The sequence below is a fragment of the Saccopteryx leptura genome, chromosome 13 (assembly GCF_036850995.1).
Source record: "Saccopteryx leptura isolate mSacLep1 chromosome 13, mSacLep1_pri_phased_curated, whole genome shotgun sequence".
NCBI lineage: Eukaryota > Metazoa > Chordata > Mammalia > Chiroptera > Emballonuridae > Saccopteryx > Saccopteryx leptura.
Window position 1 is genome coordinate 9,532,344 of NC_089515.1, and position 72,089 is coordinate 9,604,432.

Consider the following 72,089-nt stretch of genomic DNA (forward strand, 5'->3'; position numbering starts at 1 on the left):
GCGTGACAGCTACAACACCCTCCTGAAGGGAGGTTTTAGGGCACCTAAGTTGGAGAAAGGTGCACAGGCCCTCGTGCTGATCTGGACCAGTATCAGTTGAAGGTCTGGAATTGTGTCCCAGGGAAGCGTCTGGCCCTGGGGTAGGGGCCGGTGAACGCTTCTGGGAAGGTCGGACAGGAATGGTTTCAGGGGTCCCCAAACTTTTTACACAGGGGGCCAGTTCACTGTCCCTCAGACCGTTGGGGGGCCGCCACATACAGTGCTCCTCTCACTGACCACCAGTGAAAGAGGTGCCCCTTTCCGGAAGTGCGGCGGGAGCTGTATAAATGGTTTCAGGGGGCCACATGCGGCCCGCGGGCCGTAGTTTGGGGATGCCTGGTAGGTGTTCCAGCCCCGACGTCTGCCGCAATGCTTAGCTCTGCTGTGCACAGTGTGCACAGGCAGCCGCCGACAGAGTAGCGGGCACAGCTGTGTTCTAGGGGAACTTCATTTACACAACAGCAGGGAGCGGGCTCAGAGCTGCAGGCTGTGATGACAGACCCTCGACCCAGAGGAAGGGCTGCAACTCTGAGCCCCTGCCTGTCTCTGGTCTTGCTGAAGCGGGCTCTGCACCAGCCTTCTTCCGTAATTGCACCCAGCTTTGCATACTTATAAGATGGGAAAGCTAAAAATCAACTCAAATCGCCCATGGAGCCAGAGGGAGGTTTAACGGCAGGCACACCGGGTGCACCTCCTGGGCCCCGACTTCCGATGGGCCCCACAAAACCCCAACTTGACACTTTTTCCTAATGTAAGGGGCCCAATATTTTCTTCTGTGCCTGGGGCCTCAACTGACCTTAAGCTGCCTCTGCATGAGCCCTGTCCCTTTCCTTCCCTTGTCCCTAGGGCAGTCACTCTGCCCTCGCCTCGGCCACGTATCCATGGTGGTGTTCACTTGGTCCTTTTGGACACGGGAGCCAAACACCAGAGAAGAAAGCCTGAACTTGTCCGATGGACTCATAGGAGCGCTGCGAGTCCCTGGAAGTCTGCTAAGTGGAAGGTGAGTGGGTTCTGGGCGGGTCCCCAGGGCTGGCCAAGCAAACCGCAGGGATAAGCCTTTAAGGACAGGCCACGCAGGGCGACCCTCTCCCGGTCCCTTTGAGCCGGCCCTCTAATTCGAGTCCTCGGTTCTCAGGAGAACCCATCCCTAAAGCCTAGCCTTTCCTTCTGTTAAAACACCAGCACAAGTGTAATCAATTGAACACGCATTTGTATTTTAATTGAAAAAAAGTCCTTTCATCACAAATTGTTTTGAGGCAGCCCAATGAATTGCAGGCAGGCTCCCAAAGCCACAGAGCCCCGTGGGCTCGCCTCTGCCCGGCTGGGGTCTTTGCAGCTCAGAGACAAGTCTGTGCCCTCTAGGCTTGTCTCCATCACACCCTCCGCTGACAGTGAACGTCACGGCGACCACAGGGTTCAGGGCTCGCTGACACACAGCACTGTCCTCCTGCAAGAGGACATGTCCAGGCAGCAGAGCTGAGAGGGTGGGCTGTCCCAGCAGGGCCGTTCTGCTGGGAAGGGCTGTGAGGTGAGGCTTGCCCACGTGCCCCCTGATCTCTATTTTAAAAGAACTAAACGTCCTGTTGCCACCTTCACGGCAATGGAAAGACCTAGACAGTGATACTTCCTGGAGCAGACCTGGCCTCGCCTTGTTGGAAGAGCAGTGACCGCCTTCCCACCCTGGGGGCCTAGGACGGAGCCCGCTCAGCGGCTGCCCGCTCCTCTGCCCCATCAGGCAACGCCTCGGCCCTGGCCTCAAAGCCAAAGCACATTTCATTTCCAAAATACTCTCTTTTTCCTCTCTGCGCCCTCGGACCTGCACCCTTTTCCTTGAACTAGTTAGTGGTGGTTGAATAAGTAAAATATGTCCAGACGATCACTTAAATAAGTAGCATAAGGAGAGTGGTTTTGCCCGTGGTCTTGAGGAATCCTGCTGTAACCTGCACAGGCAGCCAGGCAAGTCGACCCTGCCACTTACAGGACCCCAATTTCTCCAGGACATTGAGCCACCGCTGGCCTGGGAACAGCACCCCTGAGACCGCCCTTGCTGTCCATGGATCTCAGTGCTCATCACCTGTGGAAGCCACAGGCCGCACCCCACTCCTGGGAGCTCAGGCCTGCGCGGTGCTGGGTCAGCTGTGCCACGCCCCGCTCCCGGGAGCTCAGGCCTGCGCGGTGCTGGGTCAGCTGTGCCACGCCCCGCTCCCGGGCCACGCCCCGCTCCCGGAGCGCAGAGGCCGGCCCACTCGCTTGGGCGCGGCGCTTGGTCAGCTCTGTGCTGCACCTCAGAAGTCCTGGAGCCTCTTTTCTCCAGATTCCGCAAGGGGCCGGGGCTACGGAGGGTGGGCAGCTGGACTGGCCGAGCAGCAGCACAGCGCCGGGCCTCATGCACAGCAATGCAGAGAACACAAAGGCCTAAATGGAATTTCCTCTTTTTTTTTATTTACCATTTCTGTGAGTTATAGACATTGAAGTTATCAGCAATAATATATAACAGGCACATCAAGAACACAAAGACAAAATTAAAGCACAAAGATTTTAAAAGGTTACCATAACGCATCAGAGAAAGGGTTACAATTCAAATATCAAAGACCCCACAAACTGGAACAAACACAGAGCTTAAAATTTCCCCATGAGCCTGAAATTATAAAATTCAGCCACTGCTTAAACTGGGGGATAAGCAACTGTGTTTTCAAGGTCAGAAAACAAGGAATGCTTTGATAAATCATCATTACTGGTGAAGTATTTCTGCTGTTTTTGTATCTTAAATGATTGTATAAACATAGGCACATATGAGAACAGGTCTCACAAACTGCCTTTACTCTAGATTTTCCAAACATCTTTAATCAATGAGAAAAGCAATTCAGTCACTTGAATTTTTACCCTTAAAAAATTGGTGCTTCCAGGGGCTCTTAGAGCTCTCTCTCCAAAAGTAGAAAATGACGCACTTTCAACATCTGAAGGTTTCATGATTTTCTGAGTTGACACAGGACACGGCACCAGCTCCTACCAAGGTCAACGTTCATACGCCGGGAGCCGGGAGTGTGGGAGAGCGCAGGACCCTGGAGGGTCAGCTTCCCATCAGGCTGGCTGTGACCCTGACCACAGCCAAACTGACACCCTCACCTGGCTTGCAAGGTCAGCTTTCCTGACACACATTCACCTGTCACTCTTCAGCCAGGTCCTGTTTGGGGGACTCCAGCTCAGTCAGTAAATCTCTGCCAGCTGCCCCAGCTTTGGAAGCAAAAAGAACCGCTCCCTGTTTAAAACCCAGGTTCTTCAAGCTCCGCGCGTAATCCGCGTAGACGGCTGAGACGAGCTTCTGTGAGCCGCGGTTAAGGGCCAGCAGGGCAGCAAGGGCTCGACCACACTCCACCCAGGCTCCCCTGGCAGGACGGACAGCAGGAGGGACTGATGGGCCACTGCTGGCTTGGGGGAGGCAATGCCTCCATCTGCAACGTCACTACACTGAGTACCAGCTGGGCCCAACGCTTCTCCTCCTAGAAGACCCAACCACCATCGTCCCAGAGCCTCCCACGACCTGAACACAACTAAAAGCTGGGACAAGAAAGAGGACAGAGAGAACGTGCACACCCCTGTGCCATTCTGAAGTCCAAGGTTGGCAGTTTGGGGTCGAGACAGCTTGAATGAGCCCGACCCACGGCGGGAGCTCCATGCGTCGGGGCTGAGGGTTCTGGATGGCCCTGCTCCCGGGTTCTGATATTCAGAAGGGCTCCTCTGAACTAGAGTCAGTTTTACCAGCACCTAGATACGTGCTCTTGAGTAAGCTAATGAAAGTGTACAGAAAAGCAAGCACCTGCCATGCAGAAACAAGGCCGCAGGGTAGGAGGTCAGGAAGTACCGTGAGCACAGGCGGGGCTGTGGGAGCTGTATTCTCAAGCCCACTCTTTTCAAAGGAAAAACTGGGCTCCCCTGCCACCCAGAAGACACAATGGGTCCCTGGCTGTGGAGGCTCAGTGACTTGCTCACACGACATCTCTTTGAAGTGCGTGTCTTGTCCCCCATGGGACCATCACTGGATAACAGTGAGTCTTTTTTATATTTATTCCTATAAATTTTTCCAGGTAAATGTGTATCTTTCATTCCATGGAGTGCACCGCTTTGAAACAGTACTAACGTTAAAGTAGCAGGCGCCTCTACCTTTCCCAAGTTACTTCTTTTACTTTCTTTTCAAGTTAAACAAGGGATTCCGGAATTTGAGACCCCTCCCTTTCAGTCCCTCCCTGTCCCTGGTCCGTCTCAGGGCTGAAGCCAGTGACGCGACCACCTCCCCTCCTGGCTTGGGGGAATCGGAACAGGACCTTTTCTGATAGAAGGTTCCTGCCCAGCAGCACACCCCAGGGGGAGCTAAAGCCCACTCGACCCCCGTGTTTCTGCCTCAGCGTGAACGGCCTGGCAAAGGATATCCGTGTCCTCGCTGACTTCAATGGCGCCGTACCTGAGACAGGCTTCCACAAACAAGGCCGCTCGGTCGAAGTATCTCATGCTGCTCAACAGAACAAGAGTCAGGCCTGGTGGTTTGCGGATTCACAAAGCACCGTCCCAGGGCACATTTCTCTGTAAAGATTCCTGCACATTTCCCCCAAACCCCGAGTGCTATGTCACTTACAGCAGCACCTGAGTCCCCGCTTACAGAGGAAGGGGGGCGCGCACACGCAGGTCCCTAACCCCAAGCACTCTTTTATTAACACTTAAGTGTGGAAGGGCTGAAACACACAGAAGCCTTCAGAGCTAGGACAAGCATGTGCATTCCCATCTCCAGTTAGTAAGGGATCTTTGGCCATATTTACCCCAAACTATCTCCCTTAACTTGTTTTTTTTTCTTTCTTTTTCTTTTTTTTTCTGAAGTTGGAAACAGGGAGGCAGTCAGACAGACTCCCGCATGCGCCCGACCGGGATCCACCCGGCATGCCCACCAGGGGGCAATGCTCTGCCCATCCGGGGCGTCACTCTGTCGCAACCAGAGCCATTCTAGTGCCTGAGGCAGAGGCCAAGGAGCCATCCTCAGCGCCCGGGCCATCTTTGCTCCAATGGAGCCTTGGCTGCGGGAGGGGAAGAGAGAGACAGAGAAGAAGGAGAGGGGGAGGGGTGGAGAAGCAGATGGGCACTTCTCCTGTGTGCCCTGGCCTGGAATCGAACCCGGGACTCCTGCAGGCCAGGCTGATGCTCTACCACTGAGCCAACCGGCCAGGGCCTTCCTTAACTTTTAAATAAGTAAAATGTCCCATAAGAACTTATGGGCTTTACTATTCAAGATTTTCAGGGAAGATATTGCCACTCAACACACTTTGTCACCCTTCCCACTGCTTGCTCTCTGGTTGCTCTATGCAAAGCTGAACTGTCCCCAGTTCTCTAAGGTTTCTCTGATACTCATTTAGAGGTAACTGTTAACCTAGAGCCCCAGTTCCCCTTCCTGCAGGCACTGAGCCCCCCTCCCCATGCAGCAGAGCTGCGAGGACCTCGCCCACCCCGCCTACCTGTGCAGCGTCTCGGCCACGCTGGAGAAGCAGCCCAGGGACAGGAGGACCAGGAGGGCCTTGGACTTCTGGTTGACTTGTGGAGAGCAAAGGTGGTCAACCCACCGCTTTAAAACATCGGCGCACTCTTCAGAATTTAAACGGACCTGAGAAAGACGCCCACGGTTAAAGGTATCTGCACTAGATGTATAAAACAGTAGTCAAGAGGGGACCTGTCCCCATGAAGCAATGCTGGGCTTTGCTTGACTGGCACAGTGCCAACCTGCTGCTGGCCAGGGCTAGTGGTGACAAGGACCCAGCCGGGGACAAGGGGGCCTCACGGCACCTCTGGGCTCACACCCCAGCAGGGGATGGGGCGACTGCTTTCACTCCACTGTTACCAATGTGAACTGCACCTTTCGATAGGAAGCAATGCAACTTAGTTCCTGAAGAACAGGAGGATGAGAGTTATAAGAAAAAATGTGTAGAGCAGCTCTGCAGCCCCCCCCCCCCCCAAAACAAAACTTCTCAATGAGGAGTGAAAAGGTCACGACTGCGTTTCCATCCCAGACACGCAGGGCACCGCCGGACCACCCACCTTGGCCAGCCAGGCCGCCCGGCTCCACTCGCCGTAGGTCTGCAGGTAGCGGCAGGCGTCCGCGGCTTTGTCAATCAGGCACAGCAGCTGCACGCCCTCTGCAAGACAAACGGCAGCCCGCACCCACGCGGCGTCCGACCAGTCACCGCCGCCCCGCCTGGCCTCATGGGCTGGCGCGCTGGTACCTGCCGGACACACTCCGAAGCAGTTCCCCAGCCTTGCCCCCACATGCCCAGGCAGGAGGCACGACAGTCCCACGTAAAAACGGTGACGCACGTCTCCACTGGTTTTCACACTTTTTGTTCTGCCCAGGTGTGTCCAGTTTACGCCTGTCGTCTTACTTACTAATAGTGCCCCCTTCCACTTTTAAGTGTTCTGGTCTGGATTAATTATACAACTGTCTTCTAAAGAGCTAGCAATAATCTTTCTTTTTCCAGCATATGTAAACAGGAACTGTCCCTAATAATCTCATCCTTGGCTGGGAATGGGCCCAATTTTCAAGTGCTGACAAACACACCCGCACGGCCCCCTTACCTGCCAACTTGCCATTGGCAATCATATTAGTTGCCACCAGCTTTATGGTGCTCTGGGAGGGGCCTGACGAGGTGACAGTTGTGACCAAACAGGCTTTCAGTGAATCACAGTAATAGTGCTGGTTATCCGCACTTGTTTCCAACAGCAACTGCACAGCTCTGTCTGTCTAATAAGGAAGTTCTTTTCATTATTTTCCTCCAACATAATCTTTTAAATTCATAACAAAGAACTAAAACTTAGCTGAAAGAAGACTTTCACTTTCAAAAAACTGCTCAGGAATGCTGTTTACAGGTACAAAAACACAAGCCCTGCACTGCCCCTTGGGGACGGCCACAACCCCCCTCTGGGGACAGTGCCACAGCGACTGCTCATTCCAGCTCCGCACCAGCCTCTGCAGGAACACGGAACAAAGCAGGCCTCACTCAGCACTGCGGAGGCCCAAATTACAGGCTGGTCAACCAGATCATTTCACTTTCTTAAAAGATTTGCTGGTCTTGTTTTTAGAGAAAGCCTAAATTTATACTCGTACCTTAGGAGAAACACTATGATGATGCGTGCACGCGTGTGTGTGTGTGTGTGTGTGTGTGAGGGAGAGAGAGAGAGAGAGAGAGAGAGGAAGAGGCAGGGAGAGACGGAGACACAGAGAGAGACAGCGAGAGGGAGAGAGTGGTAAAGCTCTGAAACACGGACGCCCGGCCACCCCATGAATCATGACGAGCTCGGACGCCGGCGTACCTGACCCAGGAGAAGGAGCTGGTCCGTACATTTCCGTGTATGATCGTATGTTGACCGTTTCACTTCCTGCAGGTTAACCCTTTCCAGCTGAAATTTCTAGGGTAGAAAAAAGGAAAATTGACCTTGGATTGTAAGACTTTTGAATTATTTAAACTCACTATTATTATTATTATTTTTTTTTTTTGTATTTTTCTGAAGCTGGAAACGGGGAGAGACAGTCAGACAGACTCCCGCATGCGCCCGACCGGGATCCACCGGGCACGCCCACCAGGGGCGACGCTCTGCCCACCAGGGGGTGATGCTCTGCCCCTTTGCGGAGTCGCTCTGCTGCGACCAGAGCCACTCTAGCGCCTGGGGCAGAGGCCAAGGAGCCATCCCCAGCGCCCGGGCCATCTTTGCTCCAATGGAGCCTCCGCTGCAGGAGGGGAAGAGAGAGACAGAGAGGAAGGAGGGGGGGGGTAGAGAAGCAAACGGGCGCTTCTCCTGTGTGCCCTGGCCGGGAATCGAACCCGGGTCCCCTGCACGCCAGGCCGACACTCTACCGCTGAGCCAACCGGCCAGGGCCAACTCACTATCATTAATAGTGTCACTTGAATAAACATTACTCTGACTTCTAAGGTGATGACCCAACTTTCCGGAGGCCCAGGGCAGGAGGGGCGTGGGGCGGGGCCAGGGAAGCGCACTCTGGTCTGTGCGCAGGTCTGCCTCCTGCAGGCGGCACTTGCGCAGAGCAGGGGACATCTATACTTAAAAAGTCACAAAGCTACCTTTTTATATAAAAAATAGAAAATTCAAACCAAGTGAAATAAATACTGTATGTCATTTACAGAAAATAATAAAAGAGAATTATAATCAACCTAAATGGAAAGTATTTTAGGCAAAGAAAAATAAATGTTAATAAAATTTCAGTGTGTATAAAAAACTTAGTAAACACTATAAACTTTTCAAGGGTCAGCCCTTTTTAAGCAAATGTGCGAAGGGCCTCATTTCTATCATGTGGGCCTGAACTTACTTCCAGAGTCCTCGAGACGACCAGACAGACGTGGAAGCAAGGAGAAGCCCAGTACCTGAAAGTAGGCGTTCTCACAGAGGACGTCATAGCAGATGTCCAGTGGGTTGCTCACGCCATCCCGGGGCGCGGTCTCCCTCGCGGCCAGCTTCTCGGGGGACAGGCTGTGCAGGTAGTGCGCGGCCACCGTCCAGAAGTGCAGCTCTGACTCGTCGCCGTACAGCCTGCGGGGGGAACCACAGTGCGCTGACTCACGTGGCAGGCGGGCCCCGACCCCAGGGGCCGTGCGTCACGGGGAGCACCATGGCTGCAGCCCTGTCCCTGGACCGCAGGGCCTGACTGCACAGGGTCCCGGCAGCCCCCGCCCTCTCCGTTCTGCGAGGAGTGACACCGCGGCTGCTGGCCCCTCCTGTCTGCCGCCGGCACACCTCACTCTGCAGAGTCTCACTAAGGAAGAGTCCTCTGGGATAACTGGCCACATGAGCCTGGCGATAGCCTGCAACGCATTCTCTGGGGAGCGGAGGGAAGTGTCTTTTTTATAAGTGACAACACTGTAGAGTGTAAGTGTGTTACTGATTCTAAATATAACTTATCAGTGTATTTAGGGACATGTCCTTATAGCTAATATTATAAACCACACATTTTTAAAAAGCTGTCTCCATGTAAGAGGGAGTCTTTTCGATAGGAAAGGCCTAGATTTCACATTTAGATGTATTTTTATTTGTGTCACTACTTTCAAAATTGCCATATTAAAGCACGAACTAAAATTTCTAAAATCTGAGTTTGGTCTTAACAGTGGTAATAAGAGAAACGAGTTAACCTGAAATTCTCTATCCCTTACACAGAATACTTCAAAAAGTGTTACCTGGACACAAGCAGGCATCTTTGCAAGAGGCTGAATTCCGGGTCGAGCAAGAGTCTCTTTATGTCACTGCAGACGGGAATCCAGACCAAGGCAAGAAGAGCATTTTAATGAAACAGTAAAGCAAGGAGTTCAATCAATGTTTAGAACTTACAGAAGTTACTCTGCCATGTCCTTGGTACTACGGAAGCTTCTGGAGCACAGGGTGTACCACGGGAGAAGTGGCACCTGGCAGCCACCACAGGGTCGGTGAGGCCCCGACTGTGGCTGACTCCTTGTGATACTACAGTGCGATCAGCTGCCTGACTACAGGCACGAGAACGTCACTGTTGATAAAGTGACTTTACTAGTTACCAGGAACAGTTTATACCTTAGAGAAGCTGCATTCAGAACTTACATCTGAAACTATCCCAGAAATTAAATATTTAAGGAAGAAAGGCTAGCGTTTTTATGAACTGATATTTCTAAAACAAGCAAAAATAGAATATTCATAAATTGGGGGGGAAGAGGAAAGATATTCTTTATTCTTTTTCCACTTAATCACAAATGTTAACCTCTGAAGAGAGAAACAAAGTCATAATTTTGATTTGCCATCAATACAGCATTCTATTACAGCCAACTTAGTAAATATTTAATTACACGTGATACTCTAGACTGCAAAAATGTGGTAGGTTGTACCAAGAACTCCTTGTGGACCCATATTTTTCTTCTTCCTCTGCAATACTATTCCCAGTACATACTTCTAAATGCTCTTGGCTCGGGGAGCAAACTGATCTTCCCAGAGCTGTGCCTGGCCCCACGCGGAGAGCCGCTTTGGAAGCGGGAAGCTGGCCCACAGAACTGCCCGTGTCCGTCCTCACAGGCGGCTTTGCAGGGCATCTGTGGTGGAGGCCACCAGACCACAGGACACTCTCCTCCAGCTCTGTTCCTGCCCAGACCGGAGACCAGAGCAGCCTGACACTTAGGAACTTGCCGAAGATAAATGCTGTCAGTGTAGCTATGACACAACCACTTCCACACGCACAGCTGCCACAGGGACAAACCTCGGTGACAGAAAATGGCCTCTCCTTGGGCCACTAATGTTTCCTAAAACACAACCTATTTTAATTTTAAATAGCCTAAACGACTGTATTTTCCTTCCTCACATTCGTATCTAATAAAAAATAATTGGAGTGCTTACTTAGACAATGAATTCAACTGCTCTTGAAGGAGATTCTTTATTTCTTCATTTTCTGGATAATCCCTGCACAGAAAAGATTTTGAATGGGTGTTCATCACAGAAATAACCTCTTTGCAGTTCTTGGTTAAAACCTGATTGTTAAACAAAACAACAGTCTACTTAGGAACCCACCAATCATCTTTAATGTCTGCTTCAAGTACCTTTAGTCAAACCACAAAGTGAGTCAAGAAAGTCTGACTTTCAAGAACTCAGAAAATGCAGCAGTGGGCTTCAACAACTAGCAGGTTTAGAGTCATGTTAGTTAGTAAGGAGCTTAGCGACGACCAAAGAAGTCTGCTCATTCTGCTCAGTCAACAGGACTTGCGCTCCCTGGGCAGGTCCGCCCTGGAGAGCAGGCACATCAGCGCGCTACTTTTCTCTTCTCCTAACCTTAAACCTAACCTGTGCTCTCCACGCGGCGCAAGGTCAGTAACATTGTGGGCTTACTCAATAACTGCAAATAGAAGTTCTGGACGTATTTTTTTTTTGCAATGAGGCAGACATTGAGATTTATAAAACAAAATACCTTTAAAGTAGGCCAATTAAAAAAGACTGAAGCCTGGCCCTCAATTCCTCTTGGCCTCAGCTGGCCCCGTCCACACTCCTGCCACGTTCAGACGGTGAGACGACCGTGTGGCCAGCCGAGAGCGGAAGGTGCACTGAGCGCACAGCCGGGGGCTGGCCACAAGAGGCAGGGCGGCAGTGCCCCGAGTGCTGCAGTCCCTGCCTCAGCCTGGGTTTCAGTCCTGGAGCACTGCTGATTTCCACTGGTGTCCTTCATCCCCAAGGAAATTTAAAAGGACAACAGAAATGGAAAAACTTACACATGAGAAATATCCAAAGAATACTGTCCATTCCACGGCTGGTGGAGTAGGAAGGCTTTCAAGGCGAGGGAGGCCCTTGGGACAAGGAGATACGGGCACCACACAGGCTCTAGACAAAAAAGAAAAACTTAATAAAATTGTTATACCACTATAAAGCTTCAGCTACAGACAATTTAGAGATAAGTCGGCAAAGAATTATGTATAAATCTGGTGACATATGACAGTATGACCAATGTATCACTACTTAAGACACATTATGAGTGGAGAGATGTTCTTCATTCAAACTGACCAATATGTTTTTCTCCCTCTTTTAAAGATTTAGGTATCCTGTATGGTTTATAATCCTACTTGAATAAAGTCAACGCAACAATTCGACAGCAGTATAGCTCATTATTTAAAAATACTAACAGTAACACCCACCAGTATCACCTTACACCGTTCCATGTCTTTGCACTGTTAAGCTGACACGGTCCAGCAACCTTGAGCTTATTGCTACAGGGTCTAGGCCCACTCTGGTCACATATATTCTCAGCCTCCCTTACAAAGGCAGCCCTTGAACAAAAGCACTACCTTCCTAGAATCTAGGCCCTAAAACCCCCCGAATGCAGCAGTTGGCTGACTAGGGACACAGCAAGCAAGATTTGCCTGTTCTTCAACAACTTCCAGTTCAAAGAAACAGAAGACCCAAAGGCCTCAATACCCAGACAGTGGGCTCTGACGCTGAATGGCTGCACTCTGTCAGACTCTTGACCTGAGACACAATCTCTGGGGTACACTGGCTTTTATGAACTCAGCCTCACGCTGCTGCAGTGTCCTGCAGAGCCCCCCAAGAATCCTTTGGATAGAGTCAGTTACATGAAATGAAGCAAATTTACAAATGGCTTTAACACTGTGCTGTCACATGCGACAGCCTCTAGTCCTACATGACTACTGATCACTGGGAATACGAACTGCCAGTGATGAAAATGAATTCTTATTTTAATTAATTTAAAAATACACTGCTCACAAAATTAGAGGATCAGGGCACATGCAGGTACTCCAGGACTTTCAGCCTTTTGTACAGTGCATTCTCACCAATGACATAAAAGTTGGTTTTGCATGTCATTTGCATAATCAACTTTCTTTGACTTGTTTTTCTGATGTTTACTAAAAAAAACACAAGTGCTTCTTTTTTTATCGCTTCATATTCATTGCAAAATATCCCCTAATTTTTGTAAGCAGTATATTTGATTAAGTCACTGGATAACTTTTAAGAATATTTGGAAGAACAAGGATATAGGACTAATCTTAGTCATAAATTTTATAAAATCTGAACACGACTGAAGTCTTTCTAGCTGAGAATGTGTCCTCTGAACTGAGACGTGCTCCCTATGGACCACACACTGGACCCCAAAGACCAAGCACTAAAAAGTGTCCACTATCTCATTAGCAATTCTTAATAATGATTTCATGTTAAAATGATAACATTTTGGATATACTGGCTTAAATAAAATTTTTATTAAGATCAATTTCATCTGTTTCTTTTTACCTTTTTAATGTAGTACCAGAAAATTTAAACTCACAAATGTGGCTCACAGTCTGTTTCTATTGGACAGCTCTGCTGTAGAACACTTCATTCTATGTAGTTATGTATATATTCAATCATAGAGAAAATATTTTATGTGGACTTTCCAATTTCAAAGTGGGAAAGCGGCCAAGGCTATTCTAATATTACTTTTTTCACAACCAAGTTTTAATACTGATTCAATAAAATTATCTCAAATGCAGTCTATATTCAGAAGTCCCATTTTCCTCAAATATTCCAATAGCTGCATTCTTTTCAAAAACCTGAGGCCTAGCCAAGGCTCTGCCTGCTGCCTGGGTATGTCTCTTCAGTCTCCTCTGCCCCAGGACAGACCTCCCACTTTGCTTTTGATCTCACTGGATGTTTTCATTCTTACAGTCGGTTGTCCTAATGACCTCCACTCTGGCCCAAGTGTTTTCTGAGCATAGACTCGGGGAAACATCCCTGACACGAATGCCGCGCCCCATCAGAAGGAAGCAGCACGTCAGTCTCCTTGGGGTCCAGGTAAGGGGGAACTCCGCGGGGCTCTTTAGTTGAGCATAGACTGGGAAACATCCCTGACATGAATGCCGCGCCCCATCAGAAGGAAGCAGCACGTCAGTCTCCCCGGGGCTCTCCAGTCAGGGCACTGTTTCCTCTTCCGAATTCGTAAGGTCGGGGAGATACTGGGAGACTGAACTTCCTCCTCCGAGAACCCTCTGCCTGCCACTCAGTGGTCCTTGCTGGACTCACTGATGATAATGGGAGCTGCACAGTGGAGGTTTGCTAACTACCATTCGGTCTGTATCAACCGGTGCTCCTCTATAAACAGGGCTTCCCGTTCTGGCTTAGCCTGCCTCATGGGACGGCACAGAAGACGGCGTGAGTCCTCACCGACTGTGTTTTTAAACTTGGATTTTTGTTATCCTGACAGCTGAGAAAGGGTTTCTTGGTATCGTTTTCATTTATTTTTCTTATGATTAAAGTTGGGCACCCTTTCACATGGTTGAGGGCTGTTTGTAAATCTTTGTCCTTCCCTGGGGACAATCTGTTAATGACACACAAACACTTCCCCCAGGTTATCATTCCTATATTGCTTTGCTTATGGTTTCTTTTGCTATGAGTTTTTTTTTTTTTCCCATTTAGTCAAATGTATTTTTTCTCTCACAGCCAGTTATCAAGGCTGAGCCTGGTAAGAACGAGGCTCACCTGCCCACCACCGAACCACTAAAGTCAGCACTGGGCGGGAGGAAGGGGGTTAGTTACTCAACGCTCTCATCTGGTCAGCCCGGTAGGTGGCATCTTATGATTCACAAGTCCTCCAGGCAGCCCCTGTCACCCTCAGACAGTGGTCGCTGCTGGCACCAAGTCACAGAATGTGTGTAAACAGTAAATATCAGGGAACAAAATATTGATGATACAAATTAACACCCCAGTTGTGACACATTCCCAAATACCCCAAATGAAACGACTAGCAACGACCTGGCAAGCAGAGGCAGACGAGAGGGAGGTCCCTGTCGGCCCTGATGCTGGAAGCCCCTTCTGCAGGCGCTCACCTGGGAACAGTGTGCGCAGAGGGGCCGCACAGCTGGGGCGGACGTCCGACTGAAATCTCTGAGCTCGTGGCGACACTACATATTGAAAGTGTGTGGAACCTGCATCAGACTAGAATGGTACTAACAAGTCTCATCTCGGATTCCTTTGAGATGCTGCTAATAAGAACATTAAGATATTTATGCCATTTTATGACCCTGATAAACAAGGCAGCAGGCAAGAAGGAATCTTCAACTCAGAACCAGGGATTCCAGCCTCCCACACCGACCGGCTGACCAGTCCTGCCTGGGGGAGCGTCAGACAATGTAAACAAAGAGGGCGCGGCAGAACAGGGCTCTCTAAGCTCTTCTCAGGGAGATTTGACCCAGCATTTTATTATATTCTCCACTTGTTATCAAGGGGAACTGAAGAAAATATATTAAACGTGATAGATATATCAATGCGTAGGGCCTAAAATGATTTCATTTTTATCCCGGACATCAGTAAGTCCAAATTATACTTCTAATTCCCCAAAATAGAAATATATGATCTCAGACATATTTTCTAAAACCAAATCACCGTGTACCTGGAGGCGCAAACACAGACATCTTTTTTCCTAACTCCACGTTCACACCACCACCAGCTTTATTCTCTAACTTTATTAGGCAGTGTTCTCAGTTTTTAAAGTGCGATATGTATAATGTATGCACAATTTTATTGATATTCCTCATTACTACTTAACATTTTTTCCCTTTCTGGCTACCAAGAGAGGTTAAATAAAAATAATTATTTTTGTTACTTTAAAAGAACAATGCCATCTAAAATCTGGCCACAGGTTGGATATTTAAGTCTGGTATTAAATATGGGCTAATTCTGCAGTCAGTGCATTTCAGAACAAGCTACCTTGGCTCTGGAGAATGTCAGATGCAAATTCTAAATTAAAGTCCAAAGAAAAGCTTCTCAAACATTTAGATGACATTTTCACACGTCTTTACCTAGAACTAGCAACTAAATTAAAAGACAAATCACCCTTGAAGTGACCTCAATTTCCTTAATATCCTTCGATTTCCACGACCAGCCAGCTCCCCCACCAGGAGGTCCTGCTATGCCTGCAGAGCTGGCCGGTGTCTTAAGGACATGATGGGAAGGTGATGTACAACTTCTGGCATCACCAGGTGGTATCACAGCCACACAGGAGGAAGTGGTGTCCGAACACTGCAGCAGGGGTAGACGGTGAGGCAAACAAAAGCAGACCTGACGGAAGTGAGCCCAGCCCAGCCGACACCCAGCAGCAGCTTGGTAGTGTCTCAAGCATGAGCAGAACACCACAGAGGAGGTTTGCAAAACGCCCGTCTCTGAAGGGGCTAAAGGCGGACCCTACAAAGGTGCCAACAATCCCCAGAGCCGCAGTTCTGCGCTGAAGCACAGGGCATGACTAAACACGCCTCTTATAAACGTTTTACAGATCAGACAGCCTGGCGCGGACACCAAAGGCATGCTTAGAGAAAACTTCACGTGGGAAGTTTCCTACATTCCCCCAATTAGGGTCGGACTAGGACTCTATCCACAAGCATCTTGCAAGGATGGGCACTGAATTTCATCAGACAAAAACTGCATTACAACCGAGTGATGGCTATAGTCAATCTTATTCTTAAAGTTACATATGAGGTTATTTTTACTAAAACATTTTTCATTCTGGTAAAAGAAATCTTATACATCTAATTTTGTTCTGGCTGTTTAACAAGTCATAAGATAGGCATCAAAATTCATAATACAACACTTTCCAAAATGACCTTTCAATGACAAATGGGTGCAAAAGATAGAAGGCTCCTCACTAATAAGCCAGCAGCACCTCACCCCTAGGTTCATGTCCTCTGCCGAGTTCTCCTAAATTCTGAGAGAACCATTTGACTGACATCTGTAATTGCAAGAGTCCAGCATCTCAGCAGCAAAAACACCCAAGATTTAATTTCTTAAATTCAGATCTCAGAAAGCAAGGATTGAGTGAACAGAAGCCACTGTGTCCTCAGAGAGAATCTTACACAAAATAAAGACAGATTTTAAAACATCCAATCATTAGAATGCCATACCGGTTAACTCCTGTTCGTCCATCCTAAAGCACGCAGACTTCATAGACATCTCGAGGACTCGGATACACCCATCGTCTGATGCCAAGATCACTTTATCTGACGTACACCAGTCCACGTCCAATATCCGAAAGGTCACATTTCTTCCACTTCTTAAACTGCTCACCATCTGAACCTTCAAGAGTGAATTTGATTGTCACTTTCAGAAAGTAAAGATGTTTTATCATTCTAGATGACAGTCAAAAAAAGACGGTGCCCATGGCAAAGGCCCAGAGCAAGCTCAAAACTGAACAGTCTGGCAATCCATCTTCCACGGGCAGACCGCATTTTAAAGTTCCCAAAGACAGTAATAACAACAAAAACCATCTGCTGAGCTGTCCCCTCTGGAAGAGACACTGCAAGGAAAACTGTTCAGCAGGAGCACTGTTCTGAGGGTGGCAAAGCCGTCACGCAGCCCCCCCCCTCCCCCCCGCGGAAGGGAGCGGCTTCCCGTGCTATCTAAGCGCGCACAGGAGGCTCTGCCTACCTCCTTCGCGTCCCACACTTCAGCCCCGTCGTTGTACATTGCTATTAATTTCTGGTTTCCTTTCCCAGGGGCAAAACGAATCTTCCGCACCCAGCTTCGGTGTGTAGGGATCCCTCTGCGGACACACACACAAACCAAACACCAGGGTGAAGCGGGGAAGACCCCGTCATCAGAAACTATGTCCCACATCCCCTTCTAGTTCCGTTTCTGACAAGGTCTGGTGATGGGAGCTACTTCACTTTCTGGGCCAGGGGCCACGTGACAGAAAGGGGGTGTGTGCCCTTTAACAACAGCTGGAGCAGTGTCCCGCCCTTCTGTCTGCCCCACTTGCAGACAGGAACAATCCAGAGCTGGCTCGAGGCCCAGGCCCTTACTCCCAAGTTCAATGACAAGAGACCCATGGCAAGAGGTTACTTAAAAAAACAACAACAAATCCCAAGAACGCATCCTTAACTCATACCTGGATACTCTGCCCTTCAAATCCCAAAAGTTTAAATTTCCATCCACATCTCCAAGAACTAACATATCACCTTTCCAAGCGATGCATGTAATACTTCCCATATTTCCCTAGAAAAGAACAGCAACAAATAACAAACTGTCATAAAAGAGCAATATTTTTATTTAATGACTGTGATAAAGTAAGAGATATTTTAATAAAACTTTTTTTTTTTTTTTTTTTTTTAATTTTTATTAAGCTGGAAACGGGGAGAGACAGTCAGACAGACTCCCGCATGCGCCCGACCGGGATCCACCCGGCACGCCCACCAGGGGCGACGCTCTGCCCACCAGGGGGCGATGCTCTGCCCATCCTGGGCGTCGCCATGTTGCGACCAGAGCCACTCTAGCGCCTGAGGCAGAGGCCACAGAGCCATCCCCAGCACCCGGGCCATCTTTGCTCCAATGGAGCCCTGGCTGCGGGAGGGGAAGAGAGAGACAGAGAGGAAAGCGCGGCGGAGGGGTGGAGAAGCAAATGGGCGCTTCTCCTGTGTGCCCTGGCCGGGAATCGAACCCCGGTCCTCCGCACGCTAGGCCGACGCTCTACCGCTGAGCCAACCGGCCAGGGAATAAAACTTAATTATAAATGGTGTTGCTTTATTATGAATGCAATTAAACACTAACAAACTTTGGACACTACAAAAAGAGCTACTTTCAGCACATCAACTTTGCAAAAAGAGATTTCAATCTCATAGACATTAAGTTATCTGACCTAGACTTACAGAGAAGGGATGTCTTTTGAGAAATAAATACCTTAAAGAAAACTGAAAGATTAAAAAAAAAACAAAAACGAAAGGAAACCCTTACCAGAGAGCTGTCTCCAGCTTCTCTGATTGCAAAAGGGTAACTAAATCTCTTCCAGAGGAGGCTCAGAGCTGTTTCATGGGGGGGGGGGGGGGGGGGGGGGGGGGCGCAGCTGCGACACACCAGGGGCTGTGTCACGGGAGCTCGTGAGCCCGGGCTGGTGAGTTTGTGCAAATCGGGTAAGGTCATGATGAAACCTGGAGAGTTCCCCCTCGTGTTAATAAAAGTATACAGGTAAAGAAAGGCCTTAGAACAATGCCTACCACACTGTAAAGCATCAGTCCTCGTTAACTATTAAGTAGTAGTATCACTCAATTACTTCTCTACTTACTTTGTAAAGTCTTGGTTTTGCATTTGTAGAACAATATAACAGCTCACATACTCAGTCCTCAGGGGGCCCACAGTAAGCAGTAAGAAAGCTCTGGGCGGCCACACTGATGTTAATACACGACACACACACACACACATCATTCACACAAGTCCCAGCAGCAGTCATGACACAAAAGAAAAACTAGATTAAAAATCAGTGTCTTAATGAATTCATTAATAAAGTTGGAAAGTCATGTTCAATAAGAATTCTGTGTAACATGAAGCAACACTCCAAGAGTTCCTTCTGTTCTCCTGCCGTATTAACACAATGTTTAATTAAGAATTTGCCTTTAAATTTACTTAGTTGTCTTGAAAATTTTCACATTTTATAATCTTACTTTCAAAACTTCTAAAAACTAGAATATTAAGGTTTAAGTTAACCCAGAAATCAGTGCTATCAGCTCAGAATGACAAGTGAGGCATTAAAAGAACCGTACAACAAAACGTCCCAGACTTTTCTGCCGAAGAGCTTGCTGCTCAGATCCACGCCGTACGAGGCACTAGGCACTTTCAGAGGCTGAGCCACAACCTTGCCGTGTGGCTCCAAACAATCCCGACAGAGTCAGTGTGAGAGTAAAGCCCAGCAGAACACTGACACTGCCTACATGTAAGCTAGGATGTTCAAACAGGAGAAATGGGGCTGGCTGCGGAGCAGGGCCCCTCACTCCTGCCCACTGTTTTCAGCTGTCTGAATAAGGGCACTCAACTACGGACTCTCCATGCCAACAATTTAAAATATGCCAAGCTTCCTCTTCTTTTTACCGTATTTATATACTTCACAAGGCCAAAATCCGGAGGGAAAGTGTCACCTCAAAACAAATGTTGAACTTTACATTTGAGAAAAAGATAACATAAATAACAAACAAAACCTCTACCTAAAATCTACATTATAATCTTGAGAAAATATTTTAATTACAGAAAATAAGAATAATGATCCTAAAACCACTGCTTGCCATATTATAGAGTAGATGCTCACTTCCCTTTCCCTAAGAACAGTCTGCTTTAAAATCTGTACTAATGTCACCGGAGGCTAGACCCTTACTGTTTGGCTGGTCGCCCTCCCTTCTGAGGAAGCGGCGTCCCGCTGGGGAGAAAAAGGACCGGCCGGCAGGAGAGAGACTCGCTGGCCCTGACCTCAGACAGCCACAGAGGGGGCTGGAGAGCTGTACGGTGCAGCTCTCGTCCTGCGAGAAGCACTTACATAGGGAGGGAAACGAGTCAACGTCCAGAAGTGCTCACTTGTTTTGCAGGGAGGGTGGGGGAACTGGCATCTCAGTCACTGGGGGTTTCTAGGTTCTGATCTCAAGTGTAAAGAGATGAAAAAAGGCGCCGCTGGTCTGCAGGTGGCGCTGAAGAGCTCGGCTGGCCCATGTGGGTTCTCACGGAGAAGTATCAACATTTTAAGGAAGCAACTGGTTTTCCAAGGACAGCTACAAGCACTGCACCTTCATGTCTGCACTTGAGCATCAGCTTTTCTTCCTACGCCTTCGAGTTAGGTTACTTTTCCTATTGTAGCTAGTATCAATCTTTCATATTCGCATTATTATTTTCAACCTTTCAAACCAGTGAAGAATTCTGGCACCACGGAGATAAGTCACACTAGGCCGTGTCCGGCTCTGACGTGCTCTGTGTACATAAGAGTGAAATGACAGCTTGAGAGCCCTTCCGCGTGTGGGTGTCCCCCCTCCACAGCGAGGGCTGTCTGACACTCCCCGTCCTTCCATACGCTTGTTCTTAAGGATGGTGTGCTGGCCAGCCTCCGAGAGGTGCCACCGATTCTGCCTGTTGATACCAGGTCCCTGGTAGTCACCTCCCAGTGGCTAGATGACCTGTGAACCAATGGCGTACTGCAGAAATGGCGGAGTGTGGCTTCCGAAACTAGGTCCTAGAAGTCAGTGCAGCCTGCTTCACACCGTCCTGAATCACTCACTCACTCACTCTGGAGGAAGCCAGCTGCCATGTCATGAGGACACTCTCGAAGTCCTACGGAGAGGGCCACGTGAGGAAGGACTGAGGCCAGCATTCGTGTGCCATGACCGGGTAAGTCAGCCGTCTCAGGAGCGGGCCCGCACCCCAGCCAGCATCCTGCCTCAACCTGAGATCCAAGCCACCCGCAAGACATGGGGCTAGCATTTGACTAAAACATTCCATTTAAGATGGCAATTCATATACATACACAATAAATCATCTCCTGCCTCTACTTAACCATTACAGTAGTATTAGTTAACAAAAACATCTTCTTAATCCAACCATTAAAAACAACCACACAAATATACAAAACCTTAGAGGATTCCACAGGGCCATAAGGTAGAGAAATATAACTTAGTAAATATCAATGATATTATTACACTTACAACCTGATAATTTCCCAAAAATGATACTGGACTGTAACTCAAATCCTTCAGGTAATGCCTGAGCTGGAGAGAGGACAGGTGCTGGAGTCAGTCACACCTGAGATGAACCTGCCACGTCACCAAGCTGGGTGACCTCACACTCAGTTGTGTCAAAGGATAATAATTCCTCATGGGTTATTATGGGGATAAAAGTGAGTAGCACAAGGTAAGTATTTAATCAAAGTAGTTATAATCTTATAGCAGTATGGAACAAGTTTAATCAATGATAATATCTCTTTAAATATTAAAGTTTATTTGCATTAAATTTTTCTGAAATTGCTTTCCAATTGAAGTATGGCTTCACTGGATATGGAATCAACAAAATCTCTAATAAGAACGCTTAATAAAGAGGTCATCCAGGCTTGAACTCACATCTGGTGGGATCCGAGCACTGTCTCTCACGGAGTTCCCTTCCACCGTGAAGTGGTAAACTTGGCCGTCAACATCGGTGAACACAAAATGCTCGCGGGCGGAGATGTTCTGACTCAGCTCTGATTTACTTTCTGCTTCCTGCAACAAGCTTTGGAACAGAAATAAGATAAAAACAGTTCATTTCCCTAGAGTGACACCTATAATATACCCAAAACACAGAAGCATTAATAGGAGGTCCAGAAGCTTTAAAAAGAAAAAGGCTGGAGCTTTTAACAGAAAAACAGAAACCACTCCCAAACAATCACACCCATGAGAGAACCGCTGCCCCTTTGCCCGTACGGGGACCACGGCGCCCCAATGCCACACAAGGAAGAGACCCCTCGCTGTTTCTGCTGAACTCTCCTCAGCAGAGAGGCCCTACCTTGACCATCCTTCTCTCCGGTGCTTTTATTTGTAAAACTGGTGGCGATGGGGATGGGAATGATACATCAATTTAGACTTCTCAAAATGACAGTGTGATCTCTCTGTACGTTCAATGTTACATTCATTTGAATTTCAGAAGCCTGCAGCACGGCACACCGGCTGAAATTCGCCGGTGTGAGTTACTGACTGCTAAGCAATGCAATAGTTAAATAACTCTTCAGTAATCTGGGCATATACTAAAACACCAAAGTACGTTCACGAGCAGAGTGCAGCTTGCTCCTAGAGATGCCTCTGGATGACACTGGTCAAGGTCCCAACCACGACACGGCTGTTACAAACGACAGTGCCAGGGAAGAGCAGGCTGCACCTGATCACGGATGACTCAGCGATGCTCAGCTCTGTGTCTGAGACCACAGTCTGGCGGGCCATGGCCTCTCGGGTGGCCAGCTGTTTCTTTCTCAGGCTCTTCAAGTTGTGAGACGGTGACCACTCCTGTGAAGTCAAAACAGACACACCAAGAACTGCTCGGTTTCCTTCCGTCAGAGTCCTTCCAGAACAGCGGGCACGCTCACCATTGCCCAGCGCCACTTATTACTACACATGAATCTACAGTTTGTTCTTAGGATCTGCCTGTTTATAGAAAGGCTGAGTGAGTGCATTTTAATTAGAGCTTAAGGCAAAGGTTTAATAATCCACCTGTACCTCCTGCTACCTCTAATCTCTAATTACAGCTTGAGGTAGAAGAGTTTAATGGCAAATTTCCAAGAATAACCTTTTGATACTTTCTTTTTTACAAAATGAAAATAATAAAGTTAATTACAGTCTCTGCTATTCCCTCCTTCCTCCCCTCGCCCTTAGGTGGACAGCGTAAGACCATCATGCTCTCTGATCACTGCCCATTATCACCCACAGGCAACCTCAAACCTCTCGTTTTATCTACTGATTCTTTTATATGCCCACCTACTTTAGTGCATTTAATCTAATACTCTCATATGTGTAAATTCTGGATGCATAGTTGTTTGAGAAGCATGCATCTGTAACATACACAAATAGTACAGTGTTATCTACGCCATTCTGTCTCTGTTTCCAATGCCATGTAACATGCCACGCGGGCATCCACCAATTTTTAGCCTGCCTGTTCTCTTAGCACAGGACACCCGGATGACCTCTGGCCTCTCACTATGATGGATAACACTGCGGTCCAGATCCTGACAGAAGGACGTGTGTTTGCCTAAGTGCTGTCAGGACCGCTTCGCTGGTCTACATCCCTGCCAGGGTACATAAGGGTTCCCACCACCCACATTACACCCATATCTGATGCTCTCCGGCTGGCTTGCCAGTTCTTGCTCATCTAAACGGTGCATATTACTGATCATTATTTTACATTACAGATCTCTAACAACTGATGAGTTTGAATAGACCTTCATCGCCTTTTAGGTTTTTGGGGCATTCATTAATTGATCATATACTTGGTCCGTCTTTCCATTGGGTTCCTGTCTTTTCATTATTCAAATGCAAGAGTTCCCACAATACTAACCTCCTAGAGGGATTAGTTAGTCCCCTGTTGGTCTTAGTCATTGGAAAATCTCATTTTCCAATTTGTCTTCCATTTTTAACTTTGACATTGGTATCCCTCATTAAATAGAAAGCACTAATCTTGATGTGATTGAATGCATTTTTTTTTGCCTTTTGAGTTGACCTTCTTTTGTCCTCTCCTGCCCCGGAAGACAAATATTCTTCTATGTTTGATTATATAATTTTATCGCTTTACTTTTTTACATTTAGGTCTTTAATTTCATGGAGCCTACCTCTGAATGTATTAGGTAGAGACCCAGTTTTCTTCTCCATAAGGTGAGTTTTCCTAATACTGTCTTACAAAACCATCTGTGTGCTCCCTCTTGGATTTGTGTGATCCTTTTCTGAATGGTAAGCCCCCAATGTTCATGTTCATGGGTCTGGTAATGAGCTCTTTATGACACTGGTCCATTTCCTTCTTGGGCTAACACAACACTGCTTTTATTTCCCTGGTTTTGTAAACTGTACTGGATCCCACATTACTCTTCTTTATCCAAAGGTTGACTTTTGCTATTACGACCTTTAGTCTTAAACATTTCAGAACATGTTTATCATGCTCCCCAAAACATCTAAATAAAATAGGAATTGGAACTGCACTAACATTAACACCTTCAAGAATAAGAGTGATCTCCATTACTTAGATCATCTTATCTGAACACACCTTTTAAACAAGAAAATACATTGCAGTAATGATTTTAATTCAAGCCAAAGAAAAATATTCACCACGTATATATAATACATACCTAAATAAACTGTTTAGTTCTTAAATTGCAACTTACCAAAGCAGTTATTGTAGGGAAGTTTTTAGACATTTCTCTAAGAATGGTACAAGTCCTAACATCCCATAATTCCAGGGGTTTATCTTTGAATACAACGGCCAAATACTGCCTAAAATAAACAAAATGACTAAATAAGACCCTTTTTCTAAAATTTTCACCATACATAGTATATAAAAAGTTCAGTAAATCAAAACATTGCGAGATGACACATTCTAAACACAGGCAGTTTAAACGGTCATTGAGCCCTCCATGATTAGTAGTCGTAAGAAGGAAAGCTCTGAGATGACCCAGCTCAGAAGAAAGAATCAGAAAAGCATGAGTGAGTTCACATCCTGGGGCCACAACTCACAGTAACCCTCCGCCCTCTGTTTTCCCGTACATGACACAAGCTACCACTACCTACACCTCAATGGACTGTTAAAAATGCAGTTATGGTAAAACTCAAGTGAGAAACTACAGGAAGTTTCTGTCCTGCTGACACTCAGGAAACATGACAGCGCCGGAAGAGGCCTGTCCCTGTGTACCAAACAAAGGACTCAGGTTCTCCGCTCAGCACCAAGTCTGCCACGTGATACCTGTGCGGTCTCAGACCACGTAACCTTTTCAAATTTTATTCTAGTCATCTTTAAAATGGTGTTAACCCTTGTCTTCCCTACCTCACTGAATGATATAAGGGTAAAAATAGAGCACACATGGAAGAATTTTATAAACCATTACCTATTATATAGAGCAGTGGTCCTCAACCTTTTTTGGGCCACAGACCGGTTTAATGTCAGAAAATATTTTCACAGACCAGCCTTTAGGGTGGGATGGATAAATGCACAAAATAAAATTATGCAACTGGGCCCTGGCAGGTTGGCTCAGTGGTAGAGCGTCAGCCTGGTGTGCGGGAGTCCCAGGTTCAATTCCTGGTCAGGGCACACAGGAGAAGTGCCCATCTGCTTCTCCACCCCTCCACCTCTCCTTCCTCTCTGTCTCTCTCTTCCCCTCCCACAGCCAAGGCTCCACTGGAGCAAAGATGGCCCGGGCGCTGGGGACGGCTCCATGGCCTCTGCCTCAGGCACTAGAGTGGCTCTGGTCGCAATAGAGCGGTGCCCCGGATGGGCAGAGCATCGCCCCCTGGTGGGCGTGCCGGGTGGATCCCGGTCAGGTGCATTCAGGAGTCTGTCTGACTGCCTCCCCGTTTCTAGCTTCAGAAAAAAAAAATGTAGGCCCTGGCCGGTTGGCTCAGCGGTAGAGCGTCGGCCTGGCGTGCGGGGGACCCGGGTTCGATTCCCGGCCAGGGCACATAGGAGAAGCGCCCATTTGCTTCTCCACCCCCGCCCCCCCCCTCCTTCCTCTCTGTCTCTCTCTTCCCCTCCCGCAGCCAAGGCTCCATTGGAGCAAAGATGGCCCGGGCGCTGGGGATGGCTCCTTGGCCTCTGCCCCAGGCACTAGAGTGGCTCTGGTTGCGGCAGAGCGACCCCATGGAGGGGCAGAGCATCGCCCCCTGGTGGGCAGAGCGTCGCCCCTGGTGGGCGTGCCGGGTGGATCCCGGTCGGGCGCATGCGGGAGTCTGTCTGACTGTCTCTCCCCGTTTCCAGCTTCAGAAAAATACAAAAAAAAAAAAAAAAATGTAACCGGCATAAAAACTGTGGTATTTTTAAATATAATTGTCAAACTTACAAGACAAGCATCAAGAGTGAGTCTTAGACGGATGTAACAGAGGGAATCTGGTCATTTTTTAAAAATAAAACATCATTCAGACTTAAATATAAATAAAACAGAAATAATGTAAGTTATTTATTCTTTCTCTGTGGACCCACGGACTGGTACAGGTCCGCGGCCCGGGGTTGGGGACCACTGATATAGATGCAATGTTACATTTTTATTATTACCTAATATTAAAGCATCTAAAGGCTTGTATGTAAATAATATAAAATAGAATCTGGTAAATGCTATAAAGGTTTATTATGAAGAAGAAGATTTATTTTGACAATAGGGAAGTGGTATTCTAAGCAGAGTTACAAGTGACAAAAGACAGGTAAGGACACGGTGTTTGGGGGAAACCCACTACCTGAAATGCAGAGTATGTGAGAGCAATCAGCCTGAGAAAGAACACTCAAGTCTGAATCTGAATCGCATTATAAAAGACCTAAAGTACCTAAAGTGCCATGCTATGGTATGCAGAAATTTATTCTGCAGAGAACAGTGGATTTCTGAAGATTTTAAAGTAGGAGGTAATGTGATCAGTTGGTTTAGGGTTGTTAATTTAGCAGGCATGTGCAGAGTCAAGACTGACTGGAATGGAAGAGACCAGAGTCCAAACAGTTCATCTGAGCAAGTTTCAAACATTTTAGTCTGGGGACTCCTTTACACTTTTAAAAATTATTAAGGACCTCTCTCAAAGAATTTTATGTGCATTTTAACAATTCATATTTTGTATATTAGAAATTAAGCCTATTAATAACCGCATTAATTCATTTTAAATAAAAAAAAGAAACTAGCAAGATGGTTAATTAAATATAAGCCACACTGATAACATTTAATAAAAGTAACTTAAATACTACAATTAGAAACAGTCTGTCAGAACAAACAGAAAAACAAACCCCAATTATATGCTATCTACAAAAAGTCAATTTTAACCATACAAGTGAGTTACAAGTAAAAGGTAGGAAAAGATGTACCATGTAAACACTAATCAAAAGAAAGCCAGAGTGGCTACACTTAACAGACAAATCAGAACTACTGAGCAAAGAACATCACCAAAACCAAAAAGGACGCTTCACAATGATAAGCCAATTATGCGAAAGGATATAACAAGTTTAAATATATATGTACCTAATAACAGAGCCTTAAGAGAGAAATAAATCCACAAAGTTCAAAATGTCAGCACTTATCTATCTCTTAGTAATAGAAAAGCAGACACGATGATGTCCCTAAATGCAGAAAAGAATCTGGCAAAATTCAGTGCCTATTCAATGATACAGAGTTTCAATAAACTAGGAATAGAAAACTTTCTCAATTTAAAAAGGGTATATATGAAAAATCTATAGCTAATATGTCATTTAGTGTTGAAAGACTAAATGCTTTCTCCCTATTAGCCCTGGCCAGTTGGCTCAGTGGTGGAATGTTGGCCCAGCATGTGGATGTCCCGGGTTTGATTCCCAGCCAGGGCACATAGGAGAAGCGCCCATCTGCTTCTCCACCCTTCCCCCTCTCCTTCTTCTCTGTGCCCCCCCCCCCCCCCGGCAGCCAAGGCTCCACTGGAGCAAAGCTGGGCCCAGGGGGGGTGGGGGGAGGCCTGAGAATGGCTCCATGGCCTCTGCCTCAGGTGCTAGGATGGCTCCACTAGAATGGCTCTGGTTGCAAAGGAGCAACGCTCCAGATGCACAGAGCATCGCCCCCTAGTGGGCATGCCGGGTGGATCCCGATCAGGCACATGCAGGAGTCTGTCTCTTTGCCTCCCTGCTTCTCACTTCAGAAAAATACAATAAATAAATAAGTCCTTTTTCCCTAATATCCAGCAACAGAGCAAAGATGGCAATTCTCATCACTTGTGTTCAGCACTGTACTGGAGGTCCTAGTCAGTACAGCAAAGAACAAAAGGCCTATAGACCAAAAAAGAAAGACACAAAAGTGTCTTTATTGCAAGCTACACGATCTGATTTATAAGATCTATACACTTGAAAACTATAAAGATTTCTGAAACTAAAGAAGATCTGAGTAAGTAGAGTGATGCACCATGTTTATAAATCAAGAGACTTAAGATGCCCATTCTTCCACACTGACCTACAGATTCAATGCAATCCCCATCAAAATCAAAGGCAGCTCTTTTGTTAAACTGATAAACCAATTCTAAATTTTATATGGAAATGTAAAGATGCTAGAAAAGATAAAATTTTGAAAACTATTTTAGAAAGCTTACTACTGCTTTCTTTTGTCTTTTGATTAGTTTTCATTGAGTCTTCATTTTTAATAATCCTGCCTTTCATGTCTATTCCCTTGGAACAAAAAACTCAAAAACTCACTGGAATTAAAATGGGTATAAACTGTAAATAAAGAAAATGCTTTCTTTCACTTAATAAATAAACCCATGCTGAGGTGTAATTACATGAGAATTTCATCATTTAATGAACATCATTTTTTTAGTGGGTGACAGGATTTATATCAATACAGCCATATATACCTATCTAAAGAATATGATTCACACGAAAGTTACCTCATCTTTTTAGAGTGGAGAATTAATGAAGACAGCAACACAGTTTTGTGATCAAATTATTTTCCTTATATGGTGGTATGTCACAATTTGCTAACATTAAGATTTCTATATGGATTTTAGCAAATTCTCACTTTCTTAAAGATAAAGAAAGAATCCTTGAGATTCTACTGTGGTAATATCAAAAATTTTTTAGGTTGACACTTACTTCAAATGAGACACTTTAATCATTTCAATGGGTGGTTCATCACTGCCTCGTTCACCTCGAAAAGCAGTGCTCCGACCTTGAATTGTAAACAGTACAGAAAATGCACATAAGACATGTAAGAAACAAGAAGCCACACCAATGTAATCTGATCTGTGCAACTCCCTATTTTCCCATTCACTCTTCTGCTTGCTTCTGTTCCTAATAATCAAAATGCAGAAGTATTCTCAAAAATAAGTTAAAGACTTGTAAAGAAATATATTACTGATATTCAAATATCTATTTTATAAAAAGATATTTTTGGCCCTGGCTGGTTGGCTCAATGATAGAGCATGGGCCTGGCGTGTGGATGTCCTGGGTTCGATTCCCAGTCAGGGCACACAGGAGAAGCGCCCATCTGCTTCTCCACCCCTCCCCATCTCACTTCTCTCTGTCTCTCTCTCTCTTCACCTCCTGCAGCCATGGCTCAACTGGAGTGAGTTGTTCCCTGGCCTGAGGATGGTTCTATGGTCTCCAGCTCAGGCGCTAAGAAGAGCTCAGTTGCTGAGCAACGGAGCCATGCCCCAGATGGGCAGAGCATCGTCCCTCAGTGGGCTTGCTAGGTGGATCCTGGTTAGGGCACATGTGGGAGTCTGTCTCTGCCTCTCACTAAATAAAGGGGAAAAAAGATATTTTCACTTGTTATAGAGTTTCTTGAATTTCCTCTGTGATTTCTTTCAAATAATTTAAGAAACTAAGGAATATCAATTTCTAGAGTTTGAGTGTATTCATGGGAGAGCAATTGTCACTGTAAAAACTACTGGTCTATTTAAAGTAATATAAACAGTCCCATGATTACAAATACTAACCAGTAGGGAAAACATTACAGATATTTAAGATTTCTTGTCACATATGCAAAATACTCAACTGAAATATTTTGATATATTCCTATCAAAATTTCTCTACAAACTAAAACTGGGGAATGATAAGATTTAGTTAACTGCCAAAGAAGCGAAATGATTTTTTAGTTAAAAAGTGCAAATTCCAACTTATATCAAAACAAATAAATTTTAATATATTTTCTGAGATTTATATTAAACAAAAGAGAGAACATACTCAATTTAAAGACAGCTGCACACCCACCAGCCTCCCCACTCTTCAGTGCCATCAGGGGAATCTCACGATCGCCATTCACTGCGTGTTCCATGTCTGTCCGACTCTCTGCTGGTCGGCTGCCCTCCTGGGAGGACAAGGCTGTAAGAGCCTGTAAACTAGGAACTCCTGTCTCCCTTTAAAAAGTCTATTACTTAGAAATTTGTTCCTCAAAAATAGATTGTGAAAGAGATTTTAAGTTATCTAAAAGCCCTGAACTTTGAGCTGACTAAAACAAATGAACAGGGCTTTTCTTTTCTTTTTTTTTTTTTAGTAAACGATACTAGAAAACACCATTTTGTCCCTGGGCTGCCATGCAACAAGGGAGACCATGCAACAGTGCGGTCTGCTGTCTAACGGTGGAGCCAGCTGCCTGAGGTCTAGTGGCATACTCTGATACCCATGGTAGTTGTTCTCAACTATATCCTAGAAATACATATTGAGACTATAAGGGAGCAACAATATACCTGCTTTATTACACACACATCTCATTGGTTAAAACCATCTACGTATAGTCATACTGCTATGCCATTCTGAAGAAACCACGTTTTTATTTAAAAAAATTATTTGAAATCCATGTGCTATAAAATAATTTGAAATCCTCATTCTATTTTCAAGTTTTTCATTTTAAAACTTTTTGGGTTGTAGGTTTTTAACAATTCTGAACAAGTTACTTTACCAGAAGTTTCCTATTATAAAGTCTTTGAACTCCCAAATTAAATTTCCCCATTCAGTCAGTCTATTAAAAGTTTTAAATTTGAGCATTTTAAAAACAATCCTTACCTGTAAATTTTTAAGGGTTTTCTGTAAAATCCAAAATTTTGAAATAGAATCTAATAAAGCTAAACTACAAAGATTTATTTTAAAACTGTACTTTTGGTTATCTATAACAACGCACATAAAAGAACTGAAATATTTATTTATTACTGTCTGCTCGGGCCAATGGCACTCCATGTTACCACACACTTGTGTTATCACAATTTGCATACAAACAGTGGCGAGTCTTTCCTAGACAACTATTACAGAACAACAAGCTATAAATACGTGAGCACAGAATATAAGAAAAAACTCGAAGGTGAAACGAATTACCCTAGAACATGTTAATAAATGACAGTATCTTTGATCGGTATGACTACCACTTTGAATCTTTCAACAGTCTAAATTCACAGACCTGTTGGGAGATCAACCAGCTGAAGTTCATTTCTCACTAATCCCATGTTGTTTGGTGTTGAGGTAGCAAAAGAAAGAAAACCAGTCAAACTTGTCCATTCAATACCTCTATAATGAGAAATTAAGCAAAGATCAGTCCAATCCCTTTTTGTTTGACCTAAATTTTATTATACAAGTTAACTAAGAAGTACTATCAGTATGACCTTCTATTTGAAACCATATAACCATGTATTTCCAATATACCTGAAATTATTACTAGTTAAAACTTTATCTCCAAATAACAAGATAGTTGTCAATATTTGCAACAGACACTAACAATTCCAGTCCTTCCATTCTTTATTCCTTATTTTTAAAAATAATAAGAACAGCAGCTCATTTTCTGAGTCAGCCTAGGTTTGTTTCGTAGGATTCTTAACTACAGAACAATTGTAAGCCTAGCTGTGGGTACCTGGGGTTTCTGACTCCTGTAAGTTCCCAAGCTGGGCCTGCTGACCTCTACTGGGGATGCTAGAGTCTGCCTCTCCACCCTGGGGGGGGGGGGGGGCACACACTTCCTGAAAGGCCTTGAAGTTCTAGGTTTATATAAAACTAACTTCTGCAAATTCATGGACAGACAAAACAGAGATCGTTTTACTTTCCACAAATCACTCAATTTACTCCAAGCAAAGCAACACAGAGTCAATTGATGTCCTGATACCCATATAAACTATTGTTCTATAATTCCCGATATTGAAAATAGCTCTGGGCCATTATTATTATAAATCTAGTCTAGTAGACAAAGACACAAACTACCATCTAAAAACACCTACACGTATCCGTCCATTTCAGCTACGTCTAGGTATCTCCCCACAGACTACAAGACTCAAAGATGCCTGTCTGCAGGCACACAGAGCCGCTCACTATAAAGCATACCTGAGTAAACAGCATCATTTTAAAAAACTAGACAGCTCCAACTATTTGCAGTTAGCAATCACTGGCCATGTAAATACATAAGATTCAAGTACTTAAGATTAAGTCGTTTTAAACAACACACTGAGTATAAGGTAGAAAAACAACTTTCTAAAAGTTGGCCTTTAATTTGCATGTGACTATCTAGAACAGGGGTTGGGAACGTATGGCTCGCGAGCCAGATGTGGCTCTTTTGATGGCTGCATCTGGCTCACAGACAAATCTTTAATAAAAAAAATAATGTTAAAAATATAAAACATTCTCATGTATTACAATCCATTCACTTCCTACTGCTCATGTTCATGGCTGTGGGTGGCTGGAGCCAATCACAGCTGTCCTCCGGGACACCACCAAATTTTTATTGGATAATGCATACCGTACATGGGTTGTTGTATGGCTCTCATGGAATTACATTTTAAAATATGTGGCGTTCATGGCTCTCTCAGCCAAAAAGTTTCCTGACCACTGATCTAGAAGGTAGTGTGTTTACTGCTAATAGGTTCAGCAGTTTTTATAACATATCCGTGAAATTTTCATAATGGCTTTTCATTCTTTTAATTATTATACTATAATTGTATTAATTGAAATACAAAGACAACCAGGATTTTAGCATCTTCTTGGGTACCATCTCTGAATATAAAAGGTGAATTATCTTCACAGTGGCAATTAAGGGGGTAAATTCATATTAAAAAAGAAGAAGATTCATGCAATCATTCACACCAGCCTGTCTGCGGAGTGTAGCCCTTAGAGTTATTTGATACGCCAAGTAACAATTTATAAGTACTTTCATTGTTATTCAATAATAAGTATTATCATAGCATGTGTTAAGTCATGTAATTAGTGACATCTATGACCTATCTGACCCAGGATAACGAATCTCACTTTAAAAAATGAATAGCTTACCGATAAACTAGCTACTAGGTCTTTATTAAAAATTTCAGAAAAATAATAATTAAAATGAGCTTTATTTTCTGAAAGCATGTATCAAATTCCTAACATGAATCCTGGCTCAGTAAAATTTTCAGCTTATTGTCAAAATATTTCCTGCTACTCTATACACATATGCCGTAAGTATAGGAGCTCAATCCTGAAGCCGAGAAACCTTAGCTGAATTCCATCTAACTTCTCACCGATTCCTCAACAGTACTGGTTCCTCCACTGTCAACTTGGGATAATAACAGTGCCCACTGCATTGAACTGTAGTGGAGAGTCAATGAAATGATGCATGCAAAGTGTTAATACTTCACCCAATCCTTAGAACAAGTGCTGATTAAAAGGAGAGCTTTGATTGGTTGGTGTTAGCCACAAGAGGAAACGCCACACTAAAGGCAAGAGAAGGAAATTCAGGAGAAGAAACTTAGCAGGAAAGAAAGAGAAGTCAGCAGCAGGGTGGCAGGGACTCCTAGAAGGAGAAAATGAACAGCCTGTGTTGCTGTACCTCAAAAGCACAATGCTTTAGTGAGACACGGAAAGGGCCCCACACAAGGGGGAGATAGTCACCCAGGCTGCACAGGATACAGTGCACTGAAGGATACCTTGTACCCTTCCAGACACGCCCAGCCCAGTTCGCAGCTGCCATGCCTAAAGGGTTAACCCAGGGGTCCCCAAACTATGGCCTGCTGAGGCCATTTATCCGGTCCCCGTCGCACTTCCGGAAGGGGCACCTCTTTCATTGGTGGTCAGTGAGAGGAGCAAAGTTCCCATTGAAATACTGGTCAGTTTGTTGATTTAAATTTACTTGTTCTTTATTTTAAATATTGTATTTGTTCCCGTTTTGTTTTTTACTTTAAAATAAGATATGTGCAGTGTGTATAGGGATTTGTTCATAGTTTTTTTTATAGTCCGGCCCTCCAACGGTCTGAGGGACAGTGAACTGGCCCCCTGTGTAAAAAGTTTGGGGACCCCTGAGTTAACCCCTGCACATTCAGAAAACTGTCTCAGGAGAATGCATTGTTTAGCAGTGGTCTGCAAACTCATTAGTCAACAGAGCCAAAGATCAACAGTACAACGATTGATATTTCTTTTGAGAGCCAAATTTTTAAAACTTAAACTATATAGGTAGATACATTGTTATTAACTTAATTAGGGTACTCCTAAGCTGGCCTTTCCGCCCACATGTGGTATTTTGTGAAAGAGCCATACTCAAGGGATCAAAGAGCCACATGTGGCTTGCAAGCCGTGGTTTACTGACCACTGGTTTAAGGGGATCACTAAGAATTTTAACCTATATATGGGACCTATGTTTATATAATGTACATAAGACAGAAAATGGCCTTTCTAATATTTTGTTAAAGATCATCAGAAAATACTGGTAATTTAATAACTTTACATCATACATGTATAACTTCACATTCCATCCTTACTCAGGCATAAAAAGGAAAACAGTCATTAAATCAGCCAAACAAGCCACCGAGACCCTTTTAGCCCTCCCTCACAATGTCTGCACACTCATAAGAAAGCTCACACATCTCGAAACGAAAGAATAAATGTTACGCAGTTTAGGTCCTTTTCTGATGGTGCTTAAACAAAAAAATAAATGAGATTATTAAAATGACTTTATGCAAATTTTCATAAGCAGATTATAGAAATGAAAAACAAACTAAATAAACCTGAGCAAGGAAATGGTGAGTTCCACTAAGAAAACAACCTGAACCTTAAGAGAAACAATTAAGACACAGCAAAAAGAGAGAAAAATCTCCACTGCATAATGCCCTTTACAAAAAGCAGACAATTAGTACTCATCCTTGATTAGCATAGCCATTAGCTGGACATGAATATTTATTACCCCAAGTGTGCACAGTCAAATAATCACCATGGCAGAGTCTCGGTGGAGAGGAGCGATGAGAACCCCCTGCTGGAGTCCCATGTGTCTGTGAGGTCAATGACACCATGACACTCACCTGACTTCACACGAGTGGACGCTCAGCTCCTTGTGCAGAAGCCCACTAGTGAGATGGTACACCAGGACAGAGCCATTACCTGTACCTACAAAAATGGCGTGGTCACAGAAGTCTTTATTGAGGGGGAGTTCCAGAACTTTCCAACACAAGTCTTTTCTCAAGATTTTACATTTATCTTTTATAAAAGGGACCAAAGGTATGTGATAAAAAAAAGACAGCAATTTTTTGTCCTCCTTCTTATCAAAAATGGGCCTAATCTCACGTGCTCTGAACTCTTACCTAAGTCAAAGGATCGATTTTCACAGATTTCAAAACCTACTGCCACACATAAAATTTGAAGAAGCACTTTAAGCTTTCTTACACATGGAGATTACACTTTTTGAAATTTGGAATGTTTATTATAGCTAGTCTTCAAAAAGGGCTCCTAGTAGAACTCATTGACCAGTTCTATTTTTTGTTTGGAAGAATTTTGTTTTTGTTTTGTCATTTATATTAAATACATCACAAAGAGATGGTAAAAATAGTTAACTGGATTCTGCAGTCAAAAGAGCCTGAGGTCAAGCCCTGACTCGGCCCTGAACGCTGACCACCTACTTGCCCACACTACATGTGTTTCCATCCCTTTAACAGGGGGAACAGATAACCTATTTTCTGGACATTAAATGAGAACACATATATAAAACACTTAGAACAGTGCCTGACACAAAGTAAGCATATGATTGTTGCTATTTCTATTACTGTAATTATGGTTCATAGTTGTTTTGTCTGAAGCTTATGATCTTGGGTAGAATGTCTAAAATTTAATTAAAAGGGACACAGCCATACTTGAGAAAGTAATATTTCAATCCTCAAACTGCTTTTATAAGTTAAGCAAGAGAGTGAACAGTATCATTGGTCAAACAATCACTTTCTCACTGCACATGACTTAAAGGGATTAATGAATTCATACAAAGCAATAAATGCAGAAACAACAATAGAATATAATAATAAAATGGAGGTAAAAATGGCAGGCTACTTTCAATTTTAGCTTACTGGGCTGAATAAAGCTTCAGAAATATTTTGTAAAACTGTTCTAGAAAAATATAGTATTATACTTGTTTCCATTTATCACCTACGCCACACTTTCTAGTACTCATCTTCTCTAGTGATCTGCAAAGACTGAGGCACTTAGTTTATATTTTTGCTTTTACTTCATTATACTGAGTTCAGTAAACAACTTGATACTCATTATAAACCAGTACAATAGAGCTTATTCTACAAGAGAGGCCTCAGGCCCTGACTTAGCTCTTATCATCAAGCTGTCCCAAGAAATAATTTCAAGTAACGCAAAAAATCCTGACAAATTAAGCATACTGACCTACTACATACATTGTACACTGACAAATCCTATTAAATTTCTATGGGATTTTAATATCAGTAGCTTCTAAAGCAAAAATTAAGCATTTACTGCATTTATATAAAGCTGGTCATATGTACACATGGACTACTGAACCTTAAAATTCAAGTTGCTTGCAGAAGATAGTAATGAAAAAATGGAATAAAAACAATACTGCCAAATAATAATACTCCAATGAGCCTTCAATCCTCACAAGCCAGCCACTGAGCTGACATACCAGCATAACTCAGACATACCAGCAACAAAATAAATGTGGTCAGGGTTTCATTTCAGGGGGAAAAAAATCACAAACCAGTTTATAGACCTGGGAGAAAGCCAGAAGCCAACAAATAGCATCTTTACAAAAATTTTAAACAATATATTACTTTTTGATATTTGAGAAATGCATTTGAACCTTGTATTTTAATGGCAAATTAAAATGTTTATTTTTTCTCTAAAGGAAATTATTCACATTACTCTGAAATTAATGTGACAGCAAGTGGAAACCCAGACCATTTTTTCTGTCTACAACACAAAAATATGCAATTTCAATCCAACAGGCAAATCTTTGTTTACAGAGCCCATAGACACCTTAAACAACTTCTAATATACAATTGTAGCAAAGGAACACTGCTGTTAAAATTTAACTATTAACTGTGACTACATTAATCAGTCAGCAAAAACCCAATACACAATGACAGTCACAGAGAGACGCTGGGGTGGTCCAAGGGAAGACAAGGAGTCCGGACTCAGCACCACACAAGGACTATCCTCCCGACCTTTCAGAAAGGGACCCTAGTGCCAGGGTCCCCACCGTTCTGTGTCTGGTGGATAGATTACCACTGTGATTAAAAATAAATAACACCATGGGTGACTTCCAAGGACAGAAAGAAAGAAATATATTTTAAGGTGAGTATTTTACATGATTTCACTTAGCTTCTTCCTCTTTAGTCTCAAAGATAAAAAAGGATTTTCTAGTAACTAGCAAAGTCACCTGTCTCATAAACGTAAAACGTGCACGAAGAACGGAAAAAGAAAACAGGCCCACTACCTACCAACGGCAAGCAGAGGCTGGTACATCTTGATGTTTTTGGTGGTCAGCGGCGGGCACATGCGGACCGTGAACTGCGGCGAGGGCAGCCCCGAGAGCAGCCCTGTGAGCAGGAACTTGAGCTGCACCTCCTGCAGCGCCGAGCCTTTGGGATGCTCTTCCCCAGCAATGGCGCTTTGCCCTGGATGGTAATCAAACCACCAATACAGTAACTATAAGGCACGCTGATCTTCAAAGTCTAAAAAACTTCACTGGAAATACTCTTCGTGCCTAGAAAAAAACATTCAGGTCCGGAAGGTACAAGACAGCACCCTAGGGCTGTAACTACACAACGGCTCTGTACCTGGCTATGGGACTGACTGCATCGGCTGACAGCTCAAAGGGTACGGCACTCCAGAGTATCCCTATCCAGAACTGCTCCTCTCTGTCTTCTAAGAACACTGTTTCAGCCAGAACTCCTGGTATTAGGGCACCAAATGCAAGTCAAGACAGCTTACGTAGTGAAACCTTGTAGCACTTTCTAAAGGCTTAATTTCAATCGATGCACTTCTAAAAGTGTACAGAAAATCAGTAATCACAAACAACAGATTCAAGAACTCTTTCTAATAACAAATCTTACTCTTTCCATACAATCACAAAATTTAAGCTTTATAATTAAATACACTATATGTAAAATAATATATATTGCATATAACCTATAACTGTCGAGAGTTAAATATTAAATGCAGTAACTTTCAGATATAATATTCATACTTAGGTTATCAATCTCAAACTAAAAATACAGCTACAATAAAAACCAGTGTAACAAAATGTGAATATGAATAGTACAACAAAATCAGTACCACTTACTAACAAGGGTAAACAACTTTTCTTTCTAAGTCACCACTGACCACTGGGATTACATTGTCAAAAATACATAATAAAGAATACATGAGTGTACTTATGTATATACACACAATATAAACTGTGAAAGGAAAAAATGTAAATAATTACTAGGAGTGGGTAATGGGACTCAATCTTTTGAGGCCATAAAGTTATTTTAATAATAACGTTATTTCAAAATCCAGAAGATACACAAAAAAGAATGGCCATCAATTTAATGCAAATAATATGACCTCTTAGGATCACTCCTATAATTAATATCAATCTTTGATTACAAAAGACAGGGTGTAAAGGGATGGGAAGTTCAACAGGTGGGTACATGTTTACCAACCCTCAGTATCTTGAGGTCGGCTCCTGAGAACTGCCATATTTCTGTTCCAGCATCTTCCACAGAGGCAATTCACAAGGTAGGGCAGGGCAGGCCTTAACAAGCATCAGCCTTTACCCAATGAATATAAATCAGGCCTCTGTATTTAGCTGAATTGCTTTCAATTATCACAAAGTACACAGTAAATTTCAAATTAAGTTTAATTAAAAGTTTTAATTAAAATGTTTTCCAGTAACAAAGCTTTATTTAATACTTTTAAATGAACTACACTGCCAAGAACTGTCATGCAATCTATCCTTGTCTCTTAAAAAATGTAATTTATAACACTTAGATACTTAAACAGCATAAAATTTCAACATCTTTCATTTAACTGATTAGTTCTGTGCATGTGTGTGTTTATGATTCTTTTCAATTTAATGTTTTTATCAAGTGCAGACAAGGGCAATTAACTGAGAAAATTGTGTTACTGATAAAATGCATTTTGCAAAACAAGTATGTATCTAAACTTCCTAATATGGATTTATGTCTGGAAGGTAAAGAATTTTAAATACAGAAGTTAGTGTCATTGAGCACAAAGACTTTACAACTTACAGGAATCATAAGGAGTCCTGTAAGGTCAGGTCCCGCCTAAGATCACAGTGGAGCAGCCTGGACTGGAGGCCATGGCCACGGGGCAGGCTCCAGTCCAGGTGTCCCCAAACTATGGCCCGTGGGCCGATTTATCCCCCCCTCCCCCGCCGCACTTCCAGAAGGGGCACCTCTTTCATTTGTGGTCAGTGAGAGGAGCACTGTATGTGGCGGCCCTCCAACGGTCTGAGGGACAGTGAACTGGCCCCCTGTGTAAAAAGTTTGGGGACCCCTGCTCCAGTCCAAGGTGAACAGGGTCATGTTTTGGCTTTTCCACTTACTGAATGTGTGCTTCTGAGCAAGAGTTTTAAATCTCTCTGGGTCTCAGTTTCCACATCAAGTGGAAATAATATTACCTACCTTGCAGGATTGTTCAGGGTAATATACAGAGCATTTAGCACAGCACTTACCATAGTAACAGGCACCTCATAAATGTCATCTCTAATTAAAAATATTAATAAAGTAATGCTCTTTCTTGCAGATCACCTATCAAGCATTTAAACAAAACAACCTACTAAGTAGTATCAATTTTCAATTAAGTTATGGAAGAACAAATAATGACACAGAAAATCCTTTATAAACAACAGCCACAATTTTAAAAGAATTAAGCATCAACATGGCTTGGCATATTTATAATTTCTAGTTGTAAAACATTTGAAATCACAAATCTTCATTCCTCCTTTAATATATACTAGCCCTATAATAATTAAATAAGTTGGAAGCAGTATTTCAACTTCAAATAAATATTTGTTGAAAGTAAGAATCACCAATATGTAAATAAAAAAAGGTATATGTACATTGAAAAGGTATAATTTTTTCTAATTCTGCTCAGTTACTTTATTACTCCTCAATAAATATTTACTGCATTTCTAGAATGTATGAGACTCGGCTCTCTAAATTTTAGTTTCTCGGGTATTAACTTTGACTTTATAATAATTGCTAATCAGCGACTATTCATTTTACCCTTCAAAAAGAATACCTAACACGAAAGTCAGAGAAGAAAGCAAAGCTCACCGATCATGTTGTCCAGGGAGAGGTCTGGGAGCTTGTTCTGCAGCGCGCTCACAGGAATCCCACAGAAGGACACTGGTGAATACAGAGGTGACACACCAGAGCTACTGCAAAGACATAATAATTACAGGTTTTATACACTTACACTGTGCATCATATGATAGTGATTGTAACAAACTACTAATTGCAGATCAGGGCATTCCACCTCTTTTTCTTACCCATAGCTGAAATAGCTCTAGCAGGTTTACATAATTCCCTATTAATCGAAGTGTCCGTTTTAAAATATTTTTATTATTTTAAAAGGTCCCTCCTATTTTTTTATGATTCTGGTAACTTTTAAAAACACAGAACACAAAGAGACGAGCCCAGTGCTTTGTTTACCTGCTCCGTGAGTTCCGATTGCAAACGGCGGACTTCAGCTCCCATATCATGACCCTCCCGTCACTCACGATGAGCGCAGCCGCGTTCTCATTGACCGGACAACACACCATACTGAAGGGACGGACAGTTTTGGTCACCCGGATCGCATCACACTGGCTTCGTAAATCATAGGTCAGTTCCTGGACAGGATCTGGATCTTAACACAACATTGTTTTCTTTTCAACATCAGAAAGCATCCATGTCACTACCACTAGTATTTCTTCTTCTCTGAATAAAACCTCGACTAAAAAGGTTATCATTCCTTCACTAATGGAAAATTTGTCAAAAATGGCTTCCCTGATTATTACTAATTTATTCAGAATATAAAGATAACTAATTACCTTAATGATTATATACACCAAGTTTAATTTCCAAAATATCTATAAATCATAGCTTGTTTTTAAATACTTCTAAATGAAAATGCTTTGAACAGTGACATATGAAATAATAAAGTGCACTTTAGACCATCGTAATTTACAGTGGTCTATAAGCCTAAAAATAATTGTACTTTACAAAAGATGTTAAAGTCACTTTCTTTTTTTTTTTTTCATTTTTCTGAAGCTGGAAACAGGGAGAGACAGTCAGACAGACTCCCGCATGCGCCCGACCGGGATCCACCCGGCATGCCCACCATGGGGCGGCGCTCTGCCCACCAGGGGGCGATGCTCTGCCCATCCTGGGCGTCGCCATATTGCGACCATATTGCGACCAGAGCCACTCTAGCGCCTGGGGCAGAGGCCGAGGAGCCATCCCCAGCGCCCGGGCCATCTTTGCTCCAATGGAGCCTTGGCTGCGGGAGGGGAAGAGAGAGACAGAGAGGAAAGCGCGGCGGAGGGGTGGAGAAGCAAATGGGCGCTTCTCCTGTGTGCCCTGGCCGGGAATCGAACCCGGGTCCTCCGCACGCTAGGCCGACGCTCTACCACTGAGCCAACCGGCCAGGGTCTAAAGTCACTTTCAATATTACATAGTCCATTATTTCACAAAACATGATTTCTATTCCCCAGGTTAAGACTGAAACTGACAACTGAATGGCCCGGAGACTTCTTCACCCATGTCCTAAAGCGGATGAAAAGTCAAAGCAGTGCAATAACAAACGTACATATACAAGGTTGGGCTTGTACTAAAGAAAAAATTCACAAAAGATAATATCTACGGCCCTGGCCGGTTGGCTCAGCGGTAGAGCGTCGGCCTAGCGTGCGGAGGACCCGGGTTCGATTCCCGGCCAGGGCACACAGGAGAAGCGCCCATTTGCTTCTCCACCCCTCCGCCGCGCTTTCCTCTCTGTCTCTCTCTTCCCCTCCCGCAGCCAAGGCTCCATTGGAGCAAAGATGGCCCGGGCGCTGGGGATGGCTCTGTGGCCTCTGCCTCAGGCACTAGAGTGGCTCTGGTCGCAACATGGCGACGCCCAGGATGGGCAGAGCATCGCCCCCTGGTGGGCGTGCCGGGTGGATCCCAGTCGGGTGCATGCGGGAGTCTGTCTGACTGTCTCTCCCCGTTTCCAGCTTCAGAAAAATGAAAAAAAAAAAAAAAAAAAAAAGATAATATCTACTTGGCCTCTGGAAACGATCAAGAAGGAATTACAAAATATTACTTTCTTTGCTGTACACTAGACAGGCACTACTGTAACACCAAGAGATTACTCTTGGCCTTGTGTTTCATTTTCATGCCCCATAGTACAACCATATTCTTTCTCAAGGCCAGGATTACCATGAACTCTATGATTTGGCTGTTACTTGCTTTATAAAATAATTCTGAAGAAAATATGATTAAAATTATTGTGAGATATCAACTTACCTGGTTCCTCATTTGAAGTGGTGAAAATACTATTGTAAGATCTCCGAACACGTAAAGTTATACAACCATTTTCATGGAGGCAAAATAAGCCATCACGTTGAAAGCAGGGTATTACCTTTAAATAAATGATCCATTTATTTTTAAAACACAATAGATTAAAGAGTATATGCTCTGAAACTCATAACCTTATTTAGACAGTACTGGCAAAAAAAAACAAAACAAAACAGAGAAATAAAAATATACCACGTAATCCTGAAGTTTTAAAACTAAATGAACATTTTAAAAAATCCATTTATAATCATAAAAAATGTGTCTTTATCCATGTAACTTAAGTAGTTCAATAAATATTTGCAGATCAGTCAGTCGACTTTCTAGGGTAAATCAAACCAATCAAAAGTGGAAAAAAAAAAAAAGGAAATGTAACATAACACTTAATTTTTAAATAGAAAAGAGAAAGCCTAATGAAGAACTTTTATGATTCTGGTTTTTCTCTATAGAACATTCACAGTCAACATCAAGAGAGGTAATTTATGAACTGTTGATACCTGCAGAAATGGAACTCCTGTTCGTTCTATTGCAATCACACCCACTGTTTGATTCACCTCAAGGTCAAGGATTAAAATCTCTCGAGGATAGAGTAACAACATGTGATTCCTTTTGGAAGGCAGATATGACAACTGAAGGCAATCATTGAGTGTCATGAATTCAGCACTGAAAAAAGCAAACGTTTACTTTAGGCATTCAGATATGAGTCCAAGACTTGATTCCTATCAGAAAAAGCTAATAAAGAATTGAATTTTGAACTTTTTTGGGGGGTATATTTCTGAAGTGAGAAGCGGGGAGGTAGAGAGACAGATTCCTGCATGCACCCGACTGGGATACACCCACCATGCCCACTAGGGGGCATTGCTTCGTTGCAACCAGAGCCATTCTAGTGCCTGAGGCGGAGGCCATGGAGCCATCCTCAGCACCTGGGGCCAACTTTGCTCCAATGGAGCCTTGGCTGCGGGAAGGGAAGAGAGAGAGAGAAAGGAGAGGGGTAAGGGTAGAGAAGCAGATGGGTACTTCTCCTGTGAGCCAACTGGCCAGGGCTTGAATTTTGTACTTTTCACATAAAAACTGTCAATGAGAATGTTCAATTGTTCATGGAATGACCAACGGGGCTAGTACCTAAAACTTAATGGGCCACAATCCAAATTATGACAATAATACCACATAGGTTGAGATGTGTTTAAAGTAGTAATATTAAGTCTATAAGATGATCTGAAAAGTCTATGATATATTAGGCATTCATAAGATAGTAGTTTTAGTCTTAGTTTGCAATTAGAAGTACTAACCAGAATGCTGAAATCAAGACTCAGGAATAAAACAGACAGTTAGGGTAATTAGGGCCACTGGCGCAGGGGTCATCTGTGAAATGGACAAGTCCTTCCTCTACTCTGCTTTCCTTCCTTTTACGCTGTCCTAAATCTTGCTGAAACAAAGTGTATTTTACTAACAGAACTTTCTTCTGTGTAAATAATATATAAAATTATACGAAGATTATAAAAGAGTCTCAAAAATAATTTTAGTAATTTGTGATTATTACGTATATGTCAACACAACCTTCTTATGGAAAATATATTTCAATAGGAATAGACATACAGTTGTGTTCTAATTTTTACATAATGTTATTAAAAGGTTCTGAAATTTAAAATAAAGATTAGAGGACTAGAGAGAGGGATATGGACTGCATCAGAATCTGGCTCTGCCATTTCTTGTTTCAGTGAGCTGAGTAACATTCAAAACCATGGGAGACACAATTTCTGAATTTATAAAATGGGAACAGTGCTACTACACAGGACTGTAGCAAAAGTATACGTAATAATGTATGTGAAAACACCCAGAGCACTTCTAGTTGAAGGGAAAAAGAACTCATTTCCCTAAAACTCAGGATGAACATGATTCAGACGACATAAAATGCAACATATATAAATCACAATGTATAAAACCACTCTGATTACACAATAATTTATTTGAGACAGAATAAAAGAATAAATGGAAAGTTCTCTAAAGATACTTAAGGAGCAATTTTAAATTATTTTGGCACAGGGTGAAGAATAAATGAGTAAACTTAACCAGCCTACGGTTTAACATGAAAAAATTTACATTTGCATATAAATTCAAAAGGTATTTGTAGAGCAACTTGTATTTTACCATATATTTTTCAGGTGATTATCCACAAAGTCTAGATAGAATAATATTAGCATATTAAACATGAGACTCTTTTAAAACAAATGCCAAAAAAACTACCAGAACAATAAAAATATAAGAATAACTTTGGTAAAAAGACAGAAATCTACAGTGTGTCCGTCAAGTCATGGTGCACTTTTGACCCGGTCACAGGAAAAAACACAAGACGATAGAAATGTGAAATCTGCACCAAATAAAAGGAAAACCCTCCCAGTTTCTGTAGGATGATGTGGCAGCATGCGCAGATGATGACGCAACACCATGTATACAGCAGAGCAGCACACAGCCATGCCAGTCGAGATGTGGATGGTACAGAGGAAAGTTCAGTGTGTTCTGTGGCTCGCTAAATTCGAATCCGTGACCAAAGTGCAACGTGAATATTGGTGCGTTTATAACGAAGTGCCACCACATAGGAATAACATTACTTGGTGGGATAAGCAATTGAAGGAAATCAGCAGTTTGGTGGAGAAACCCCATTCTGGTAGGCCATCAGTCAGTGACGAGTCTGTAGAGTCTATACGGGATAGCTACCTAAGGAGCCTTAAAAAATCTGTGCGTGAGCCCACATCGAACTGCACTGAATAGGTATGAAACTGGGAGAGTTTTCCTTTTATTTGGTGTAGATTTCATACTTCTATCATCTTTTGTTGCTTTCCTGTGACCGGTCAAAAGTGCACCATGCTTTTATGGACACACTATATTTCTAATTCATAAAATCAGTTACTTAAAATAAATATTCAGTTGCAATTTCTGACATGAACAATAATAGCTAGCTTTTACCAAACTAATGCTTACTAAGTATCAGCCACTATGTTAACTATTAAGTTATTGTGTGTATTAATCCTTACAGCAACCCTGTGAACTCCTTTTAAACACCATTTTAGAGACTGGGAGAGAGAAATTTGAGCAAAATTAAACAATCTTCAGAGTCATATATCTATAGTCTCCTCTAGAATCCTGGCCCTTAACCAGGATGAGAACATCTTTATATGCAAAAGAAAAATACCCATATTTTACAGCTAATGGGACTGAAGTCAGGAAAATGTATTTAAAATGAAAATCCAGCCCTGGCCGGTTGGCTCAGCGGTAGAGCGTCGGCCTGGTGTGCAGGGGACCCGGGTTCAATTCCCGGCCAGGGCACACAGGAGAAGGGCCCATTTGCTTCTCCACCCCCCACCCCCTCCTTCCTCTCTGTCTCTCTCTTCCCCTCCCGCAGCCAAGGCTCCATTGGAGCAAAGATGGCCCGGGCGCTGGGGATGGCTCCTTGGTCTCTGCCCCAGGCGCTAGAGTGGCTCTGGTCGCAACACAGCGACGCCCCGGAGGGGCAGAGCATCGCCCCCTGGTGGGCAGAGCGTCGCCCCTGGTGGGCGTGCCGGGTGGATCCCAGTCAGGTGCATGCGGGAGTCTGTCTGACTGTCTCTCCCCGTTTCCAGCTTCAGAAAAATACAAAAATAAATAAATAAATAAATAAAATGAAAATCCAGATTTTATCTTCAAATTTCAAATATATTCAATACCCACGATATTAGAATATTCATCTCATATTTTCAAAAGTAAAAATCGGAAGTCAAAATTTTAATCTGTAAAATATCAGTGGGGGGAATTTGGCACCATTAGTGGAAAGAAAGGAGCCGCGTTAAATGCCAAGTCTCCTCTTATGAAAGGAGACAAAAAATATTTTCCTTTTGTAAGTTCATAAGTGGAAATGAAAGGAAGTGATGAAGAAGAAAATCAATCTTAATACGGTTCAAAATTGACTTTTGCAAGAACAGATGATAAACAGACGAATGTTGTTGCTAGTTTTACACTGTAACTGACCTAGGTTTCTCCTGAGTGATCAAGATTTTGACTTTATGAAGAGCCTTCTTAGCCCCCGTGGCTGCAGCCAGCTTGTTATGAGCCGGGCTCGAGTGTGGGCTGGAGATGTAGACTTTTTTCCCAGGGCCTGCCGGAGGCTTGGACGGGGAGAAGTCTGAGATGAACACAATGCCCTCGCTGGCGAGCACTAGACATAGAGAAGCAGACCGCTGATTCAAGGTCAATCACGTTTAGCACAGTGTTTCCAATTCTGAGAGCAAGGTAATGATAATGTTAATAACACAGAATGGGAAGTGTTGTGTAATCACCACAGAGCAGAAATGTTCTCCCACTTGAAGTGAAACAGTGGTCCATTACAATTCGTCAGAGGCCCCACGATCAGCATTCTAAATTCATGTTTTGTATTAAAATATACCAGAAGGTTACTGGCAGAAAGAACAAATGTTTGTTCTTCCAAATAATTCAGTGCACAGATTTTCAATAAAAACCTTCCCTTGTTATATCCCCTAACTTCAAAATCTAAACGCTTTTTTGAATATAAAATCTACATATATTACACAGAGGCTCTGCATAGCTCATTCAGCTAAGTTCAAATATTTGATTTGATGGTACAAATTTTTTATGATCATCATGAGCTACTCAGTTTAAATACATTTCCTCTTTCTTCTAGAGCACCAGGTTGAACCGTGGGATGTATAAAGTGTCCTTCTTCTCTAGTAACAAACTATAGAAATGATCCCTCAAAGTAGTCTTTCCTCCTCATTGTATCTAGAGTAAAGGCAGAGTGCCAACAGAGGTCCACGACCTAACACAACAACCTGCCCACTCTCCCACACCCCATTCTCCCATTCCCTTTACCCTGTCTTACTTTTGTCATGCCACTAACAACCTCTTACTATACTAGCCTTTATTAACTCCTTATGCTCCGAGTCTAGGCTCTGACCCTCTCACTAGAATGCAAACGTGACGAGGGCAGGAATTCTTGTCATGTTCCACCGATATGTTCTAGGTCCCAGAAAAGGCCTGACATATAATAACAGCTCAAGAAATATCTGTTGGATAATCGAATAAACCATTTTCTAAATAATTTAGTCCTAAAAATGTCTGCCTAAAAACAAACCTAGTGTTTGGATGAGGAGCTCAGTAAAGGGTCTAAAGCACATTGGCACAAAAAAGCTCTGCAAGGAAAACTCGCCTTGGCTCTTCTGTTCCCCACACGCATCTGGTTATGGCACTCAACACACATGGCATGAATTACAACAGCTGGCTTTTTAAAGGAAGAACTGAGTCTGGCCGATTAAATGAAGCCTTTAACTTAGGTCCTTTAAATGTTCCAGAGAAACAAAGTTAATGAAGTTTGAGTTAGAACGTCACAGCAACTCTCTCTCCCGGCTAATCTAATTCTACTCACAGGTTCCACACCGGGAAGGTCAAGCTTGCTGATTCAAATTTCTAAGTATCAAAATCCTTGCCCGTGCTATGCGCTATGATTTAGTAGCTGTATTAGGAGCTGCAGGGGCTGAATAGAACCTTAGAGATGTGCCTCTCCACTCCGCTCAGTTGTTTTAACATTTCAGATACACGACGTGTAACTTATGCAAATAGCATTAATGGTATTATAAATACCTCAACTCACTTGCCACACAAAACTATTACTCACAAGTCAAATGTGAAGGATCAAAAGGGTCAAAAGAAAAAGACAGGATATTATCGGCATAGCTCTTCTTCCACAGTTTGGTGCCCGTGTCTGCGTTCCAGAGCGCGATGTAATTTGGCGGGTGGATGGCAAGCAGCAAATCCCGGGAAGCATCCTGACTCCATAACCACTGAACATCTGCCAAGACCAGACAGAGGCGAAACTCAGACATTGTCCTTCAGAAAGACCTGGATAACACGGCCTTGATATTCAGATCTTTCTTTTTACGAATCCTTAAACTCTTAACTTTCCCTCTGCCCCCAGTGTGTATGTATATGTGTCAAGACTACAGAGGAAAAGTTCTTTTACATAAAAATGAGCTGTGTGGCCTGACCAGGCGGTGGCACAGTGGACAGAGCATCAGACTAGGATGCGGAGAACCCAGGTTCGAGACCCCAAGGTCACTGGCTTGAGCCCAAGATCACTGGCTCAAGCCAGGGGTCACTCGGTCTGCTGTAGCCCCTCGATCAAGGCACATATGAGAAAGCAATCAACTAAGGTGCTGCAACGAAGAATTGATGCTTCTCATCTCTCTCCCTTCCTGTCTGTCTGTCCATCTGTCTCTCTCTGTCACACACAAAAAAATAAAAAATGGGGAAAAAAAAAACGAACTGTGTGGACATTAGAATCTCAAGATCAAAATTTGCAAGGAATTTAAAATATTACTTTAAAGAAAATATAAGGCTCTTTGCAGCAATCGATACTTAAAAATTTATGTCAAAGACTGTCCCAGGCATTATCATTAACGTCAGACTCTCATGTATTGGTTTTAGATCAATCAACAAACAAGCAAACAAATGATCTATACAAAAATGAAAATAAAATTTTGATCATCTCCATTAATAGAAAGTAAGTGATGAGGGCTAATACAAAATAGCAGTTTGGCCAAGTTTACTTAAACTATATCTTCATTTACAAGGTTGTTTACAGCAGGTTGACTTTTCTCATCAAGCTTGACTGAGACTAATGTTGAAATTAATGCATTTTACTAAAACCAAAACCAGCTGAGATTTGAGGAAATATGTCCAGAAGTACCCTGATAAGGATAAAAAAAAACTAGCTTCAAGACTGGTAGAATACACTAAACATAATCCACTTACTTAAGTGGGGGAAGTGACGAAATGGAATGAATGGAAAAAAACCACGCTGAGGGGAAGTGGATAAATATAAACACCTGACAGAGCACAGACTTTCCTCACCCTGAATAGGCTTGGCGTGTTCCTGGATCTCACACTGAGCCACGCCTGCTGCCACATCCCAGACAATGATCTTTCCACTGACATCAGCAGAAGCGAGGCGCAAGGAATACGGCGAGCCGATGTTATGGTGATAATTTTCTCTGGCCCACTTAACCTAGTATCAAAAAGAAATCAAAATAAGTGAATACTTGTACTGGATGAACTTAAACATAATTTTCAAAGAGCATCCACCCAAACCCACACTATATTCAACACCTGTATTACAAAAATATTTAGAAAGAATAAACAGGAAACTGGTTTCCATCTTGAAAGTTAGACATTTTTATTATTTATGATATTTTTAAGGTTGCAACTAAAATATTTTTGAAAACATCACCATGTTCCTGCCTTTAAAATATGAAAAATGATGCACAGCCTTAGTATTCTGGGAACTTCAGGTAAAACAGCTTATCATAAAATGCTAATAATCACTGGTATGCCATTTGGGCATTCTAATTATCAAATGTTACAATCATGAAACCTAATTGCGACAGAACAGCTAAAGCCCCAAATTGCTAAGTAGAATGCTTTTCCATACTCTAGTCTCCTAATTAAAAGGAGACTTAGAGATGTAATAACCTGGCAGAGAAAAATAAAACAACTCTGGCTGTCCCTCTTTATAATAATAAAAAAAAATGGGGAGAAATGTTAACAGGTGTTTTTTTCTAAAACAAAACATATGCTTTTTATACTTCTAGCAATATTGTGAGAACAGAATTTTCAAAATAAAGACCTTAAAATTTCCAGTGCAAATCAGATTCCTCCTGAGCATCAAATTCAGACAGTCAGGAATGAAACCGCCCTCATTCTGAGCCACGGCTTTCCTGGGCCACAACCCGCCCCCTCTCCTCTAGCTCAGTATCTTGCTTGTTTTCTTCAGAGCATTTACCACATGCCAATTCATAATTCTTTTATTTAGTTTGTTTTAACCTATCACCAACTCATGAACTATAAGCTAGCTCCACAGGGGAGAACCATGTTTACACTGCAATTCCCAATCGTCCACTTTGCTCGTGGTGTCCTGTGAAGCAGTTTTACATTTTGACATAGTCCAATTTATTTTTTCTTTTTCTGCTTTACTCAAGAAACTGCTGCCTGACCAGGCGGTGGCATAGTGGATAGAGCGTTGGACTAGGATGCGGACCCAGGTTCAAGACCCCAAGGTCGCCAGAATGAGCGCGGACTCATCTGGTTTGAGCAAAGCTCACCAGCGTGGACCCAAGGTCACTGGTTCGAGCAAGGGGTTACTTAGTCTGCTGAAGGCCCGCAGTCAAGGCACATATGAGAAAGTAATCAATGAACAACTAAGGTGTTGCAACGAAAAACTGATGATTGATGCTTCTCATCTCTCTTCGTTCCTGTCTGTCTGTCCCTACCTATCCCTCTCTCTGTAATAATAATAAAAAAAAGACACTGCTTTCTCTAACGTCAAGGAGGTTGATACGTACATTTATATACATGTAGCACTTGAATTCCATCTAGATAAATTCCAAGCAGTGTGTGTGTGTGTATTTTTTAAATCACCTAGACACATCATAATAAAACTGTGAAAACCAAGGATAAGGAGTCTTGCAGGCAGCCAGATGATTACAGACACCCGCAGAGAAACCAAGTGGTCCTCATCAGAATTACGCGACCAGGAAGACAGTGGAGTAATGCCTTTCAAGTACTACAGGAAAACAGCTGGTGACATACATCCTCAGGCAAATAAAAACTGAGAGAATCAACCAACATTAGTTATAATACCTCAAGAACTTTAAGCATCTTTTTCAGGCAGAGGGAATATAGTAACAGGCTGAAACTTAGATCTACACAAATGAAAACTGCAGAAATGCCAAAAAGACAGGAGGGACGGGCAGAGGGCGGGAAGAAGGGGGAGAGAGAAAAGGAGAGAGAGTATATGAAAGACATTTTTCACAAACAAACAAACAAACCGCCTATACCTAACATCAGACTTAACAGGGAAAAGCTGCGTGTTTCCCGCTAGGCTCAGGAACAGGACAAAACATCCGCTCCCCACTCCTATTCACCTTTGCAGAGGGCCCAGACAATGCAGTATGGCAAAGAAAGGACACATTAGCAATGAAAAACTAAACTGTTACTGGCAAATCACATGATTTTCTATGAAAAATTCCTCCCCAATCTATTATAGCTAATGAGTTTAACAAGATCTCAGGATACAGGTCAACATACAAAAATCAATAGTATTTTTTCCTAGCTCACATTATATATATTAAAAAATTTCCTCAAAATGGATCAAGAACCTTAATGTAAGAGCTAAAACTATAAAATTCTTAGAAGAAAACAAAGGTGTAAACCTTTCTGACACTGAAAAAAGCAATGGTTTCTTAAACAAAGCAAAAAAACTAGATAAAATGAACTGTAACAAAATTAAAAACTTTTGTGCTTCATAGGACATAGGCAAAAAAGTGAAAGACAACTGACAGAATGAAAGAAAATATCTTCCAACCACATATTTTATAAGGAACTTGTATCTAGAAAACATGAACTCTTACAACTCAATAATAAGACAATACAATTTAAAAACGGGCGAAGGACTAACAAGACATTTCTCAAAAACATATACAAATGACGAATGAGCACACGAACAGATGCTCAGTATCATTAGCCATCAGTAAAATGCAAACAAAAACCACAACGAGAACCACTTCAAAGCCACTAGAATGACTATAGTTCAAGGACAGATATTAACAAGTGTTGGTGAGGGTATAGACAAATCAGAATCTTCACACACAACTAATAGGAATGTAAAACAGCGCAGCCTCTCTGGAAAAGTCTGGCAGTTCCTCAAAAGTTAAATATACCAGTTACCATAGGAATCAGTAATTCTATTACTAGGCATATATTCGAGCGAAATGAAAACACAGGTTCACACACACAAAAAAGGACAGAAATGTTCACAACAGCATTATTCATAATACCCAAAAAGCCCATCAATACATAAACATGGTTTATCCATAAAGTGGCACATTATTCAATAAAAAAAAAATAACAAAGTACTAACACTGATACAACATGCATGAGTCTTGAAAATATTATGCCAGGTGAAAGAACTGGACAGATTTTATTTACACGAAATGTCCAGAGTAGGTGCATCTACAGGATAGAAAGATTAGTGATCGCCTTAGGATGAGGGGGATGGGAAAAGGTGTGGGGGGGTGACCGTTAATGGCTACAGGGTTTCTTTTTGGAGTTATGAGATTGTGGTCACGGCTGCCCAACTCTGTGACTGTACTAAAAACCACAGAATGCTACACTTTACATTGGTGAACTTTATGATCAGAGTATCTCAAAGCTGCTATCAAATAAATAAATAAAAGACCTTGAATCTCTACCTCCACTCTCTCCAAAAATTTCAGATGACCATAAGGCAATTGCCTGAGGCGGTGCAAATTTTGGGTGTTGCAACTTTAAACCCACTGACTTCCCACAAACTCAGCTTATTGTAAGGCTGCCATCTGGTCACTCAGGAACTTTGGAATCATTCTAGTCTGACCCTCCCTTAAAGTTGGTTACTCTAATAAAATATCAAGTTTACCTCTTAATCAGCTCCTAAACAAGACTCCTTCTTGCCTCAGCTTTCTTTCAGGCCCTTAGAATTTTCTGCTGAATTTGCTGCAAAAGTCTCATCTCACTGCCTCGTCTTGCCTTTCTCCAACAGACCCTCCTCTCCTGCCAGAGGAAGTCTTTCTAAAATGCAAATATGATCATATCAGCCTCCTACTTAGAAATCCGATTTTTTTCATGATCTTATGACACTCGCAGGGCAGGTGAATGTCTGGCCGCCCCCTCCATCACCCCTACGTGTGTATCCCGTGTTTTAGTGACCCTTCGCAAGTGGTTTCCCTGGGTATATTCTTCTTTTTTCCTGCATTGCTCCTCCCTCAGTTTACTGGTCCCTAAAATGAGGACTTCAGTGATCCTCCCCAGGTCCCTACAACTAGGTAACATGTCTTCCCACAGCATACTACCCAAGTCTCACTTGTCACACTGTATGTGTGTTTTCATCCTTCCTTACTAGACCATGAACTGCGTGAGGGCTTGCCTTCTTCTCTCCTTAGCACATGCTAAGTGCTCAAAACTAATAATGAGTGTGTTGTCCACCAAATGGCAGAAATGGTATTTTCCATCAGCTTTAAAGTGACCTAAGAACTAGCATGTAATAACTCACCCTGGATCGACATTAAGCCAAATGCATGGAAATATATACTAGGTTAACCCCAAACAGATTATTAAATAGAAAAATCATTTAACATTTATACATACAACTTACTGAGATCCTAAAAACATTAAAAACTTCAGAACAGACAATATGTTACAGGACCCAAGTGGAATCTGACTTACCTTGACAACATCAGCTTTGTGTTTTTCTAAAACTTGAAGCGTTTGGGCAGTATTGGAATCAATCACTACCACCAGCGAATGACATCCATAAGCAATTAGACCTTGCCAGCCCCTAACAAAACAGTAACGTTAAAATTTAAGTAAAACAAAGCAAGAGGCCTCTTGCCAAGAGACATCCTAGATAAATGATAAGTCTAATAAGTAATACCATTAGTAAAATTATTATTGAAGCCCAAAGGTCGGCCTTTTACATGACCTCATTTAAATAAAAGGTTCAGCTAAGCTAAAAAATGCTTAATGAAATTTGGTTTTCATTGGGGTAAGAAAGGTTCTAAGAGATTTGCATATGGAGCCAGTGAGAAAGTAGAAAGCCACTCCCCGTCTCTAGTTGTCTTTGAGGACATCCTCCTTGTCTTACTCCACTTCGAACCCTGAGCGCCTCCCAAATGCTGGGATCAAAATGTCCAGCAGCCTCCGCTCTATCTAGACTTTGGCTTTATATTAGTCTACTTACTGATTTTCAGAGCTGCAGTGTTATTTTCCAGTAAAAAGGTAAACGTGAAGCGAAGGACAGGTGAGAGCAGGTGCCTAGGACAGGAGGGCGCATCGCTGGGTGAAGGAAGGGAAGGGACGGGGATAACTGAAGAAGAGGGCAGCACCAGGAAGACAGTGGTCGGGGGCACTGGGCGTGGAGGAAGGAAACCGCAGGAGAGGTAGGGAGCGAAATGGATGTTTGAAGGTGCGGGAGAAAGAGCAGCGAGAAACAAAGACCCAGGGAAGAGGGCAAAAATGCACACGGTAAGTTCCCACACGGGGCATTTACTCCTTTTACAGCAACAACAAAAATCCAGCATTGAAAAGAAAATCTCTAGCATAGGAAGGCGGCACCCAGTCCTGGCGAGGCCAAACTAATCAGCCGGGGCAAGCTCTTGTTCCTTTCACAGACTTTCCCTTCCCTTCACACACTCCTGGCCAAGCCCTGCCGCCTCGACACCCGGCGCCCTCACCAGTCCACTGCCGCCTTGTTGTGGGCGTTGAGGGCTCCGGTGAGGGTGCGGGCCGACACCTTGAAATTCACCGTGAAAGGAAACATCACGGCAGTCCACCAAGATCTCGGAGCCCACCGGCGTTCCGGAAGCGGTGGCCTCGGGCTCTTCCGTCCAAATGTACTCCGGGTGGATCCACCGGCGCCGCCGTTTAGTTCCGCCGAACGCAGGTTCCATTCTTGATTTCCCTGACCTTGTTCCGCCACTCCTGGTTCCGCTTTCTTCCAGGTTCCGCTGCTGTGCATAAGCCTGGGCTGTACCTTGGAGGAAGTGTTGCGCCTCCTTCTGTCAAGTCTGGTTTGTTTGTTTTTTTCAGATGGAGACTTCGTAGGCCTCTGTACCTTGCTGGAAATGGTGAAAGAAGAGCTAGAAAGTCCGATTTAGCCTTTCTGCCTCTGGTCAGTTAACTTAGGGCAATCACCAACGCCAGGCCCTGTTGCAGGCGCCGGTGTTGCCTTGGTGAAGACAGTCTCCGCTCTCACGCAGTTTATAGAGTCAATGCATGAATGGAAGTAAGTGGATGAAATGGAGAGAGTGAATGAGATTCACGGCTCTAATAGGAAGATTTCCAAGTATGGTTGTAATGCGGGTGGTGGAGGCCAGGCAGGTTCGTGTTGGGACTGCGGCACACCACAGAAGAACCGCGGAACAAAAGGGCGTTGGGCCATTGCAGTTTATTGGATTCTTGGAGACCCGCTTCTCCGTGTGGTGGCCAAGCAAACGGGAAAATCGACCCTGGCAGCAGCATGCAGCAGCATTAAAAGCAACCTATCTGGTAGCCTTGTATAGGCTACACACAGGTGGCTTTCTGCCACGTGCTCCCGCACTAATCTTGCAAAGTGCTTGCAGCCGGGAAACAGGCAAGCAAGCATAACCACAGCTGTTTTCCCTGCAGTGGAGAACACTCCATGTCTGGTATTGGAACTACTTGGGGAAAAATAATAATAATGTTTTTCCTGAGGCCATGTGCCGGTTTGTCTGCCTGTTGTCATTTACAATTTGCAGTTTCTCCTCTGAGGCTCTCCTCTAGTCAGACTCAACCTCCCCTGTTCTCTGCGATTCCTACCCTTTGCTACAGCACTTTCCAACTGATTTTTGCAGATGTCTATTTTTCTCTAACACATTTAGTTCCTTGATCAACAAAAGGGACAAAATACTGGTAATTTTGTCATCCCAGATCTTTGTGTCTGTAAGGTATTTTTCCCCGCCGAGAAGGAAGGAAGGGGCCAGAGCCACGAAGTGTGGAATAGTAAAAGGCTTTATTGAGTACAGAGTGCACATCCCGTCTGAGGAGGTTCCCTGACCCCGAGGAAAGATGGAGGCCAAGGAAGTCGCAAGTGGTGACCCGTGGGAGATATTTAAAGGGTCCCTAGGGTGGTCGAGCTAATATGACGTGGTGAAATCTCACTGGCTGGCAGACGGTTGCTTTTTTCCAAAGGGCTCCTGGGAAGTTTCTTTTGGCTCGCTTGGTTGTGGGCGGTCCTAGCCAAAGTTCCCGGGGCTGACCTTTCCCCATTATCCACCGACCTTACAGTGTCCACTTTATCACTTATAAAAGAGCTTTCTCAAAGGTCACCTGCAATACCCACTTAGTTGTGACATCCAATGGACGTGTTTTGGCTCTTTGTTGTTCTCTGGCAACTACAGTGTGGCTGCTTTCTTGCCCTTGCTGTCCGACCTTCCCTGCACCATATCCTTCCCTACGATGCTTTGGGGGCCACCAGAGCTGCTCATAACCATAGATCTAAACTCATCACACCCTTAGTAAAGTTCTTTGATGCCTCTTGTGACAAAGATTGCTGATTGGCTCCCAAAATTCATTCTCCCCTTCTTTCATCGGAACATAACCACAATTGTATCAGGGCACATTGTCACTCTGTTAAATAAATCCATATCCCAGCTTCCCTCACAACTAGATCAGACCATGAGACTAAATTCTGACCAGTCAGATGTAAGTGGAAGTGTCATGTAGTATAACCTTTAAGAAATCACTCTTCTGTGCTGTTCTGTGCTATTTCAATATTTGCATTATTGTTATTTGAAGATATGCCTGCCTAGCAGGGGAGACCAACACATTTTTAGGCAACTTTAATATAGGAGAATAAATACTGTAGGAGGCTTAGAACCTCTGTCAGAATAATAATAATAATAATAATAAAACCAAACTTCCTTTGTCCCTAATATCTACCACTCTTTCTGGTCCTCAATAAATGATTAAATGATTTATGGTGTAGGAGTTTTAAATGGCCATAAGCATAAAGTCCACCAGGCACAATGAGGAGTCAGTGCAGGGGCTCCCGGAAGCAGAAGGGCAGAAGGTGACCCTCCTGGAAGAAGAGGGGTCACTTAGTTTAGATCTGTAAGCTACCAGGAGGACATGGATGTTTCATATTCAAGGCAAGGATGGATGACTAGTTGGGATTGGGACAGCAGTATGTCTCCCATGGTACAGGAATATGAATTAAGTATGTGGATGGATTGTATGGTCTTCTCTGAAGCATCTGTTGTGGACCATGTGGAATACAGAATATTGAACACACTGGACAATGACTCTCTTTGATTGGAAAGAACCAAATGCTCCAACATCTAAAAAACTACCATTTCACCCCATGCCCAATGGGCTCAGAGTATCCTTCCAATGCTATGCCATTTGCATCCTTAAACTAGGACAACTTTTTTTCTCTTTTAAAATTGGTGGAGGGAAGAGTATAATGGGGATATTTCTGATTCCTATTCTGCTTGGGTGGGGGAAAGTGGAGGAAAAGGATGAAGACAGAAATAATATATTAATAAATAAATTACCATACTTCATCAGTAAGCTTTTTCAGGTTACACCAGAGAGAGCACCAGTAAGTAGGTTTGAGCATGGATGGAGATGCTGAGAATGTAGTTGATGAAGTTGGTAACTTACAATAAGCCCTCGTCAAGGCCAAGTGCTGCAATGAACCCTTTATGGACATCATCTCATGTAATTGACTCAAAGTCATAAGGTTCCATTATAACAAGAGTCCTATAGATCAGCAATTTTCAACCTTTTTCATATCATGGCACACATAACTAATTACTAAAATTCTGTGATAGATCAAAAAGTATATTTTTTGCCCATCTGACAAAAAAAATAGGTATAATTATGATTCATTCACCAGATGGCTATTGTTGTGTTGGCTGTTGTCATTTTTTTATTTGACACTCTAAGGGAAAAGAAGTCAGTGCCCCAGATTAAATAGTCAGGTATTGCATGTTTTAAACATTCTTGCAGCACACCGGTTGAAAATTGCTGCTATAGATGACAAAACTATTGACAACAACACACTGCCCTCCATGTCAGAATCAACACCGCAGACCAGTTGCCTGGGAAACATGGGATTTACAAAAACTGCATATCTTTATTAGATATAATTTAGAGACCATATAACCAACACATTTAATTTAAGTACATAATTTGGTTGGTTTTAGCATATTCACAGAGCTTTGCAACCATCACCACAATTTTAGAATATTTCATCACTTCAAAAAGAAACGTTCTAGGCCCTAGCTGGTTGGCTCAGTGGTAGAGCATCAATCTGGCATGTGGAATTCCTGGGTTCAATTCCCATCCAGGGCACTCAGGAGAAGCGCCCATCTACTTCTCCACCCTTCCCTCTCTTCTCTCTCCTTTCTTGCTATCTGTCTCTTCCCTTCTCGCATACAAGGCTCCATTGGAGCAAAGTAGGCTGGGGTGCTGAGGATGGCTCCATGGCCTCCACCTCAGGCACTAGAGTGGCTCCGACTGCAACGGAGCAAAGCCCTAGATGGATAGAGCATTGCTCTCTAGTGGGCCAACTTGCATCTGTTACTTTGAATCTCTGAGTGTCATACTTGTGTTTCTACCCAGGGTAGATGACTGACTGGCAATTTAAGACATATTTCAAGATCACTGACGTGTAATTCAGAGCTGCCTTGTGACAAGGCTTGAGTGTGGACAGATTGAATGCAGAGGCCCAGGCACCAGCATGAGACAGAGCAGGGAGCACTGGGCCCTGACCTGTGCAAAGAGTGCTTGTCAGGCCATCTCATTTTACTTTTTTAAAATATGAAAAACAATAAAAGATTTAAAATATATATATCCATACTCTTCATTTGCTAATGTAATTGTTTTTCTTTTAGTGTGTGTGTGTGAGAAAGAGACAGTGGCAGGCAGGCAGGCAGACAGACAAACAGGAAGGGAGAGAGATGAGAACCATCAACTCATAATTGTAGCACCTTAGTTGTTCATTGATTGCTTTTGACAGGGGCAGGGGTCTCCACTGAACCAGTGACCTCTTGCTTAAGCCAATGACCTTGGGCTTAAGCTAGTCACCATAGGGTCATGTCTATGATCCACAGTCAAGTTGGCAACTGCTCAAGCTGGTGAGCCTGTGCTCAAGCCAGCGACCTTGGAGTTTCAAACCTGGACCTTCTGCGTCTCAGGCCAACACTCTAACCACTGCACCACTGCCTGGTCAGGCTAATTATTTTTATATTTACACATTTCTCCCAGTTCTTATCAAATGAAGATGTTTTACATAGTTGATAATATCCATATATCTTGTTCATTTCTTCTTTGAACATTCTATCACAATCATTTATAATATTTATATAGTCATCATAATTATCATTTGAGTGATTTCACAATATTTGGTAGAGAGGATGTACAATAACTTATTTAGCTGTTCCACTATTGCCTGATATTTAAGTTCCTCAGTTTTTTAAAATAACAAAGATAAAGCTACAGTAAATTTCTTTGTGCTTACAGTTGGCTTTAATTCTATTAAGTTATCGCTACACAGGAGTGAGAGTTAAATTACAAAATAAATAAATGCTTATTGCAGAAAATATGGAAGTTTCACAAAATCATAAATACAACAAAATGTAATTATATAATGACTGGTCTGACCTGTGGTGGCGCAGTGGATAAATTGTCGACCTGGAAATGCTGAGGTCGCCGGTGCGAAACCCTGGGCTTGCCTGGTCAAGGCACATATGGGAGTTGATGCTTCCAGCTCCTCCCCCTTCTTTCTCTCTGTCTCTCTCTCCTCTCTCTCCCTCTCTGTCTCTCTCTCTCCCCCTCTCTCTCTCCTCTCTAAAAAAAATGAATAAAAAAAAATGACTGGTAAGACTGGCTTCTTTTCAAAGACTGTCTTTCTTTTTTTTTTTTTCAAGTGACAGAGAGAGAGAGAGTCAGAGAGAGGGATAGATAGGGACAGACAGACAGGAAGGCAGAGAGATGAGAAGCATCAATCATTAGTTTTTCGTTGTGACACTTTAGTTGTTCATTGATTGCTTTCTTGTATGTGCATTGACCGCGGGCCTTCAGCAGACTGAGTAACACCTTGCTTGAGCCAGCGACCTTGGGTCCAAGCTGGTGAGCTTTTTGCTCAAGCCAGATGAGCCCGTGCTCAAGCTGGCAACCTCGGGGTCTTGAACCTGAGTCCTCCGCATCCCAGTCTGACGTTCTATCCACTGCGCCACTGCCTGGTCAGGCAAGACTGTCTTCCTTTTAAAAATGCATCTCTCTTATTTTTTATAAATTGAGGTCACAACACAGAACTATTTTTACTCTCCTCTCTCCCTCTCAATAATCAGTCGTAAGCATATGCAAATATTTTCCTAATTTATTCTCCCCTTTATTTTGTGAATTTTTTTTAAATACAGAAATTGAACATTTTTAATGGAATAAAATGCACTGCCCACTGGATGCCGCTTTCATACAATGAAAGCGTGCCTTTCATTGCTTGCCTGCTAGTCTACCATTGGACAGCACAATGATCTGAATTAGCAATAGCGCATCTGACTCAAGGCCAGGTGTCAGCTGCAGAAGCTGAAGAAAAGGAGCCCTTTCTGAAGTCCCCAGGTAACCCCAAATCCAAAGCTGAGCCAGGCACCAGGCTTAGGAAGCGTCATCCCTCCTTCCCTCTCGTCCTGCTCCCTCACTGCTCTACTCCTGTTCCCACCAGGGGCTCTCCTATGGTGGCCTCGGGTGCAGCAGAAGCTGTCTCTCAAAATCTACACTCACTACCTACGTGGACCCTGCAGGCAGCCTGGGCTTCCCAGCCTCCCCTTGCCTTTCCTGGTCCATTGCAAGCTGTTCAGTCCCACACCTGGGAGGCTGCTCCAGGTGGCCAGAGGCAGCCACTACACCCACACACCCAACTCAAAACAGATCTCGGTTACATTTTCTAAATAAAAAAACAACAACCAAACAACAAAAAAGAACAGATCTAGGTGGTAGTCGGTCCTCTTCAAACAAGCTGATTACTGGGAATTTGGCTCCTATCTCTAAAGAATGCTTTTTTGAGGGTGAAGTTAATGCCAAGGGGTTTCCAGCCAAATTAATCAAGGAAGTCATACCTGACTCTGCTGTGTGCCAAGTTCCTCACATCTGTCTCATTTGCATGAAGGATTGCCATAGAAAGTCGAGAAGGAGAACGGTCATTAATCTTCCTTGTGTCAGAATGTACTGGTTATAAGAGTTAATTCCCTGTAGGAATCAGGCTTACATTTCACTTTCAAGTGAAATAGTCACTTTTAAATATTTTAAAAGGGAAAACCACTAGGATTCTTGCATAACCATAGAAAGGGGCATCTGTACAACTTGGCGAGCTGAATAACGAAGCTCTTCATTGAGAAACAGTACAGCAAATGGAAATTCATTCTTCAGATTATATATAATATATATCATTTATATATGTACATATAATTACAAATACAAAAATGAATATAAAAAGTATTTTAGGCCCTAGCTGGTTGGCTCAGCGGTAGAGCATCGGCCCGCCATGTGGAAGTCTTGGGTTTGATTCCCGGCCAGGACACACAGGAGAAGCCCCCATCTGCTTCTCTACCCTTCCCCCTCTCCTTTCTCTCTTTCTCTCTATCTCTCTCTTCCCCTCCCGCAGCCAAGGCTCCATTGGAGCAAAGTTGGCCCGGGTGCTGAGGATGGCTCTGTGGCCTCTGCCTCAGGTGCTAGAATGGCTCTGGTTGCATGCAATGAGCAAAGCCCCAGATGGGCAGAGCATCACCCCCTAGCGGGCTTGCCAGGTGGATCCTGGTCAGGTGCATGTGGGAGTCTGTCTCTCTGCCTCCCTGCTTCTCACTTCAGAAAAATACAAAAAAAAAATAAAAGCATTTTAGTTCCAAACATCACTTGCCACCCAGTAAAATGGCAGTGGTATTACAATGTTCTTATTTTGTGTCTTGCATCTTGTGTTTCCTCGCTGAGCACTTGCTGGGGCTCAGGAAGGAGAAGTTGCCTTACTGCTGAAAGCCAGGGCAGAGGGTAGGCAGAGCTGCTGTTACTGAAGACGTTTATGGTGTCTATGATTGAGGCATCCATCGTTTCTCTGCTCAATTTAGCCCATATGCACAGTCTTTACACAATAATATGTTCCTGTCAGGGTTTTATGGGTATTGGATAATTTTCATTAGGGCTCATTAATCTACAACAGGAGATAGTAGGTATCTTAACACGAACATTAGTGATTTAAGGAAGTGATAATAACACAACATCAATGTTTAAACTGAGGGGAAATTGTCCGTCCCTGAACAGTACCTATTTTTCTAAAACAGAGCATGTCAAGTGCAGTAAAAAAATTTCCTTTATGCTTTTAAAACCACAGGGGCTCCCAATGGCCTCCCGGATTGAATCTGTCTTCCTAGGCAGTGCTGCTCTCCCCTGATTCCTGCCCTTCTCCCCCGGACCCCTACCTCATCCGTCCGCATTCGGTGGCACGCATGCTCACGGAGCACCTGTGAAGGCTAATGCGGGGGCTCAGCTGGCGTCCACCTGCACCCTGACCTCTGGGGCTTCCACGACGAAGCAGGCAGGCCTCCTGGAGGTGAGCCAGCAGTGATAAGCCCGCTGTTCTCCCACTGCTGAGCCTCTGTTTATGCTGCTTCCTCCACCCCACCTGGACTTTTTTGTTGTTGTATTTTTCTGAAGTTACAAACGGGGAGGCAGACAGACTCCCGCATGCGCCCGACCGGGATCCACCCGGCACGCCCACCAGGGGGCGATGCTCTGCCCACCAGGGGGCGATGCTCTGCCCATCTGGGGTGTTGCTCTGTTGCAACCAGAGCCATTCTAGCACCTGAGGCAGAGGCTACAGAACCATCCTCAGCGCCCGGGCCATCTTTGCTCCAGTGGAGCCTTGGCTGCGGGAGGGGAAGAGAGAGACAGAGAGGAAGGAGAGGGGGAGGAGTGGAGAAGCAGATGGGCGCTTCTCCTGTGTGTCCTGGCCGGGAATCGAACCCGGGACTCCTGCATGCCAGGCCGACGCTCTACCACTGAGCCAACCGGCCAGGGGATTTTTTTATTTTTTTTTGTCTTTCTTATCTGGTATCTTCTTTGGGAGGTCTTTCTAGATACTCCAGATTCAAGGCTAAATAGCACCAGGTCTACACTGTCGTATTTTTCTTTTTTAAAAACTGTTTATTTTCTGTGTTCTGATGATATAAATAGTGTATGCTCATAAATGAAATACGAGTAAATTTAAATAAATCATTGGGAGATTGTAAATACAAAAATGTACATAAGAAAAAAATCAGTATTAGTTTCATTTATAGAGAACTATTATATTCATATTTAATTTTTTTAAATTTATTGATTTTGGAGACAGTGAGAGGAAGGCAGAGAGAGAGAGAGAGAGAGACATCAATTTGTTGTTCCCCTTCTTTATGCATTCACTGGTTGATTCCTGCATATGCCCAGACCAGGGGTTGCACCTGTAATCTTGGCATATTGGGATGATGCTCTAACCAACTGAGCTACCCGGCCAAGGCTTCCACATTGTTTTAAGAGTATCTTTAACTATGCTTGTTTTCCTCTCCAAGGCTCGTGGGGCCACACACATTCATGTCTTATTCCTCCTTCTACCTAAAGCTTTGCTGTCACATAGCCTGCCCTCAACACGTGTTTGTTGAACTGAATCGGATTAATTCACTTAAATGTTCTTATTGATACAAAAAAAGGCAAAGAGAGAAAAAAATGATCAAATCAAGCATTTCGTTTGGGATGTTAGAAAAGAAACATACATTCCTCCCACCAACTAAAGGGATAGAATAAAGGCAGAAGAAAAACAGACTAGAAAGCAAGAGTGCAGTTAATAAATCAAAGTGCTCTGCAAGCAACAATACGATTACCCCCGGCAAATCTTCTTTTTAAAGTAAGGAAAGAAACTCTAAATATTAGAAACATGGAGTTATAGCAATAGAAATATATTTTAAAGTATCATACATATTTTTTTATTATAAATTTGAAAGGCTAAATGAAATGGATATTTTTTCTGGAAAATATAAATTGATCCTATAATACATTTAAAAAAAATAATATAAAAAGACAAATTAAGGAAGAATAAACCAAAGAAATACACCTGCCCTTCTCTACCATACTGCCCACTACTGGCCTGGACTATTTTACAGGTGAATTCTTTTACTGTCAAAAAATTGATCAATACTATTATCTAGAAGCCATTGTAAAATCTTTGGCCAAAGAGGGTATACTTATTAATGCATGACTCTCAAACATTGAAACCTACTCTGGTTGACTTTACCAGAAAAGGGATTTGTTCTAAGAGTGTTTGGAAACTTATACTCAATGTGAAGAATGGAGAGCTTAGGTTTGAACAGGAATGAAAGGGGGGTGAAGCCTACCCCAACTTATCCAGGGATCTGCTCAGGACTACAGTGCTCCCCAGCTGGACAGTCATTGCTGCTGCCCCACCACTGCCGGACCTCTCTCTCTGCTCTAAGACCCACCAGTGGACCCCACCACAACCACCACAAAAAAAAAAAGATTCAAATGTCTAACTCTTTCAAGGTTCAAAGTCCTAGAGCGAATCATCTGCTTGGCTGTGCTTGGTCATGAGCTTGGTATTCCCAACATAAAGCGTGTTTGGATGCTAGACAGTAGACATGATGACCATCTACCATGGTCTGTTGTTCTTTGGAGGTCCATGCAGGCTCCTTCCTCTGCTTACACATATAAAGACTAACTCCTGCTAACAATTCTATTCCCTCTCAGAACTCAAAATGCAGTAGTGCACTCCTGCAGGGAAGGCTCACCAAATCCTACTGGATAGTGGAGTGAACCATAGGAAACAAATGGTTGAATATCACAGTTTTATGTTTCAGCCTGAGACTATACCCAGCTTTGATTTCTCTAAACTGGCAGAACCCTGGACTGTACTGGGATGATGGGCTCCTAATACCCATGTCCCCAAGGGACACTTATCTCACCAAGAAGAAAGTTCAAACTGTGGGGTGAGCAATGGCAGCAGCCAGGTCATCTCTAGAGAGAGCAAGTCCTGAAGTATAGCCCTCTCACGGTGTGCTCACATGGCTGAGAGGAGAGAGGGCAAGCTCTCCTGTGTCTCTTCTTAGAAGGGCACTAATCCCATTCATGGGGGCTCCACCCTCATGCCCTGTTACTTCCCAAAAGCCCTGCCTCCTACTACTATCACGTTGGGGGTTAGAATTTCACATGTAAATTTTGGGGAAACACAAACGTTCCATCTATAGCAGATACAGAGGTGGCAGTTGAAGAATTGAACTAGAAAGAGTATTAGTGTTGCATCTGCAACCTAGAAAGGAAAGGGGATTATTCAAACTCTTAGCTGTTTGACATTAGCTAAATATTTGTCTGCCTAGTCATGTATTTCCCTGTGCCTGGTCTAATAGAGCTCAGACTTGACTCAGCTATCTACCTTTTCCCAAATACTCGTTATACCTCAGGAGCAGCTGGCTTGACCACCGTTGGCTCTAGGCATGAGCTTAACTGGTCCAGGTGAGGTCCCTTCCTCTTTGCCAGGGGTTGGTTCATGAGAAATGTTTCTGGCTGATTAAATATGAAGAATACTTTACTGGACATTTCTGGAAACATTTTTCCTTGCTCTGCAAGGCTCCCAGAAGTCACCCTCCCTTTCTTCTGTTGTATGGGAACAAGGGGGAATATATTTCTGACTGCTGCTCGAAGCCACCCTATGACCTGGAGGAAAAACACTTTTAGAATGCCGTTGACCCTGGACAGCAGAGCAGGGGCACGGAAAAAGCCTGGGTCTCAATTATATCACAAGCCTGATGACATCAACCAAATCAAAGCCCACCCCAAGACCAGACTTCCTCTTATGTGAGCACTGGCTTTCCAGTCAATCCAATTTGAGTTGGTTGTCTGTTACTACAGCCTAGCACGCAGACTGACTTGTTTTGACACTGAAAAGAATATACACTTCAAAAGCATGGAATACTGTTGCAAGCAGTGTCTGAAGGGGTCCTCTGATAGGAGCTGGTAAGCGGTCCACACTCCCTGTCAGGATAACATCAAATGCAGAAGACACACACTGCCTCCTGTCAGAACGCATCAGGCTCCTGTGTAGGCGGTGCGTGATTCTGTGCAGTCCATGTGGTGGACTCTGTTGTGACCAGAATTGCCACTACTCAGCTACAGTCTGGACACTGAGCATTGAGTCGTGCCACTGATTTTCTTAAGACCTCATTCTGTTCTTGATTTCTCCACTGCTGTCCCAATAGGTGGAGCGAGACAACCGTTGCTTACCTTGAGAGGCACTTTCGTTTACACTCGTGGTTCATTGGTGGGGACCCAGCTGGAAGACAGCAACAGAAAAGCGGTTGCCCGGGAAACGAGACTTCTCTTGATATTTTTTGAGAAATGTTGAGTCTTTGATGCTTCACAAAGCACTCAACTTCATCTGAGGGCTGAGCCACCAGGGCAACCCTGCCCGGCCACGCCAGCACGCAGAACTCCAGAGCCCAGAGTCATTGCTGACTTATTGCTGTGCCCTCTCTTCTCAGAAAGCTCTGTCTACGGTCATGAACTCCACACTTATACACAGTAACTGAGAGCAGCACATCTGAAGGGTTCCAGGCAGTCTGTCTTTCCACCTGCTGGGCTGGTGGCCACTTGCTCTCTGATATGCTCTTTTTTTCAGACCCTCGTGGAAAGAATGCCTGTTGAACCTGTAATCTTCAGATTATATGCTTCCAAGGAAGTTTTCCTCTGGGGTAACAGCATGTTGCAACAGAAGCTGAGTTTCAAGGGTAGCAAAACAGTAGGTTTAATAAAATATTAAAAACCATGCCATCTCACCAACAGTGTGTAAGGGTTTCCAAGGGTTCCAACTTCTCTCTACATTCTCAGCAACATTGGCTGTCTTCTTTTTTTATATCATAGCCATCCTAACACATGGGAGACAATATCTCATTGTGGTTTGGATTTGCAATGATCAGCAATGCTGAACATCTTTTCATATATGTGTTGGCCATTTGCCTTCTTGGGAGAGAAATGTTTATTCAAGTCTTTAGCCTATTTTTGAAATCTGGTGATTAGATTTTTTTGTTTTGTTATTGAGTTATAAGAGATCCTTTCCTATTTTGGAATTTAACCCTTTATTAGATATATGTTTTCCAGCTACTTTCTCCCGATTCTGTAGGTGGGACCATTCTCATGAGCCCAGTGCGGGTCTCTGTGCTTCAAGTTTGCCATTTCGTTTTATCCTCACAGCACGTTACGAGTAGGCACCCCTGTTTTACAGAGGGGGCAACAGAGGCTCAGGGAAATAACATTACTCCCTAAGAGCTCCTAGTAAGGGAGGGATGGTGCTTTTTTGGCCAACAACAGGCTAGAAACCCTCTCCCTGTGTGTGACCCTGATGGAGGGAGCTGGCTGAGAATCTGTTCAGCCCCGATGTAGTGCAAACATCCTTTCTGCTGACCCTGCAATAGATTTCTAATGAATCTATGGGGATATTTACGAATTGGGAGTAATGTGCTCCCTGTCCTCCCGGCCTCATCAGGAGAGACAGCAGTTCTGGGCAGAGGATAGATACTCAGGCTCCCTCCAGGGACTGGAAGCCACCTTCTGCCCCAAGCCGCGGGAGTCTATCTGAGAGGGCTCTAACCAAGCCCACCACACGGGCTGGGCCCTGAGATCAGCAGCACCTGTACACACCAGAGTTTGGGAAGTTGTTGGATAGATTTTTCTCTCTTAATCATAAGTAGGGCTAGTTTTTCTTTTGATTTTCAGATATTTGACTTTCAACCATAAGCATGTCATAAGGAAAGCGGTGGATTATTCATGCCGGGTCTTATCTCTGTGTCTTCTGAATTATATTACAGTTATTTATTTCCTCTCTTAACAGTCCACTGGGTTGCTAATTCCTGTCCTACCCTCACCTGTGCCAAAGCTGACACAGCTAATAAAATAATGTTTCCCATCGCCCCCGCCGCCAAAGCAATCATTGCTTATAACCATAGCTCAGAGACTATTCACACAAAAGCATTCGAATCCCTTTGGGAACTGTATTATAAAGATGGATTTGTGCTATGAGTGTGAAATTCAATTTATATGTTTTCAGCTGGTTGTCTGGGTATTAGACGGCTTTCCCGGTGTTTAATGGAGCCGTTTGTCTCTAGGAATGAGCACTAATGCAATGTGACACATATAGACCTGGAGTTCTGCCTTTTTTCTCCTCTGGCATAAGCACTCACTGGGGAAATGGGGCTCGGGCATCAAAGAGAATCGCAAATGACCACGCTTCTCAGAAAGAGTATCAGTCTCCGGGAGACGGCAGACATTGGCAGACTGCGCATTCTCACCGTTCGGGCCCTCAGATTCCTGATTGAAAACATTGCCTTCTGTGTGTGGTTCTGGATTCTGGTGCTTAGAGCCCTTTAACCCTACAAATGTCTGGAATTTAGACTCAGGAGAAAGGCAGGCCAGGATTATAGCTCTATCCTAGTAATCTGAATGGCAGTGACTAGGGCAGTTATTGTTGTTATTTCAGGCATAGGTAGACCTCTACAGACTGCTTCATAGTCATTTCAGGCAGAGAAATGAGAGCTGCCTGTTGCTAGAGAGCCCAAGAACTGCTGACAGTTAAAGAAAGACTAGTGGGGAAGTACATAACCAAGGAAGCTAATTCTAGAAACCCAAGAACAGATGCTGCTGCAAATAATAATAGCAGTAGTCAACATTCTATTGTGCTTCTAAGTGGTTTATGTCATTTAACTCATTTAGTCCTTGCAGTCATCTGAGAGGGCAGGAGAGTGCCCTTTATCCACCTAGGATATGTCCCAAAACCCCCAGTGGATGCCTGAAACTGCGGTACCGAACCCAATATACACTGTTCTTTCCTATACATACATACCTTTTTTTTCCCCCTGAAGTGAGAAGCAGGGAGGCAGAGAGACAGACTCCCGCATGCGCCCGACCAGGATGCACCTGGCATGCCCACTAGGGGGCAATGCTCTGCCCATCTGGGGCATTGCTCCATTGCACCCGGAGCCATTCTAGTGCCTGAGGCAGAGGCTATGGAGCCGTCCTCAGTGCCCAGGCCAACTTTGCTCCAATGGAGCCTTGACTGTGGGAGGGAAAGAGAGATAGAGAGAAAGGAGAGGGGGAAAGGTGGAGAAGCAGATGGGTGCTTCTTCTGTGTGCCCTGACCGGAAATTGAACCTGGGACTTCCGCACACTGGGCTGACGCTCTACCACTGAGCCAAGTGGCCAGGGCCTAAAGAAAGTACTTTTTGGCTTCTCTTTAGCATATCGGAATTGCCATCGTCACTTACACTTTGGGGCATTAATAAGTAACATAAGGGTTATTTGAACACAAGCACTGTCATACTGTGACAGTTGATCTGATAACCAAGATGGCTACTAAGTGACTAATGGGCAGGGAGTGTGCACAGCCTGGATATGCTGGACACAGGGATGATTCACATCCCAGGCAGGACGGAGCCGGATGGCATGAGATTCCATCATGCTACTCAGAATGGCATGCAATTTAAAGTTTCTGGAATTTCCATTTAATATTTTCTGACCACAGTTGACTGCAGGTAACCAAAACCACAGAAAATGGAACTGTGGATAAGAGAAGACTGCAGTATGAATATTATTCCCATCTTACAGGTGAGCAAACTAAGGCACAGAGATTTACCCAAGGTCACACTACTAGTTATTCAACCTCTGTTGTTTCTGCCTGGCTTATATACGTTCCAGCTGCTCTTTTATCCTCGGGGAGCCCCGCCCACCCCCAGCCTCACTGCTGTGGTTCATTGAAGGTTGTCAGCTCCCTTTGCCCTTATCCCCCAGAGTGACTGGGGTGCGTGGGTATGTGACTCAGGCCTAGGCCAATCAGCATAATTCCCCCCGCCCCGCCGCGCCACAATATCTAGCTCATGACCGGCCACGGACACAGTCAAGCTGAAAACTTCTGTGCAATGTTAAAAAAAAAATCTTCTCTTTGGACTGGACTCAGACCTGGGAGGGTGCAAGCCTGGAGCTGTAGGAGTCCCCAGGGGAGGAAGCAGGAAGGCTAAGCTTCAGTGGGCAGAGGTGGGGCCCTAACACTGTGGAGGCCCTGCATTCAGCTGTCCCCACGGTCTGCACTGGACTTGCACCTCTTTATTTATTTTAACTTTCAGTGTTTTGTTTTGTTTTTAATATTTGCAGGGTCGCACAATCATTACCACTGTCTAACTTGGAAAAATTTCATTGCACCCTCCCCCCCCAAAAATTTGTTAATAGTCTCTCCCCATTGCCCCCTCCCACCAGCCCTTGGCAAGCACACATCCGCGCTCCGGTTCCCACAGATCTGAGATGGAAGCGTTGCTCACTCAGGCTTCCGGGGCGCCATCTCCCTGGCTTCTGCCCCCGCTCTGGGAAAGGGCTGGTCCTCACGAGCATCACTGAGGAGAGCCACAGAAGATCATTCACACCGGGGGTGGGGACTTCTCTGTTACATGTAAACAAAGGAATTAGAGTCAAGTGACAGTAAAGGGTTGTGGGGTGACAGGGTGGCTGTGACATTTGACTCTGATGGAGGTGGAACTTTGCTATAACTTGTGGTCTAGATAAGATGGTCCCTGAATCCCCAAGTTCAAAGCCTTCCCCACAATTACTGTAAATCACTGATGTCACTTGGTTCCTGCATAGGGTGTACTGATTCTTATCACCTGTTGTCAATTTAGAATGTGGCTCCTGTTTTATTTTTTTCTGCTTAAACTCCACTCGCACAGAATTTACTAGAATCAACTTGACTGATAAAGTGAGGAGCAATAAGGAAGGTAACTCCAAAGTTAACATCAAGCTTCCCTGTTTGTAAAGTGGTCACCCAGCACCAGGGACTGTCCTCGGGCTCTTCCTGCACTGCTTAGTCCCCAGCCCCTTGCTGACCTCTCTCCCTACCTGCACCTCCACTCCTTTTTGTCCATGTCTCAGCCCGTTTGGCTCTAAATCTGGAGCTCATGACCACCAGCATGTTCTTCCAAACCCTGACTTCAGATGCCATTCCACGCACTGTATCTATATTTGTACACTGACTCCTACTGTAAGAAATATCACATCCATGGTTCTCAAACAGAGGTGATTATACCTCTCAAAAGACATTAGACACTGTCTGGAGATATTTTGGGCTGTCAGAAATGGGGGTGGGGTTGCTACTGGCAACCCCAACCCTCTAGTGGGTAGAGGCCAGGGATGCTACTAAGCATCTTACCCGGCAAAGAATGATCCAACCCTAGTGCCAACTGTGCTGAGTCTGAGATGCCCTGCACTACATAAACTACCCCTCTGGTTTCACGTCAAAATACAGTCGTCATACTGTTTGCCCCCTCTTGACACAGGATGGCATTAGCCAAGAATGCAAAGTACAGTTTTGGCACCAGGCCATCGGATGCTGACTCTGAAACGAATGGCTTTGTAAGAGTCCCCCTGGGTAGAGTAACCAGATATTTTATCCTACAAACCAAGGCACCGACTGGGAAAGGAGACGATTCATCCATGACAACAAGCATAAACTTGGACGAACAGCGCCCCCTACTGTTGAGTTCACTGGCAAACACGTGACTGTGCCTGCAGCCAGGGCAGCAGTAAAGATAGTACAGTATGCTGCTGCCTATATCTTGGCAATGGCTTTGAACCTTCCCCACTTAGAGGTACATTCTCCTTCAAGAGCTCCAGAACATTTATGTTCCCAAAGGCTGTTCCACTGCGTCCCTGGTCCCCAAGGGGAGTGACCCCTAGCACCATCTGCCGGTATAAAGTGGAGCTGAAAACCTTCTGCAGCCAGCTCTCATGCTAGTTTGGAAAAGTCCATCAGTCAAATTCCAGCAAGTTGAAAATCTTCGGTAGTTTATTTTATTTTGATAAGCACTCTGTGAGGAAGGTCATGTGTCATGTCATTTGGGGGAGTGTGGACCGAGACACAGAGAGGCTGATGACTCCAGGGAGCAAAGCCAGATCTGGAATCTGCATCTCCGGGTGAGTCGGAACCCAACGACTCGTTCTGTACCTAATACAGGAGACAGGTGGTGTCACACTCTGAATACAGCCCCTTGGGTGTAACCACATTTCCATAAAAACCTAAAAAAGTCTTTACTACGACCATATTGAACTGCCATAATTATTAACAGGGTCTCAGTGCAGGTG

At 43.8% G+C, this 72,089-nt stretch overlaps 1 protein-coding gene across 2 annotated transcripts; it reads right to left on the bottom strand.

The window, feature by feature from the left end:
- Positions 1-2,459: 2,459 nt before the first annotated feature.
- On the bottom strand, positions 2,460-54,731 carry WDR11 (WD repeat domain 11). 2 transcript variants are annotated; one of them, XM_066354564.1, is made up of 29 exons: positions 54,593-54,731; positions 53,586-53,697; positions 49,182-49,335; positions 47,947-48,120; positions 46,287-46,473; positions 42,782-42,947; positions 42,237-42,351; positions 40,404-40,599; positions 40,026-40,129; positions 37,179-37,355; positions 34,749-34,833; positions 30,902-31,008; positions 28,603-28,678; positions 24,197-24,305; positions 22,210-22,334; positions 21,420-21,567; positions 17,447-17,553; positions 16,987-17,101; positions 16,464-16,635; positions 11,298-11,406; positions 10,435-10,497; positions 9,258-9,323; positions 8,451-8,616; positions 7,384-7,479; positions 6,649-6,814; positions 6,115-6,212; positions 5,538-5,683; positions 4,466-4,546; positions 2,460-3,362 (listed from the first exon to the last, which is right to left on the bottom strand). In XM_066354564.1, exons 1-29 carry the CDS (start codon positions 54,676-54,678, stop codon positions 3,206-3,208), a joined length of 3,663 nt encoding a protein of 1,220 aa, XP_066210661.1. In that variant the 5' UTR covers positions 54,679-54,731; the 3' UTR covers positions 2,460-3,205. The 2 variants fall into 2 exon arrangements, with proteins under 2 accessions (XP_066210661.1, XP_066210662.1); XM_066354565.1 differs by lacking the exon at positions 2,460-3,362 and having other exon boundaries at positions 4,496-4,629.
- Positions 54,732-72,089: the final 17,358 nt, after the last annotated feature.

What these genes read in the sequence shown, in the direction of transcription:
- WDR11 (XM_066354564.1), bottom strand. Translation starts at nt 54,678, where the DNA reads ATGTTTCCTTTCACGGTGAATTTCAAGGTGTCGGCCCGCACCCTCACC. An exon ending in GCTGAGTCATCCGTGATCAG is followed by an intron (nt 21,568 to 22,209) that starts GTGCAGCCTGCT and finishes TCTGTTCCAAAG; the next exon opens with CTTGTTGCAGGAAGCAGAAA. An exon ending in TTGAAGGGCAGAGTATCCAG is followed by an intron (nt 17,102 to 17,446) that starts GTATGAGTTAAG and finishes GTGTGTCCGCAG; the next exon opens with AGGGATCCCTACACACCGAA.